This window comes from Ranitomeya imitator, chromosome 5 (genome assembly GCF_032444005.1).
Source record: "Ranitomeya imitator isolate aRanImi1 chromosome 5, aRanImi1.pri, whole genome shotgun sequence".
NCBI lineage: Eukaryota > Metazoa > Chordata > Amphibia > Anura > Dendrobatidae > Ranitomeya > Ranitomeya imitator.
Genome location: NC_091286.1, coordinates 206,118,905 through 206,190,993, shown reverse-complemented (window position 1 = coordinate 206,190,993; position 72,089 = coordinate 206,118,905).

The window sequence follows — 72,089 nt, the reverse complement described above, 5'->3', positions numbered from 1 at the left end:
TGAACTGATGATGTCATAATCATTTTGATGATGTCATAATGAACTGATGATGTCATAATCATTTTGATGATGTCAAAATGAACTGATGATGTCATAATGAACTTAAGACGTCATAATAATTTTGATGATGTCATAATGAACTGATAATGTCATAATGAACTGATGATGTCATAATCATTTTGATGTCATAATGAACTGATGATGTCATAATCATTTTGATGATGTCATAATGAACTGATGATGTCATAATCATTTTGATGATGTCATAATGGACTGATGATGTCATAATGAACTGATGATGTCATAATCATTTTGATGATGTGATAATGAACTGATGATGTCATAATGGACTGATGATGTCATAATGAACTGATGATGTCATAATCATTTTGATGATGTCATAATGAACTGATGATGTCATAATCATTTTGGTGATGTCATAATCAACTGATGATGTCATAATGAACTTAAGACGTCATAATCATTTTGATGATGTCATAATGAACTGATGATATCATAATGGACTGATGATGTCATAATGAACTGATGATGTCATAATCATTTAGATGATGTCATAATCAACTGATGATGTCATAATCATTTTGATGATGTCATAATGATCTGATGATGTCATAATGAACTGATGATGTCATAATCATTTTGATGATGTCATAATAAACTGATGATGTCATAATGAACTGATGATGTCATAATCATTTTGATGATGTCATAATCATTTTGATGATGTCATAATGAACTGATGATGTCATAATGAACTGATGATGTCATAATCAATTTGATGATGTCATAATGAACTGATGATGTCATAATGGACTGATGATGTCATAATGAACTGATGATGTCATAATCATTTTGATGATGTCATAATGAACTGATGATGTCATAATGAACTGATGATGTCATAATCATTTTGATGATGTCATAATGAACTGATGATGTCATAATAAACTGATGATGCCATTATCATTTTGATGATGTCATAATGAACTGATGATGTCATAATGGACTGATGTCATAATGAGCTCATGATGTCATAATGGACTGACGATGTCATAATCAACTGATGATGTCATAATCATTTTGATGATGTCATAATGAACTGATGATGTCATAATGAACTTAAGACGTCATAATCATTTTGATGATGTCATAATGAACTGATGATGTCATAATGAACTGATGATGTCATAATCATTTTGATGATGTCATAATGAACTGATGATGTCATAATGAACTGATGATGTCATAATCATTTTGATGATGTCATAATGAACTGATGATGTCATAATGGACTGATGATGTCATAATGAACTGATGTCATAATCATTTTGATGATGTCATAATCAACTGATGATGTCATAATGGACTGATGATGTCATAATGAACTGATGTCATAATCATTTTGATGATGTCATAATCAACTGATGATGTCATAATCATTTTGATGATGTCATAATGAACTGATGATGTCATAATGGACTGATGATGTCATAATGAACTGATGATGTCATAATCATTTTGATGATGTCATAATCAACTGATGATGTCATAATCATTTTGATGATGTCATTATGAACTGATGATGTCATAATGAACTGATGATGTCATAATCATTTTGATGATGTCATAATGAACTGATGATGTCATAATCATTTTGATGATGTCATAATGGACTGATGATGTCATAATGAACTTTAGATGTCATAATCATTTTGATGATGTCATAATGGACTGATGATGTCATAATGGACTGATGATGTCATAATGAACTGGTGATGTGATAATGAACTCATGAGGTCATAATTAACTGATGATGTCATAATCATTTTGATGATATCATATTGAACTGATGAAGTCATAATCAACTGATGATGTCAAAATCAACTGATGATGTGATAATGAAGTGATGATGTCACAATGAACTGATGATGTCATAATCATTTTAATGATGTCATAATGGACTGATGATGTCATAATGGACTGATGATGTCATAATTATTTTGATGTCATAATGGACTGATGATGTCATAATCATTTTGATGTCATAATGAACTGAAGATGTCATAATCATTTTGATGATGTCATAATGAACTGATGATGTCATAATCATTTTGATGATGTCATAATGAACTGATGATGTCATAATCATTTTGATGATGTCATAATGAACTGATGATGTCATAATCATTTTGATGATGTCATAATGAACTGATGATGTCATAATCATTTTGATGATGTCATAATGAACTGATGATGTCATAATGGACTGATGATGTCATAATGAACTGATGATGTCATAATCATTTTGATGATGTCATAATGAACTGATGATGTCATAATGGACTGATGATGTCATAATGAACTGGTGATGTGATAATGAACTCATGAGGTCATAATTAACTGATGATGTCATAATCATTTTGATGATATCATATTGAACTGATGATGTCATAATCAACTGATGATGTCAAAATCAACTGATGATGTGATAATGAAGTGATGATGTCACAATGAACTGATGATGTCATAATCATTTTAATGATGTCATAATGGACTGATGATGTCATAATGGACTGATGATGTCATAATTATTTTGATGTCATAATGGACTGATGATGTCATAATCATTTTGATGTCATAATGAACTGATGATGTCATAATCATTTTGATGATGTCATAATGAACTGATGATGTCATAATCATTTTGATGATGTCATAATGGACTGATGATGTCATAATGAACTGATGATGTCATAATCATTTTTGATGATGTCATAATGAACTGATGATGTCATAATGGACTGATGATGTCATAATGAACTGATGATGTCATAATCATTTTGATGATGTCATAATGGACTGATGATGTCATAATGGACTGATGATGTCATAATGAACTGGTGATGTGATAATGAACTCATGAGGTCATAATTAACTGATGATGTCATAATCATTTTGATGATATCATATTGAACTGATGATGTCATAATCAACTGATGATGTCAAAATCAACTGATGATGTGATAATGAAGTAATGATGTCACAATGAACTGATGATGTCATAATCATTTTGATGATGTCATAATGGACTGATGATGTCATAATGGACTGATGATGTCATAATTATTTTGATGTCATAATGGACTGATGATGTCATAATGAACTGATGATGTCATAATGAACTGGTGATGTGATAATGAACTGATGAGGTCATAATGAACTGATGATGTCATAATCATTTTGATGATGTCATAATGAACTGATGATGTCATAATGAACTGATGATGTCATAATCATTTTGATGATGTCATAATGAACTGATGATGTCATAATGAACTGATGATGTCATAATCATTTTGATGATGTCATAATGAACTGATGATGTCATAATAAACTGATGATGTCATAATCATTTTGATGATGTCATAATGAACTGATGATGTCATAATGGACTGATGATGTCATAATGAGCTGATGATGTCATAATGGACTGATGATGTCATAATCATTTTGATGATGTCATAATGAACTGATGATGTCATAATCATTTTGATGATGTCATAATGAACTGATGATGTCATAATGAACTGATGATGTCATAATCATTTTGATGATGTCATAATGAACTGATGATGTCATAATGGACTGATGATGTCATAATGAACTGATGTCATAATCATTTTGATGATGTCATAATCAACTGATGATGTCATAATCATTTTGATGATGTCATAATCCACTGATGATGTCATAATGAACTTAAGACGTCATAATCATTTTGATGATGTCATAATGAACTGATGATGTCATATTGAACTGATGATGTCATAATCATTTTGATGATGTCATAATCAACTGATGATGTCATAATCATTTTGATGATGTCATAATGAACTGATGATGTCATAATGAACTTGAGACGTCATTATCATTTTGATGATGTCATAATGAACTGATGATGTCATAATGAACTGATGATGTCATAATCATTTTGATGATGTCATAATGAACTGATGATGTCATAATCATTTTGATGATGTCATAATGAACTGATGATGTCATAATCATTTTGATGATGTCATAATGAACTGATGAATTCATAATGAACTTAAGACGTCATAATCATTTTGGTGATGTCATAATGAACTGATGATGTCATAATGAACTGATGATGTCATAATCATTTTGATGTCATAATGAACTGATGATGTCATAATCATTTTGATGATGTCATAATGAACTGATGTCATAATGGACTGATGATGTCATAATGAACTGATGATGTCATAATCATTTTGATGATGTCATAATGAACTGATGATGTCATAATCATTTTGATGTCATAATGAACTGATGATGTCATAATCATTTTGATGATGTCATAATGAACTGATGTCATAATGGACTGATGATGTCATAATGAACTGATGATGTCATAATCATTTTGATGTCATAATGAACTGATGATGTCATAATCATTTTGATGATGTCATAATGAACTGATGTCATAATGGACTGATGATGTCATAATGAACTGATGATGTCATAATCATTTTGATGTCATAATGAACTGATGATGTCATAATCATTTTGATGATGTCATAATGAACTGATGATGTCATAATGAACTGATGATGTCATAATCATTTTGATGATGTCATAATGAACTGATGATGTCATAATGGACTGATGATGTCATAATGAACTGATGTCATAATCATTTTGATGATGTCATAATCAACTGATGATGTCATAATGGACTGATGATGTCATAATGAACTGATGTCATAATCATTTTGATGATGTCATAATCAACTGATGATGTCATAATCATTTTGATGATGTCATAATGAACTGATGATGTCATAATGAACTTAAGACGTCATAATCATTTTGATGATGTCATAATGAACTGATGATGTCATAATGGACTGATGATGTCATAATGAACTGATAATGTCATAATCATTTTGATGATGTCATAATCAACTGATGATGTCATAATCATTTTGATGATGTCATAATGATCTGATGATGTCATAATGAACTTAAGACGTCATAATCATTTTGATGATGTCATAATGAACTGATGATGTCATAATGAACTGATGATGTCATAATCATTTTGATGATGTCATAATGAACTGATGATGTCATAATCATTTTGATGATGTCATAATGAACTGATGATGTCATAATCATTTTGATGATGTCATAATGAACTGATGATGTCATATTGAACTGATGATGTCATAATGAACTGATGATGTAATAATCATACTGATGATGTCATAATGAACTGATGATGTCATAATGAACTGATGATGTAGTAATCATTTTGATGATGTCATAATGAACTGATGATGTCATAATGGACTGATGATGTCATAATGAACTGATGATGTCATAATCATTTTGATGATGTCAAAATGAACTGATGATGTCATAATCATTTTGATGATGTCATAATGAACTGATGATGTCATAATGAACTGATGATGTCATAATCATTTTGATGATGTCATAATGAACTGATGATGTCATAATGGACTGATGATGTCATAATGAACTGATGATGTCATAATGAACCTAAGACGTCATAATCATTTTGATGATGTCATAATGAACTGATGATGTCATAATGAACTGATGATGTCATAATGAACTGATGATGTCATAATCATTTTGATGATGTCATAATGAACTGATGATGTCATAATCATTTTGATGATGTCAAAATGAACTGATGATGTCATAATGAACTTAAGACGTCATAATAATTTTGATGATGTCATAATGAACTGATGATGTCATAATGAACTGATGATGTCATAATCATTTTGATGTCATAATGAACTGATGATGTCATAATCATTTTGATGATGTCATAATGAACTGATGATGTCATAATCATTTTGATGATGTCATAATGGACTGATGATGTCATAATGAACTGATGATGTCATAATCATTTTGATGATGTGATAATGAACTGATGATGTCATAATGGACTGATGATGTCATAATGAACTGATGATGTCATAATCATTTTGATGATGTCATAATGAACTGATGATGTCATAATCATTTTGGTGATGTCATAATCAACTGATGATGTCATAATGAACTTAAGACGTCATAATCATTTTGATGATGTCATAATGAACTGATGATATCATAATGGACTGATGATGTCATAATGAACTGATGATGTCATAATCATTTAGATGATGTCATAATCAACTGATGATGTCATAATCATTTTGATGATGTCATAATGATCTGATGATGTCATAATGAACTGATGATGTCATAATCATTTTGATGATGTCATAATAAACTGATGATGTCATAATGAACTGATGATGTCATAATCATTTTGATGATGTCATAATCATTTTGATGATGTCATAATGAACTGATGATGTCATAATGAACTGATGATGTCATAATCAATTTGATGATGTCATAATGAACTGATGATGTCATAATGGACTGATGATGTCATAATGAACTGATGATGTCATAATCATTTTGATGATGTCATAATGAACTGATGATGTCATAATGAACTGATGATGTCATAATCATTTTGATGATGTCATAATGAACTGATGATGTCATAATAAACTGATGATGCCATTATCATTTTGATGATGTCATAATGAACTGATGATGTCATAATGGACTGATGTCATAATGAGCTCATGATGTCATAATGGACTGACGATGTCATAATCAACTGATGATGTCATAATCATTTTGATGATGTCATAATGAACTGATGATGTCATAATGAACTTAAGACGTCATAATCATTTTGATGATGTCATAATGAACTGATGATGTCATAATGAACTGATGATGTCATAATCATTTTGATGATGTCATAATGAACTGATGATGTCATAATGAACTGATGATGTCATAATCATTTTGATGATGTCATAATGAACTGATGATGTCATAATGGACTGATGATGTCATAATGAACTGATGTCATAATCATTTTGATGATGTCATAATCAACTGATGATGTCATAATGGACTGATGATGTCATAATGAACTGATGTCATAATCATTTTGATGATGTCATAATCAACTGATGATGTCATAATCATTTTGATGATGTCATAATGAACTGATGATGTCATAATGGACTGATGATGTCATAATGAACTGATGATGTCATAATCATTTTGATGATGTCATAATCAACTGATGATGTCATAATCATTTTGATGATGTCATTATGAACTGATGATGTCATAATGAACTGATGATGTCATAATCATTTTGATGATGTCATAATGAACTGATGATGTCATAATCATTTTGATGATGTCATAATGAACTGATGATGTCATAATCATTTTGATGATGTCATAATGAACTGATGATGTCATATTGAACTGATGATTTCATAATGAACTGATGATGTAATAATCATTTTGATGATGTCATAATGAACTGATGATGTCATAATGAACTGATGATGTCATAATGAACTGTTGATGTAATAATCATTTTGATGATGTCATAATGAACTGATGATGTCATAATGGACTGATGATGTCATAATGAACTGATGATGTCATAATCATTTTGATGATGTCAAAATGAACTGATGATGTCATAATGAACTGATGTCATAATCATTTTGATGATGTCATAATGAACTGATGATGTCATATTGAACTGATGATGTCATAATGAACTGATGATGTAATAATCATACTGATGATGTCATAATGAACTGATGATGTCATAATGAACTGATGATGTAGTAATCATTTTGATGATGTCATAATGAACTGATGATGTCATAATGGACTGATGATGTCATAATCATTTTGCTGATGTCATAATCATTTTGATGATGTCATAATGAACTGATGATGTCATAATGAACTGATGATGTCATAATCAATTTGATGATGTCATAATGAACTGATGATGTCATAATGGACTGATGATGTCATAATGAACTGATGATGTCATAATCATTTTGATGATGTCATAATGGACTGATGATGTCATAATGAACTGATGATGTCATAATCAGTTTGATGATGTCATAATCAACTGATGATGTCATAATCATTTTGATGATCTCATAATGAACTGATGATGTCATAATGAACTTAAGTTGTCATAATCATTTTGATGATGTCATAATGAACTGATGATGTCATAATGAACTGATGATGTCATAATGAACTGATGATGTCATAATGAACTGATGATGTCATAATGAGCTCATGATGTCATAATGGACTGATGATGTCATAATCAACTGATGATGTCATAATCATTTTGATGATGTCATAATCATTTTGATGATGTCATAATGAACTGATGATGTCATAATGAACTGATGATGTCATAATCATTTTGATGATGTCATAATGAACTGATGATGTCATAATGAACTGATGATGTCATAATGAACTGATGATGTCATAATCATTTTGATGATGTCATAATGGACTGATGATGTCATAATGAACTGATGTCATAATCATTTTGATGATGTCATAATCAACTGATGATGTCATAATGAACTTAAGACGTCATAATCATTTTGATGATGTCATAATGAACTGATGATGTCATAATGGACTGATGATGTCATAATGAACTGATGATGTCATAATGAACTTAAGACGTCATAATCATTTTGATGATGTCATAATGAACTGATGATGTCATAATGAACTGATGATGTCATAATGAACTGATGATGTCATAATCATTTTGATGATGTCATAATGAACTGATGATGTCATAATGAACTGAAGATGTCATAATCATTTTGATGATGTCATAATGAACTGATGATGTCATAATGGACTGATGATGTCATAATGAACTGATGATGTCATAATGAACTGATGATGTCATAATCATTTTGATGATGTCATAATGAACTGATGATGTCATAATGGACTGATGATGTCATAATGAACTGATGATGTCATAATCATTTTGATGATGTCATAATGAACTGATGATGTCATAATGAACTGATGATGTCATAATCAATTTGATGATGTCATAATGAACTGATGATGTCATAATGGACTGATGATGTCATAATCATTTTGATGTCATAATGAACTGATGATGTCATAATCATTTTGATGATGTCATAATGAACTGATGATGTCATAATCATTTTGATGATGTCATAATGGACTGATGATGTCATAATGAACTGATGATGTCATAATCATTTTGATGATGTGATAATGAACTGATGATGTCATAATGGACTGATGATGTCATAATGAACTGATGATGTCATAATCATTTTGATGATGTCATAATGAACTGATGATGTCATAATCATTTTGGTGATGTCATAATCAACTGATGATGTCATAATGAACTTAAGACGTCATAATCATTTTGATGATGTCATAATGAACTGATGATATCATAATGGACTGATGATGTCATAATGAACTGATGATGTCATAATCATTTAGATGATGTCATAATCAACTGATGATGTCATAATCATTTTGATGATGTCATAATGATCTGATGATGTCATAATGAACTGATGATGTCATAATCATTTTGATGATGTCATAATAAACTGATGATGTCATAATGAACTGATGATGTCATAATCATTTTGATGATGTCATAATCATTTTGATGATGTCATAATGAACTGATGATGTCATAATGAACTGATGATGTCATAATCAATTTGATGATGTCATAATGAACTGATGATGTCATAATGGACTGATGATGTCATAATGAACTGATGATGTCATAATCATTTTGATGATGTCATAATGAACTGATGATGTCATAATGAACTGATGATGTCATAATCATTTTGATGATGTCATAATGAACTGATGATGTCATAATAAACTGATGATGCCATTATCATTTTGATGATGTCATAATGAACTGATGATGTCATAATGGACTGATGTCATAATGAGCTCATGATGTCATAATGGACTGACGATGTCATAATCAACTGATGATGTCATAATCATTTTGATGATGTCATAATGAACTGATGATGTCATAATGAACTTAAGACGTCATAATCATTTTGATGATGTCATAATGAACTGATGATGTCATAATGAACTGATGATGTCATAATCATTTTGATGATGTCATAATGAACTGATGATGTCATAATGAACTGATGATGTCATAATCATTTTGATGATGTCATAATGAACTGATGATGTCATAATGGACTGATGATGTCATAATGAACTGATGTCATAATCATTTTGATGATGTAATAATCAACTGATGATGTCATAATGGACTGATGATGTCATAATGAACTGATGTCATAATCATTTTGATGATGTCATAATCAACTGATGATGTCATAATCATTTTGATGATGTCATAATGAACTGATGATGTCATAATGAACTTAAGACATCATAATCATTTTGATGATGTCATAATGAACTGATCATGTCATAATGGACTGATGATGTCATAATGAACTGATGATGTCATAATCATTTTGATGATGTCATAATCAACTGATGATGTCATAATCATTTTGATGATGTCATTATGAACTGATGATGTCATAATGAACTGATGATGTCATAATCATTTTGATGATGTCATAATGAACTGATGATGTCATAATCATTTTGATGATGTCATAATGAACTGATGATGTCATAATCATTTTGATGATGTCATAATGAACTGATGATGTCATATTGAACTGATGATTTCATAATGAACTGATGATGTAATAATCATTTTGATGATGTCATAATGAACTGATGATGTCATAATGAACTGATGATGTCATAATGAACTGTTGATGTAATAATCATTTTGATGATGTCATAATGAACTGATGATGTCATAATGGACTGATGATGTCATAATGAACTGATGATGTCATAATCATTTTGATGATGTCAAAATGAACTGATGATGTCATAATGAACTGATGTCATAATCATTTTGATGATGTCATAATGAACTGATGATGTCATAATGGACTGATGATGTCATAATGAACTGATGATGTCATAATCATTTTGATGATGTCATAATGAACTGATGATGTCATAATGAACTGATGATGTCATAATCATTTTGATGATGTCATAATGAACTGATGATGTCATAATAAACTGATGATGCCATTATCATTTTGATGATGTCATAATGAACTGATGATGTCATAATGGACTGATGTCATAATGAGCTCATGATGTCATAATGGACTGACGATGTCATAATCAACTGATGATGTCATAATCATTTTGATGATGTCATAATGAACTGATGATGTCATAATGAACTTAAGACGTCATAATCATTTTGATGATGTCATAATGAACTGATGATGTCATAATGAACTGATGATGTCATAATCATTTTGATGATGTCATAATGAACTGATGATGTCATAATGAACTGATGATGTCATAATGAACTGATGATGTCATAATCATTTTGATGATGTCATAATGAACTGATGATGTCATAATGGACTGATGATGTCATAATGAACTGATGTCATAATCATTTTGATGATGTCATAATCAACTGATGATGTCATAATGGACTGATGATGTCATAATGAACTGATGTCATAATCATTTTGATGATGTCATAATCAACTGATGATGTCATAATCATTTTGATGATGTCATAATGAACTGATGATGTCATAATGAACTTAAGACGTCATAATCATTTTGATGATGTCATAATGAACTGATGATGTCATAATGGACTGATGATGTCATAATGAACTGATGATGTCATAATCATTTTGATGATGTCATAATCAACTGATGATGTCATAATCATTTTGATGATGTCATTATGAACTGATGATGTCATAATGAACTGATGATGTCATAATCATTTTGATGATGTCATAATGAACTGATGATGTCATAATCATTTTGATGATGTCATAATGAACTGATGATGTCATAATCATTTTGATGATGTCATAATGAACTGATGATGTCATATTGAACTGATGATTTCATAATGAACTGATGATGTAATAATCATTTTGATGATGTCATAATGAACTGATGATGTCATAATGAACTGATGATGTCATAATGAACTGTTGATGTAATAATCATTTTGATGATGTCATAATGAACTGATGATGTCATAATGGACTGATGATGTCATAATGAACTGATGATGTCATAATCATTTTGATGATGTCAAAATGAACTGATGATGTCATAATGAACTGATGTCATAATCATTTTGATGATGTCATAATGAACTGATGATGTCATATTGAACTGATGATGTCATAATGAACTGATGATGTAATAATCATACTGATGATGTCATAATGAACTGATGATGTCATAATGAACTGATGATGTAGTAATCATTTTGATGATGTCATAATGAACTGATGATGTCATAATGGACTGATGATGTCATAATCATTTTGATGATGTCATAATCATTTTGATGATGTCATAATGAACTGATGATGTCATAATGAACTGATGATGTCATAATCAATTTGATGATGTCATAATGAACTGATGATGTCATAATGGACTGATGATGTCATAATGAACTGATGATGTCATAATCATTTTGATGATGTCATAATGGACTGATGATGTCATAATGAACTGATGATGTCATAATCAGTTTGATGATGTCATAATCAACTGATGATGTCATAATGAACTGATGATGTCATAATGAACTGATGATGTCATAATGGACTGATGATGTCATAATGAGCTCATGATGTCATAATCATTTTGATGATGTCAAAATGAACTGATGATGTCATAATGAACTGATGTCATAATCATTTTGATGATGTCAAAATGAACTGATGATGTCATAATGAACTGATGTCATAATCATTTTGATGATGTAATAATCAACTGATGATGTCATAATGGACTGATGATGTCATAATGAACTGATGTCATAATCATTTTGATGATGTCATAATCAACTGATGATGTCATAATCATTTTGATGATGTCATAATGAACTGATGATGTCATAATGAACTTAAGACATCATAATCATTTTGATGATGTCATAATGAACTGATCATGTCATAATGGACTGATGATGTCATAATGAACTGATGATGTCATAATCATTTTGATGATGTCATAATCAACTGATGATGTCATAATCATTTTGATGATGTCATTATGAACTGATGATGTCATAATGAACTGATGATGTCATAATCATTTTGATGATGTCATAATGAACTGATGATGTCATAATCATTTTGATGATGTCATAATGAACTGATGATGTCATAATCATTTTGATGATGTCATAATGAACTGATGATGTCATATTGAACTGATGATTTCATAATGAACTGATGATGTAATAATCATTTTGATGATGTCATAATGAACTGATGATGTCATAATGAACTGATGATGTCATAATGAACTGATGATGTCATAATGAACTGTTGATGTAATAATCATTTTGATGATGTCATAATGAACTGATGATGTCATAATGGACTGATGATGTCATAATGAACTGATGATGTCATAATCATTTTGATGATGTCAAAATGAACTGATGATGTCATAATGAACTGATGTCATAATCATTTTGATGATGTCATAATGAACTGATGATGTCATAATGGACTGATGATGTCATAATGAACTGATGATGTCATAATCATTTTGATGATGTCATAATGAACTGATGATGTCATAATGAACTGATGATGTCATAATCATTTTGATGATGTCATAATGAACTGATGATGTCATAATAAACTGATGATGCCATTATCATTTTGATGATGTCATAATGAACTGATGATGTCATAATGGACTGATGTCATAATGAGCTCATGATGTCATAATGGACTGACGATGTCATAATCAACTGATGATGTCATAATCATTTTGATGATGTCATAATGAACTGATGATGTCATAATGAACTTAAGACGTCATAATCATTTTGATGATGTCATAATGAACTGATGATGTCATAATGAACTGATGATGTCATAATCATTTTGATGATGTCATAATGAACTGATGATGTCATAATGAACTGATGATGTCATAATCATTTTGATGATGTCATAATGAACTGATGATGTCATAATGGACTGATGATGTCATAATGAACTGATGTCATAATCATTTTGATGATGTCATAATCAACTGATGATGTCATAATGGACTGATGATGTCATAATGAACTGATGTCATAATCATTTTGATGATGTCATAATCAACTGATGATGTCATAATCATTTTGATGATGTCATAATGAACTGATGATGTCATAATGAACTTAAGACGTCATAATCATTTTGATGATGTCATAATGAACTGATGATGTCATAATGGACTGATGATGTCATAATGAACTGATGATGTCATAATCATTTTGATGATGTCATAATCAACTGATGATGTCATAATCATTTTGATGATGTCATTATGAACTGATGATGTCATAATGAACTGATGATGTCATAATCATTTTGATGATGTCATAATGAACTGATGATGTCATAATCATTTTGATGATGTCATAATGAACTGATGATGTCATAATCATTTTGATGATGTCATAATGAACTGATGATGTCATATTGAACTGATGATTTCATAATGAACTGATGATGTAATAATCATTTTGATGATGTCATAATGAACTGATGATGTCATAATGAACTGATGATGTCATAATGAACTGTTGATGTAATAATCATTTTGATGATGTCATAATGAACTGATGATGTCATAATGGACTGATGATGTCATAATGAACTGATGATGTCATAATCATTTTGATGATGTCAAAATGAACTGATGATGTCATAATGAACTGATGTCATAATCATTTTGATGATGTCATAATGAACTGATGATGTCATATTGAACTGATGATGTCATAATGAACTGATGATGTAATAATCATACTGATGATGTCATAATGAACTGATGATGTCATAATGAACTGATGATGTAGTAATCATTTTGATGATGTCATAATGAACTGATGATGTCATAATGGACTGATGATGTCATAATCATTTTGATGATGTCATAATCATTTTGATGATGTCATAATGAACTGATGATGTCATAATGAACTGATGATGTCATAATCAATTTGATGATGTCATAATGAACTGATGATGTCATAATGGACTGATGATGTCATAATGAACTGATGATGTCATAATCATTTTGATGATGTCATAATGGACTGATGATGTCATAATGAACTGATGATGTCATAATCAGTTTGATGATGTCATAATCAACTGATGATGTCATAATGAACTGATGATGTCATAATGAACTGATGATGTCATAATGGACTGATGATGTCATAATGAGCTCATGATGTCATAATCATTTTGATGATGTCAAAATGAACTGATGATGTCATAATGAACTGATGTCATAATCATTTTGATGATGTCATAATGAACTGATGATGTCATATTGAACTGATGATGTCATAATGAACTGATGATGTAATAATCATACTGATGATGTCATAATGAACTGATGATGTCATAATGAACTGATGATGTAGTAATCATTTTGATGATGTCATAATGAACTGATGATGTCATAATGGACTGATGATGTCATAATCATTTTGATGATGTCATAATCATTTTGATGATGTCATAATGAACTGATGATGTCATAATGAACTGATGATGTCATAATCAATTTGATGATGTCATAATGAACTGATGATGTCATAATGGACTGATGATGTCATAATGAACTGATGATGTCATAATCATTTTGATGATGTCATAATGGACTGATGATGTCATAATGAACTGATGATGTCATAATCAGTTTGATGATGTCATAATCAACTGATGATGTCATAATGAACTGATGATGTCATAATGAACTGATGATGTCATAATCATTTTGATGATGTCATAATGAACTGATGATGTCATAATAAACTGATGATGCCATTATCATTTTGATGATGTCATAATGAACTGATGATGTCATAATGGACTGATGTCATAATGAGCTCATGATGTCATAATGGACTGACGATGTCATAATCAACTGATGATGTCATAATCATTTTGATGATGTCATAATGAACTGATGATGTCATAATGAACTTAAGACGTCATAATCATTTTGATGATGTCATAATGAACTGATGATGTCATAATGAACTGATGATGTCATAATCATTTTGATGATGTCATAATGAACTGATGATGTCATAATGAACTGATGATGTCATAATCATTTTGATGATGTCATAATGAACTGATGATGTCATAATGGACTGATGATGTCATAATGAACTGATGTCATAATCATTTTGATGATGTAATAATCAACTGATGATGTCATAATGGACTGATGATGTCATAATGAACTGATGTCATAATCATTTTGATGATGTCATAATCAACTGATGATGTCATAATCATTTTGATGATGTCATAATGAACTGATGATGTCATAATGAACTTAAGACATCATAATCATTTTGATGATGTCATAATGAACTGATCATGTCATAATGGACTGATGATGTCATAATGAACTGATGATGTCATAATCATTTTGATGATGTCATAATCAACTGATGATGTCATAATCATTTTGATGATGTCATTATGAACTGATGATGTCATAATGAACTGATGATGTCATAATCATTTTGATGATGTCATAATGAACTGATGATGTCATAATCATTTTGATGATGTCATAATGAACTGATGATGTCATAATCATTTTGATGATGTCATAATGAACTGATGATGTCATATTGAACTGATGATTTCATAATGAACTGATGATGTAATAATCATTTTGATGATGTCATAATGAACTGATGATGTCATAATGAACTGATGATGTCATAATGAACTGTTGATGTAATAATCATTTTGATGATGTCATAATGAACTGATGATGTCATAATGGACTGATGATGTCATAATGAACTGATGATGTCATAATCATTTTGATGATGTCAAAATGAACTGATGATGTCATAATGAACTGATGTCATAATCATTTTGATGATGTCATAATGAACTGATGATGTCATAATGGACTGATGATGTCATAATGAACTGATGATGTCATAATCATTTTGATAATGTCATAATGAACTGATGATGTCATAATGAACTGATGATGTCATAATCATTTTGATGATGTCATAATGAACTGATGATGTCATAATAAACTGATGATGCCATTATCATTTTGATGATGTCATAATGAACTGATGATGTCATAATGGACTGATGTCATAATGAGCTCATGATGTCATAATGGACTGACGATGTCATAATCAACTGATGATGTCATAATCATTTTGATGATGTCATAATGAACTGATGATGTCATAATGAACTTAAGACGTCATAATCATTTTGATGATGTCATAATGAACTGATGATGTCATAATGAACTGATGATGTCATAATCATTTTGATGATGTCATAATGAACTGATGATGTCATAATGAACTGATGATGTCATAATCATTTTGATGATGTCATAATGAACTGATGATGTCATAATGGACTGATGATGTCATAATGAACTGATGTCATAATCATTTTGATGATGTCATAATCAACTGATGATGTCATAATGGACTGATGATGTCATAATGAACTGATGTCATAATCATTTTGATGATGTCATAATCAACTGATGATGTCATAATCATTTTGATGATGTCATAATGAACTGATGATGTCATAATGAACTTAAGACGTCATAATCATTTTGATGATGTCATAATGAACTGATGATGTCATAATGGACTGATGATGTCATAATGAACTGATGATGTCATAATCATTTTGATGATGTCATAATCAACTGATGATGTCATAATCATTTTGATGATGTCATTATGAACTGATGATGTCATAATGAACTGATGATGTCATAATCATTTTGATGATGTCATAATGAACTGATGATGTCATAATCATTTTGATGATGTCATAATGAACTGATGATGTCATAATCATTTTGATGATGTCATAATGAACTGATGATGTCATATTGAACTGATGATTTCATAATGAACTGATGATGTAATAATCATTTTGATGATGTCATAATGAACTGATGATGTCATAATGAACTGATGATGTCATAATGAACTGTTGATGTAATAATCATTTTGATGATGTCATAATGAACTGATGATGTCATAATGGACTGATGATGTCATAATGAACTGATGATGTCATAATCATTTTGATGATGTCAAAATGAACTGATGATGTCATAATGAACTGATGTCATAATCATTTTGATGATGTCATAATGAACTGATGATGTCATATTGAACTGATGATGTCATAATGAACTGATGATGTAATAATCATACTGATGATGTCATAATGAACTGATGATGTCATAATGAACTGATGATGTAGTAATCATTTTGATGATGTCATAATGAACTGATGATGTCATAATGGACTGATGATGTCATAATCATTTTGATGATGTCATAATCATTTTGATGATGTCATAATGAACTGATGATGTCATAATGAACTGATGATGTCATAATCAATTTGATGATGTCATAATGAACTGATGATGTCATAATGGACTGATGATGTCATAATGAACTGATGATGTCATAATCATTTTGATGATGTCATAATGGACTGATGATGTCATAATGAACTGATGATGTCATAATCAGTTTGATGATGTCATAATCAACTGATGATGTCATAATGAACTGATGATGTCATAATGAACTGATGATGTCATAATGGACTGATGATGTCATAATGAGCTCATGATGTCATAATGGACTGATGATGTCATAATCAACTGATGATGTCATAATCATTTTGATGATGTCATAATCATTTTGATGATGTCATAATGAACTGATGATGTCATAATGAACTGATGATGTCATAATCATTTTGATGATGTCATAATGAACTGATGATGTCATAATGAACTGATGATGTCATAATGAACTGATGATGTCATAATCATTTTGATGATGTCATAATGGACTGATGATGTCATAATGAACTGATGTCATAATCATTTTGATGATGTCATAATCAACTGATGATGTCATAATGAACTTAAGACGTCATAATCATTTTGATGATGTCATAATGAACTGATGATGTCATAATGGACTGATGATGTCATAATGAACTGATGATGTCATAATGAACTTAAGACGTCATAATCATTTTGATGATGTCATAATGAACTGATGATGTCATAATGAACTGATGATGTCATAATGAACTGATGATGTCATAATCATTTTGATGATGTCATAATGAACTGATGATGTCATAATGAACTGAAGATGTCATAATCATTTTGATGATGTCATAATGAACTGATGATGTCATAATGGACTGATGATGTCATAATGAACTGATGATGTCATAATGAACTGATGATGTCATAATCATTTTGATGATGTCATAATGAACTGATGATGTCATAATGGACTGATGATGTCATAATGAACTGATGATGTCATAATCATTTTGATGATGTCATAATGAACTGATGATGTCATAATGAACTGATGATGTCATAATCAATTTGATGATGTCATAATGAACTGATGATGTCATAATGGACTGATGATGTCATAATCATTTTGATGTCATAATGAACTGATGATGTCATAATCATTTTGATGATGTCATAATGAACTGATGATGTCATAATCATTTTGATGATGTCATAATGGACTGATGATGTCATAATGAACTGATGATGTCATAATCATTTTGATGATGTGATAATGAACTGATGATGTCATAATGGACTGATGATGTCATAATGAACTGATGATGTCATAATCATTTTGATGATGTCATAATGAACTGATGATGTCATAATCATTTTGGTGATGTCATAATCAACTGATGATGTCATAATGAACTTAAGACGTCATAATCATTTTGATGATGTCATAATGAACTGATGATATCATAATGGACTGATGATGTCATAATGAACTGATGATGTCATAATCATTTAGATGATGTCATAATCAACTGATGATGTCATAATCATTTTGATGATGTCATAATGATCTGATGATGTCATAATGAACTGATGATGTCATAATCATTTTGATGATGTCATAATAAACTGATGATGTCATAATGAACTGATGATGTCATAATCATTTTGATGATGTCATAATCATTTTGATGATGTCATAATGAACTGATGATGTCATAATGAACTGATGATGTCATAATCAATTTGATGATGTCATAATGAACTGATGATGTCATAATGGACTGATGATGTCATAATGAACTGATGATGTCATAATCATTTTGATGATGTCATAATGAACTGATGATGTCATAATGAACTGATGATGTCATAATCATTTTGATGATGTCATAATGAACTGATGATGTCATAATAAACTGATGATGCCATTATCATTTTGATGATGTCATAATGAACTGATGATGTCATAATGGACTGATGTCATAATGAGCTCATGATGTCATAATGGACTGACGATGTCATAATCAACTGATGATGTCATAATCATTTTGATGATGTCATAATGAACTGATGATGTCATAATGAACTTAAGACGTCATAATCATTTTGATGATGTCATAATGAACTGATAATGTCATAATGAACTGATGATGTCATAATCATTTTGATGATGTCATAATGAACTGATGATGTCATAATGAACTGATGATGTCATAATCATTTTGATGATGTCATAATGAACTGATGATGTCATAATGGACTGATGATGTCATAATGAACTGATGTCATAATCATTTTGATGATGTAATAATCAACTGATGATGTCATAATGGACTGATGATGTCATAATGAACTGATGTCATAATCATTTTGATGATGTCATAATCAACTGATGATGTCATAATCATTTTGATGATGTCATAATGAACTGATGATGTCATAATGAACTTAAGACGTCATAATCATTTTGATGATGTCATAATGAACTGATCATGTCATAATGGACTGATGATGTCATAATGAACTGATGATGTCATAATCATTTTGATGATGTCATAATCAACTGATGATGTCATAATCATTTTGATGATGTCATTATGAACTGATGATGTCATAATGAACTGATGATGTCATAATCATTTTGATGATGTCATAATGAACTGATGATGTCATAATCATTTTGATGATGTCATAATGAACTGATGATGTCATAATCATTTTGATGATGTCATAATGAACTGATGATGTCATATTGAACTGATGATTTCATAATGAACTGATGATGTAATAATCATTTTGATGATGTCATAATGAACTGATGATGTCATAATGAACTGATGATGTCATAATGAACTGTTGATGTAATAATCATTTTGATGATGTCATAATGAACTGATGATGTCATAATGGACTGATGATGTCATAATGAACTGATGATGTCATAATCATTTTGATGATGTCAAAATGAACTGATGATGTCATAATGAACTGATGTCATAATCATTTTGATGATGTCATAATGAACTGATGATGTCATATTGAACTGATGATGTCATAATGAACTGATGATGTAATAATCATACTGATGATGTCATAATGAACTGATGATGTCATAATGAACTGATGATGTAGTAATCATTTTGATGATGTCATAATGAACTGATGATGTCATAATGGACTGATGATGTCATAATCATTTTGATGATGTCATAATCATTTTGATGATGTCATAATGAACTGATGATGTCATAATGAACTGATGATGTCATAATGGACTGATGATGTCATAATGAACTGATGATGTCATAATCATTTTGATGATGTCATAATGGACTGATGATGTCATAATGAACTGATGATGTCATAATCAGTTTGATGATGTCATAATCAACTGATGATGTCATAATCATTTTGATGATCTCATAATGAACTGATGATGTCATAATGAACTTAAGACGTCATAATCATTTTGATGATGTCATAATCAATTTGATGATGTCATAATGAACTGATGATGTCATAATGGACTGATGATGTCATAATGAACTGATGATGTCATAATCATTTTGATGATGTCATAATGGACTGATGATGTCATAATGAACTGATGATGTCATAATCAGTTTGATGATGTCATAATCAACTGATGATGTCATAATCATTTTGATGATCTCATAATGAACTGATGATGTCATAATGAACTTAAGACGTCATAATCATTTTGATGATGTCATAATGAACTGATGATGTCATAATGAACTGATGATGTCATAATGGACTGATGATGTCATAATGAGCTCATGATGTCATAATGGACTGATGATGTCATAATCAACTGATGATGTCATAATCATTTTGATGATGTCATAATCATTTTGATGATGTCATAATGAACTGATGATGTCATAATGAACTGATGATGTCATAATCATTTTGATGATGTCATAATGAACTGATGATGTCATAATGAACTGATGATGTCATAATGAACTGATGATGTCATAATCATTTTGATGATGTCATAATGGACTGATGATGTCATAATGAACTGATGTCATAATCATTTTGATGATGTCATAATCAACTGATGATGTCATAATGAACTTAAGACGTCATAATCATTTTGATGATGTCATAATGAACTGATGATGTCATAATGGACTGATGATGTCATAATGAACTGATGATGTCATAATGAACTTAAGACGTCATAATCATTTTGATGATGTCATAATGAACTGATGATGTCATAATGAACTGATGATGTCATAATGAACTGATGATGTCATAATCATTTTGATGATGTCATAATGAACTGATGATGTCATAATGAACTGAAGATGTCATAATCATTTTGATGATGTCATAATGAACTGATGATGTCATAATGGACTGATGATGTCATAATGAACTGATGATGTCATAATGAACTGATGATGTCATAATCATTTTGATGATGTCATAATGAACTGATGATGTCATAATGGACTGATGATGTCATAATGAACTGATGATGTCATAATCATTTTGATGATGTCATAATGAACTGATGATGTCATAATGAACTGATGATGTCATAATCAATTTGATGATGTCATAATGAACTGATGATGTCATAATGGACTGATGATGTCATAATGAACTGATGATGTCATAATCATTTTGATGATGTCATAATGGACTGATGATGTCATAATGAACTGATGATGTCATAATCAGTTTGATGATGTCATAATCAACTGATGATGTCATAATCATTTTGATGATCTCATAATGAACTGATGATGTCATAATGAACTTAAGACGTCATAATCATTTTGATGATGTCATAATGAACTGATGATGTCATAATGAACTGATGATGTCATAATGAACTGATGATGTCATAATGGACTGATGATGTCATAATGAGCTCATGATGTCATAATGGACTGATGATGTCATAATCAACTGATGATGTCATAATCATTTTGATGATGTCATAATCATTTTGATGATGTCATAATGAACTGATGATGTCATAATGAACTGATGATGTCATAATCATTTTGATGATGTCATAATGAACTGATGATGTCATAATGAACTGATGATGTCATAATGAACTGATGATGTCATAATCATTTTGATGATGTCATAATGGACTGATGATGTCATAATGAACTGATGTCATAATCATATTGATGATGTCATAATCAACTGATGATGTCATAATGAACTTAAGACGTCATAATCATTTTGATGATGTCATAATGAACTGATGATGTCATAATGGACTGATGATGTCATAATGAACTGATGATGTCATAATGAACTTAAGACGTCATAATCATTTTGATGATGTCATAATGAACTGATGATGTCATAATGAACTGATGATGTCATAATGAACTGATGATGTCATAATCATTTTGATGATGTCATAATGAACTGATGATGTCATAATGAACTGAAGATGTCATAATCATTTTGATGATGTCATAATGAACTGATGATGTCATAATGGACTGATGATGTCATAATGAACTGATGATGTCATAATGAACTGATGATGTCATAATCATTTTGATGATGTCATAATGAACTGATGATGTCATAATGGACTGATGATGTCATAATGAACTGATGATGTCATAATCATTTTGATGATGTCATAATCAACTGATGATGTCATAATGAACTTAAGACGTCATAATCATTTTGATGATGTCATAATGAACTGATGATGTCATAATGGACTGATGATGTCATAATGAACTGATGATGTCATAATCATTTTGATGATGTCATAATCAACTGATGATGTCATAATGAACTTAAGACGTCATAATAATTTTGATGATGTCATAATGAACTGATGATGTCAAAATGAACTGATGATGTCATAATCATTTTGATGTCATAATGAACTGATGATGTCATAATCATTTTGATGATGTCATAATGAACTGATGTCATAATGGACTGATGATGTCATAATGAACTGATGATGTCATAATCATTTTGATGATGTCATAATGAACTGATGATGGCATAATGAACTGATAATGTCATAATCATTTTGATGATGTCATAATGAACTGATGATGTCATAATGGACTGATGATGTCATAATGAACTGATGATGTCATAATCATTTTGATGATGTCATAATGAACTGATGATGTCATAATGAACTGATGATGTCATAATCATTTTGATGATGTCATAATGAACTGATGATGTCATAATGAACTGATGATGTCATAATCATTTTGATGATGTCATAATGAACTGATGATGTCATAATGGACTGATGATGTCATAATGAACTGATGATGTCATAATAATTTTCATGATGTCATAATCAACTGATGATGTAATAATCATTTTGATGATGTCATAAAGAACTGATGATGTCATAATGAACTGATGATGTAATAATGAACTAAAGACGTCATAATCATTTTGATGATGTCATAATGGACTGATGATGTCATAATGAACTGATGATGTCATAATCATTTTGATGATGTCATAATCAACTGATGATGTCATAATCATTTTGATGAAGTCTTAATGAACTGATGATGTCATAATGAACTTAAGACGTCATAATCATTTTGATGATGTCATAATGAACTGATGATGTCATAATGAACTGATGATGTCATAATCATTTTGATGTCATAATGAACTGATGATGTCATAATCATTTTGATGATGTAATAATGAACTGATGATGTCATAATGAACTTAAGACGTCATAATCATTTTGATGATGTCATAATGGACTGATGATGTCATAATGAACTGATAATGTCATAATCATTTTGATGATGTCATAATGAACTGATGATGACATAATGAACTGATGATGTCATAATCATTTTGATGATGTCATAATGAACTGATGATGTCATAATGAACTGATGATGTCATTATCATTTTGATGATCTCATAATGAACTGATGATGTCATAATGGACTGATGATGTCATAATGAACTGATGATGTCATAATCATTTTGATGATGTCATAATGAACTGATGATGTCATAATCATTTTGATGATGTCATAATGAACTGATGATGTCATAATGAACTTAAGATGTCATAATCATTTTGATGATGTCATAATGAACTGATGATGTCATAATGGACTGATGATGTCATAATGAACTGATGATGTCATAATGAACTGATGATGTCATAATCATTTTGATGATGTCATAATGAACTGATGATGTCATAATGGACTGATGATGTCATAATGAACTGATGATGTCATAATCATTTAGATGATGTCATAATCATTTAGATGATGTCATAATCGACTGATGATGTCATAATCATTTTGATGATGTCATAATGAACTGATGATGTCATAATGAACTTAAGACGTCATAATCATTTTGATGATGTCATAATGAACTGATGATGTCATACTGAACTGATGATGTCATAATCATTTTGATGATGTCATAATCATTTTGATGATGTCATAATGAACTGATGATGTCATAATGAACTGATGATGTCATAATCAATTTGATGATGTCATAATGAACTGATGATGTCATAATGGACTGATGATGTCATAATCATTTTGATGATGTCATAATGAACTGATGATGTCATAATGAACTGATGATGTCATTATCATTTTGATGATCTCATAATGAACTGATGATGTCATAATGGACTGATGATGTCATAATGAACTGATGATGTCATAATCATTTTGATGATGTCATAATGAACTGATGATGTCATAATCATTTTGATGATGTCATAATGAACTGATGATGTCATAATGAACTTAAGATGTCATAATCATTTTGATGATGTCATAATGAACTGATGATGTCATAATGGACTGATGATGTCATAATGAACTGATGATGTCATAATGAACTGATGATGTCATAATCATTTAGATGATGTCATAATCATTTAGATGATGTCATAATCGACTGATGATGTCATAATCATTTTGATGATGTCATAATGAACTGATGATGTCATAATGAACTTAAGACGTCATAATCATTTTGATGATGTCATAATGAACTGATGATGTCATACTGAACTGATGATGTCATAATCATTTTGATGATGTCATAATCATTTTGATGATGTCATAATGAACTGATGATGTCATAATGAACTGATGATGTCATAATCAATTTGATGATGTCATAATGAACTGATGATGTCATAATGGACTGATGATGTCATAATGAACTGATGATGTCATAATCATTTTGATGATGTCATAATGAACTGATGATGTCATAATGAACTGATGATGTCATAATCATTTTGATGATGTCATAATGAACTGATGATGTCATAATCATTTTGATGATGTCATAATGAACTGATGATGTCATAATGGACTGATGATGTCATAATGAGCTCATGATGTCATAATGGACTGATGATGTCATAATCAACTGATGATGTCATAATCATTTTGATGATGTCATAATCATTTTGATGATGTCATAATGAACTGATGATGTCATAATGAACTGATGATGTCATAATCATTTTGATGATGTCATAATGAACTGATGATGTCATAATGAACTGATGATGTCATAATGAACTGATGATGTCATAATCATTTTGATGATGTCATAATGGACTGATGATGTCATAATGAACTGATGTCATAATCATTTTGATGATGTCATAATCAACTGATGATGTCATAATGAACTTAAGACGTCATAATCATTTTGATGATGTCATAATGAACTGATGATGTCATAATGGACTGATGATGTCATAATGAACTGATGATGTGATAATGAACTTAAGACGTCATAATCATTTTGATGATGTCATAATGAACTGATGATGTCATAATGAACTGATGATGTCATAATGAACTGATGATGTCATAATCATTTTGATGATGTCATAATGAACTGATGATGTCATAATGAACTGAAGATGTCATAATCATTTTGATGATGTCATAATGAACTGATGATGTCATAATGGACTGATGATGTCATAATGAACTGATGATGTCATAATGAACTGATGATGTCATAATCATTTTGATGATGTCATAATGAACTGATGATGTCATAATGGACTGATGATGTCATAATGAACTGATGATGTCATAATCATTTTGATGATGTCATAATCAACTGATGATGCCATAATCATTTTGATGATGTCATAATCAACTGATTATGTCATAATGAACTGATGATGTCATAATCAATTTGATGATGTCATAATGAACTGATGATGTCATAATGGACTGATGATGTCATAATGAACTGATGATGTCATAATCATTTTGATGATGTCATAATGAACTGATGATGTCATAATGAACTGATGATGTCATAATCATTTTGATGATGTCATAATGAACTGATGATGTCATAATCATTTTGATGATGTCATAATGAACTGATGATGTCATAATGGACTGATGATGTCATAATGAACTCATGATGTCATAATGGACTGATGATGTCATAATCAACTGATGATGTCATAATCATTTTGATGATGTCATAATCATTTTGATGATGTCATAATGAACTGATGATGTCATAATGAACTGATGATGTCATAATCATTTTGATGATGTCATAATGAACTGATGATGTCATAATGAACTGATGATGTCATAATGAACTGATGATGTCATAATCATTTTGATGATGTCATAATGGACTGATGATGTCATAATGAACTGATGTCATAATCATTTTGATGATGTCATAATCAACTGATGATGTCATAATGAACTTAAGACGTCATAATCATTTTGATGATGTCATAATGAACTGATGATGTCATAATGGACTGATGATGTCATAATGAACTGATGATGTCATAATGAACTTAAGACGTCATAATCATTTTGATGATGTCATAATGAACTGATGATGTCATAATGAACTGATGATGTCATAATGAACTGATGATGTCATAATCATTTTGATGATGTCATAATGAACTGATGATGTCATAATGAACTGAAGATGTCATAATCATTTTGATGATGTCATAATGAACTGATGATGTCATAATGGACTGATGATGTCATAATGAACTGATGATGTCATAATGAACTGATGATGTCATAATCATTTTGATGATGTCATAATGAACTGATGATGTCATAATGGACTGATGATGTCATAATGAACTGATGATGTCATAATCATTTTGATGATGTCATAATCAACTGATGATGCCATAATCATTTTGATGATGTCATAATGAACTGATTATGTCATAATGAACTGATGATGTCATAATGAACTTAAGACGTCATAATCATTTTGATGATGTCATAATGGACTGATGATGTCATAATGAACTGATGATGTCATAATCATTTTGATGATGTCATAATGAACTGATGATGACATAATGAACTGATGATGTCATAATCATTTTGATGATGTCATAATGAACTGATGATGTCATAATGAACTGATGATGTCATAATGAACTGATGATGTCATAATGAACTTAAGACGTCATAATCATTTTGATGATGTCATAATCAACTGATGATGCCATAATCATTTTGATGATGTCATAATGAACTGATTATGTCATAATGAACTGATGATGTCATAATGAACTTAAGACGTCATAATCATTTTGATGATGTCATAATGGACTGATGATGTCATAATGAACTGATGATGTCATAATCATTTTGATGATGTCATAATGAACTGATGATGACATAATGAACTGATGATGTCATAATCATTTTGATGATGTCATAATGAACTGATGATGTCATAATGAACTGATGATGTCATAATGAACTGATGATGTCATAATGAACTGATGATGTCATAATGAACTGATGATTTCATAATCATTTTGATGATGTCATAATGAACTGATGATGTCATAATCATTTTGATGATGTCAAAATGAACTGATGATGTCATAATGAACTTAAGACGTCATAATAATTTTGATGATGTCATAATGAACTGATGATGTCTTAATGAACTGATGATGTCATAATCATTTTGATGTCATAATGAACTGATGATGTCATAATCATTTTGATGATGTCATAATGAACTGATGATGTCATAATCATTTTGATGATGTCATAATTGACTGATGATGTCATAATGAACTGATGGTGTCATAATCATTTTGATGATGTCATAATGAACTGATGATGTCATAATGGACTGATGATGTCATAATGAACTGATGATGTCATAATCAGTTTGATGATGTCATAATCAACTGATGATGTCATAATCATTTTGATGATGTCATAATGAACTGATGATGTTATAATGAACTTAAGACGTCATAATCATTTTGATGATGTCATAATGAACTGATGATGTCATAATGAACTGATGATGTCATAATGAACTGATAATGTCATAATCATTTTGATGATGTCATAATGAACTGATGATGTCATAATGAACTTAAGACGTCATAATCATTTTGATGATGTCATAATGAACTGATGATGTCATAATGGACTGATGATGTCATAATGAACTGATGATGTCATAATCATTTTGATGATGTCATAATGAACTGATGATGTCATAATGGACTGATGATGTCATAATGAACTGATGATGTCATAATCATTTTGATGATGTCATAATGAACTGATGATGTCATAATCATTTTGATGATGTCATAATGAACTGATGATGTCATAATGAACTGATGATGTCATAATGAACTGATGATGTCATAATCATTTTGATGATGTCATAATCAACTGATGATGTCATAATGAACTGATGATGTCATAATCATTTTGATGATGTCATAATCAACTGATGATGTCATAATCATTTTGATGATGTCATAATCAACTGATGATGTCATAATGAACTTAAGACGTCATAATCATTTTGATGATGTCATAATGAACTGATGATGTCAAAATGAACTGATGATGTCATAATCATTTTGATGTCATAATGAACTGATGATGTCATAATCATTTTGATGATGTCATAATGAACTGATGTCATAATGGACTGATGATGTCATAATGAACTGATGATGTCATAATCATTTTGATGATGTCATAATGAACTGATGATGGCATAATGAACTGATAATGTCATAATCATTTTGATGATGTCATAATGAACTGATGATGTCATAATGGACTGATGATGTCATAATGAACTGATGATGTCATAATCATTTTGATGATGTCATAATGAACTGATGATGTCATAATGAACTGATGATGTCATAATCATTTTGATGATGTCATAATGAACTGATGATGTCATAATGAACTGATGATGACATAATCATTTTGATGATGTCATAATGAACTGATGATGTCATAATGGACTGATGATGTCATAATGAACTGATGATGTCATAATAATTTTCATGATGTCATAATCAACTGATGATGTAATAATCATTTTGATGATGTCATAATGAACTGATGAAGCCATAATGAACTGATGATATAATAATGAACTAAAGACGTCATAATCATTTTGATGATGTCATAATGGACTGATGATGTCATAATGAACTGATGATGTCATAATCATTTTGATGATGTCATAATCAACTGATGATGTCATAATCATTTTGATGAAGTCTTAATGAACTGATGATGTCATAATGAACTTAAGACGTCATAATCATTTTGATGATGTCATAATGAACTGATGATGTCATAATGAACTGATGATGTCATAATCATTTTGATGTCATAATGAACTGATGATGTCATAATCATTTTGATGATGTCATAATGAACTGATGATGTCATAATCATTTTGATGATGTCATAATGAACTGATGTCATAATGGACTGATGATGTCATAATCATTTTGATGATGTCATAATGAACTGATGATGGCATAATTAACTGATAATGTCATAATCATTTTGATGATGTCATAATGAACTGATGATGGCATAATCATTTTGATGATGTCATAATGAACTGATGATGTCATAATCATTTTGATGATGTCATAATCATTTTGATGATGTCATAATGAACTGATGATGTCATAATGAACTGATGATGTCATAATCATTTTGATGATGTCATAATGAACTGATGATGTCATAATGAACTGATGATGTCATAATCATTTTGATGATGTCATAATGAACTGATTATGTCATAATGAACTGATGATGTCATAATGAACTGATGATGTCATAATGAACTGATGATGTCATAATCATTTTGATGATGTCATAATGAACTGATGATGTCATAATGGACTGATGATGTCATAATGAACTGATGATGTCATAATCATTTTGATGATGTCATAATCAACTGATGATGCCATAATCATTTTGATGATGTCATAATGAACTGATTATGTCATAATGAACTGATGATGTCATAATGAACTTAAGACTTCATAATCATTTTGATGATGTCATAATGGACTGATGATGTCATAATGAACTGATGATGTCATAATCATTTTGATGATGTCATAATGAACTGATGATGACATAATGAACTGATGATGTCATAATCATTTTGATGATGTCATAATGAACTGATGATGTCATAATGAACTGATGATGTCATAATCATTTTGATGATCTCATAATGAACTGATGATGTCATAATGGACTGATGATGTCATAATGAACTGATGATGTCATAATCATTTTGATGATGTCATAATGAACTGATGATGTCATAATCATTTTGATGATGTCATAATGAACTGATGATGTCATAATGAACTTAAGATATCATAATCATTTTGATGATGTCATAATGAACTGATGATGTCATAATGGACTGATGATGTCATAATGAACTGATGATGTCATAATGAACTGATGATGTCATAATCATTTTGATGATGTCATAATGAACTGATGATGTCATAATCATTTTGATGATGTCATAATGAACTGATGATGTCATAATCATTTTGATGATGTCATAATGAACTGATGATGTCATAATCATTTTGATGATGTCATAATGAACTGATGATGTCATAATGGACTGATGATGTCATAATGAACTGATGATGTCATAATCATTTAGATGATGTCATAATCATTTAGATGATGTCATAATCAACTGATGATGTCATAATCATTTTGATGATGTCATAATGAACTGATGATGTCATAATGAACTTAAGACGTCATAATCATTTTGATGATGTCATAATGAACTGATGATGTCATAATGGACTGATGATGTCATAATGAACTGATGATGTCATAATCATTTTGATGATGTCATAATGAACTGATGATGTCATAATGGACTGATGATGTCATAATGAACTGATGATGTCATAATCATTTTGATGATGTCATAATGAACTGATGATGTCATAATGGACTGATGATGTCATAATGAACTGATGATGTCATAATCATTTTGATGATGTCATAATGAACTGATGATGTCATAATCATTTTGATGATGTCATAATGAACTGATGATGTCATAATGGACTGATGATGTCATAATGAACTGATGATGTCATAATCATTTTGATGATGTCATAATGAACTGATGATGTCATAATGAACTGATGATGTCATAATCATTTTGATGATGTCATAATGAACTGATGATGTCGTAATGAACTGATGATGTCATAATCATTTTGATGATGTCATAATGAACTGATGATGTCATAATGGACTGATGATGTCATAATGAACTGATGATGTCATAATCAGTTTGATGATGTCATAATCAACTGATGATGTCATAATCATTTTGATGATGTCATAATGAACTGATGATGTCATAATGAACTTAAGACGTCATAATCATTTTGATGATGTCATAATGAACTGATGATGTCATAATGAACTGATGATGTCATAATGAACTGATAATGTCATAATCATTTTGATGATGTCATAATGAACTGATGATGTCATAATGAATTAAGACGTCATAATCATTTTGATGATGTCATAATGAACTGATGATGTCATAATGGACTGATGATGTCATAATGAACTGATGATGTCATAATCATTTTGATGATGTCATAATGAACTGATGATGTCATAATGGACTGATGATGTCATAATGAACTGATGATGTCATAATCATTTTGATGATGTCATAATGAACTGATGATGTCATAATCATTTTGATGATGTCATAATGAACTGATGATGTCATAATGAACTGATGATGTCATAATGAACTGATGATGTCATAATCATTTTGATGATGTCATAATCAACTGATGATGTCATAATGAACTGATGATGTCATAATCATTTTGATGATGTCATAATCAACTGATGATGTCATAATCATTTTGATGATGTCATAATCAACTGATGATGTCATAATGAACTTAAGACGTCATAATCATTTTGATGATGTCATAATGAACTGATGATGTCAAAATGAACTGATGATGTCATAATCATTTTGATGTCATAATGAACTGATGATGTCATAATCATTTTGATGATGTCATAATGAACTGATGTCATAATGGACTGATGATGTCATAATGAACTGATGATGTCATAATCATTTTGATGATGTCATAATGAACTGATGATGGCATAATGAACTGATAATGTCATAATCATTTTGATGATGTCATAATGAACTGATGATGTCATAATGGACTGATGATGTCATAATGAACTGATGATGTCATAATCATTTTGATGATGTCATAATGAACTGATGATGTCATAATGAACTGATGATGTCATAATCATTTTGATGATGTCATAATGAACTGATGATGTCATAATGGACTGATGATGTCATAATGAACTGATGATGTCATAATAATTTTCATGATGTCATAATCAACTGATGATGTAATAATCATTTTGATGATGTCATAATGAACTGATGAAGCCATAATGAACTGATGATATAATAATGAACTAAAGACGTCATAATCATTTTGATGATGTCATAATGGACTGATGATGTCATAATGAACTGATGATGTCATAATCATTTTGATGATGTCATAATCAACTGATGATGTCATAATCATTTTGATGAAGTCTTAATGAACTGATGATGTCATAATGAACTTAAGACGTCATAATCATTTTGATGATGTCATAATGAACTGATGATGTCATAATGAACTGATGATGTCATAATCATTTTGATGTCATAATGAACTGATGATGTCATAATCATTTTGATGATGTCATAATGAACTGATGATGTCATAATCATTTTGATGATGTCATAATGAACTGATGTCATAATGGACTGATGATGTCATAATCATTTTGATGATGTCATAATGAACTGATGGTGGCATAATTAACTGATAATGTCATAATCATTTTGATGATGTCATAATGAACTGATGATGGCATAATCATTTTGATGATGTCATAATCATTTTGATGATGTCATAATCATTTTGATGATGTCATAATGAACTGATGATGTCATAATGAACTGATGATGTCATAATCATTTTGATGATGTCATAATGAACTGATGATGTCATAATGAACTGATGATGTCATAATCATTTTGATGATGTCATAATGAACTGATTATGTCATAATGAACTGATGATGTCATAATGAACTGATGATGTCATAATGAACTGATGATGTCATAATCATTTTGATGATGTCATAATGAACTGATGATGTCATAATGGACTGATGATGTCATAATGAACTGATGATGTCATAATCATTTTGATGATGTCATAATCAACTGATGATGCCATAATCATTTTGATGATGTCATAATGAACTGATTATGTCATAATGAACTGATGATGTCATAATGAACTTAAGACTTCATAATCATTTTGATGATGTCATAATGGACTGATGATGTCATAATGAACTGATGATGTCATAATCATTTTGATGATGTCATAATGAACTGATGATGACATAATGAACTGATGATGTCATAATCATTTTGATGATGTCATAATGAACTGATGATGTCATAATGAACTGATGATGTCATAATCATTTTGATGATCTCATAATGAACTGATGATGTCATAATGGACTGATGATGTCATAATGAACTGATGATGTCATAATCATTTTGATGATGTCATAATGAACTGATGATGTCATAATCATTTTGATGATGTCATAATGAACTGATGATGTCATAATGAACTTAAGATATCATAATCATTTTGATGATGTCATAATGAACTGATGATGTCATAATGGACTGATGATGTCATAATGAACTGATGATGTCATAATGAACTGATGATGTCATAATCATTTTGATGATGTCATAATGAACTGATGATGTCATAATCATTTTGATGATGTCATAATGAACTGATGATGTCATAATCATTTTGATGATGTCATAATGAACTGATGATGTCATAATCATTTTGATGATGTCATAATGAACTGATGATGTCATAATGGACTGATGATGTCATAATGAACTGATGATGTCATAATCATTTAGATGATGTCATAATCAACTGATGATGTCATAATCATTTTGATGATGTCATAATGAACTGATGATGTCATAATGAACTTAAGACGTCATAATCATTTTGATGATGTCATAATGAACTGATGATGTCATAATGGACTGATGATGTCATAATGAACTGATGATGTCATAATCATTTTGATGATGTCATAATGAACTGATGATGTCATAATGGACTGATGATGTCATAATGAACTGATGATGTCATAATCATTTTGATGATGTCATAATGAACTGATGATGTCATAATGGACTGATGATGTCATAATGAACTGATGATGTCATAATCATTTTGATGATGTCATAATGAACTGATGATGTCATAATCATTTTGATGATGTCATAATGAACTGATGATGTCATAATGGACTGATGATGTCATAATGAACTGATGATGTCATAATCATTTTGATGATGTCATAATGAACTGATGATGTCATAATGAACTGATGATGTCATAATCATTTTGATGATGTCATAATGAACTGATGATGTCGTAATGAACTGATGATGTCATAATCATTTTGATGATGTCATAATGAACTGATGATGTCATAATGGACTGATGATGTCATAATGAACTGATGATGTCATAATAATTTTCATGATGTCATAATCAACTGATGATGTAATAATCATTTTGATGATGTCATAATGAACTGATGAAGTCATAATGAACTGATGATGTAATAATGAACTAAAGACGTCATAATCATTTTGATGATGTCATAATGGACTGATGATGTCATAATGAACTGATGATGTCATAATCATTTTGATGATGTCATAATCAACTGATGATGTCATAATCATTTTGATGAAGTCTTAATGAACTGATGATGTCATAATGAACTTAAGACGTCATAATCATTTTGATGATGTCATAATGAACTGATGATGTCATAATGAACTGATGATGTCATAATCATTTTGATGTCATAATGAACTGATGATGTCATAATCATTTTGATGATGTCATAATGAACTGATGATGTCATAATCATTTTGATGATGTCATAATGAACTGATGTCATAATGGACTGATGATGTCATAATCATTTTGATGATGTCATAATGAACTGATGATGGCATAATTAACTGATAATGTCATAATCATTTTGATGATGTCATAATGAACTGATGATGGCATAATCATTTTGATGATGTCATAATGAACTGATGATGTCATAATCATTTTGATGATGTCATAATCATTTTGATGATGTCATAATGAACTGATGATGTCATAATGAACTGATGATGTCATAATCATTTTGATGATGTCATAATGAACTGATGATGTCATAATGAACTGATGATGTCATAATCATTTTGATGATGTCATAATGAACTGATTATGTCATAATGGACTGATGATGTCATAATGAACTGATGATGTCATAATGAACTGATGATGTCATAATCATTTTGATGATGTCATAATGAACTGATGATGTCATAATGGACTGATGATGTCATAATGAACTGATGATGTCATAATCATTTTGATGATGTCATAATGAACTGATTATGTCATAATGAACTGATGATGTCATAATGAACTTAAGACGTCATAATCATTTTGATGATGTCATAATGGACTGATGATGTCATAATGAACTGATGATGTCATAATGGACTGATGATGTCATAATGAACTGATGATGTCATAATCATTTTGATGATGTCATAATGAACTGATGATGACATAATGAACTGATGATGTCATAATCATTTTGATGATGTCATAATCATTTTGATGATGTCATAATGAACTGATGATGTCATAATGAACTGATGATGTCATAATCATTTTGATGATCTCATAATGAACTGATGATGTCATAATGGACTGATGATGTCATAATGAACTGATGATGTCATAATCATTTTGATGATGTCATAATGAACTGATGATGTCATAATCATTTTGATGATGTCATAATGAACTGATGATGTCATAATGAACTTAAGATATCATAATCATTTTGATGATGTCATAATGAACTGATGATGTCATAATGGACTGATGATGTCATAATGAACTGATGATGTCATAATGAACTGATGATGTCATAATCATTTTGATGATGTCATAATGAACTGATGATGTCATAATCATTTTGATGATGTCATAATGAACTGATGATGTCATAATCATTTTGATGATGTCATAATGAACTGATGATGTCATAATCATTTTGATGATGTCATAATGAACTGATGATGTCATAATGGACTGATGATGTCATAATGAACTGATGATGTCATAATCATTTAGATGATGTCATAATCATTTAGATGATGTCATAATCAACTGATGATGTCATAATCATTTTGATGATGTCATAATGAACTGATGATGTCATAATGAACTTAAGACGTCATAATCATTTTGATGATGTCATAATGAACTGATGATGTCATAATGGACTGATGATGTCATAATGAACTGATGATGTCATAATCATTTTGATGATGTCATAATGAACTGATGATGTCATAATGGACTGATGATGTCATAATGAACTGATGATGTCATAATCATTTTGATGATGTCATAATGAACTGATGATGTCATAATCATTTTGATGATGTCATAATGAACTGATGATGTCATAATGAACTGATGATGTCATAATGAACTGATGATGTCATAATCATTTTGATGATGTCATAATCAACTGATGATGTCATAATCAACTGATGATGTCATAATCATTTTGATGATGTCATAATCAACTGATGATGTCATAATCATTTTGATGATGTCATAATCAACTGATGATGTCATAATGAACTTAAGACGTCATAATCATTTTGATGATGTCATAATGAACTGATGATGTCAAAATGAACTGATGATGTCATAATCATTTTGATGTCATAATGAACTGATGATGTCATAATCATTTTGATGATGTCATAATGAACTGATGTCATAATGGACTGATGATGTCATAATGAACTGATGATGTCATAATCATTTTGATGATGTCATAATGAACTGATGATGGCATAATGAACTGATAATGTCATAATCATTTTGATGATGTCATAATAAACTGATGATGTCATAATGGACTGATGATGTCATAATGAACTGATGATGTCATAATCATTTTGATGATGTCATAATGAACTGATGATGTCATAATGAACTGATGATGTCATAATCATTTTGATGATGTCATAATGAACTGATGATGTCATAATGAACTGATGATGTCATAATCATTTTGATGATGTCATAATGAACTGATGATGTCATAATGGACTGATGATGTCATAATGAACTGATGATGTCATAATAATTTTCATGATGTCATAATCAACTGATGATGTAATAATCATTTTGATGATGTCATAATGAACTGATGAAGTCATAATGAACTGATGATGTAATAATGAACTAAAGACGTCATAATCATTTTGATGATGTCATAATGGACTGATGATGTCATAATGAACTGATGATGTCATAATCATTTTGATGATGTCATAATCAACTGATGATGTCATAATCATTTTGATGAAGTCTTAATGAACTGATGATGTCATAATGAACTTAAGACGTCATAATCATTTTGATGATGTCATAATGAACTGATGATGTCATAATGAACTGATGATGTCATAATCATTTTGATGTCATAATGAACTGATGATGTCATAATCATTTTGATGATGTCATAATGAACTGATGATGTCATAATCATTTTGATGATGTCATAATGAACTGATGTCATAATGGACTGATGATGTCATAATCATTTTGATGATGTCATAATGAACTGATAATGGCATAATTAACTGATAATGTCATAATCATTTTGATGATGTCATAATGAACTGATGATGGCATAATCATTTTGATGATGTCATAATGAACTGATGATGTCATAATCATTTTGATGATGTCATAATGAACTGATGATGTCATAATGAACTGATGATGTCATAATCATTTTGATGATGTCATAATGAACTGATGATGTCATAATGAACTGATGATGTCATAATCATTTTGATGATGTCATAATGAACTGATTATGTCATAATGGACTGATGATGTCATAATGAACTGATGATGTCATAATGAACTGATGATGTCATAATCATTTTGATGATGTCATAATCAACTGATGATGTCATAATCATTTTGATGATGTCATAATCAACTGATGATGTCATAATGAACTGATGATGTCATAATCATTTTGATGATGTCATAATGAACTGATGATGTCATAATCATTTTGATGATGTCATAATGAACTGATGATGTCATAATGGACTGATGATGTCATAATGAACTGATGATGTCATAATCATTTAGATGATGTCATAATCATTTAGATGATGTCATAATCAACTGATGATGTCATAATCATTTTGATGATGTCATAATGAACTGATGATGTCATAATGAACTTAAGACGTCATAATCATTTTGATGATGTCATAATGAACTGATGATGTCATAATGGACTGATGATGTCATAATGAACTGATGATGTCATAATCATTTTGATGATGTCATAATGAACTGATGATGTCATAATGGACTGATGATGTCATAATGAACTGATGATGTCATAATCATTTTGATGATGTCATAATGAACTGATGATGTCATAATCATTTTGATGATGTCATAATGAACTGATGATGTCATAATGAACTGATGATGTCATAATGAACTGATGATGTCATAATGAACTGATGATGTCATAATGAACTGATGATGTCATAATCATTTTGATGATGTCATAATCAACTGATGATGTCATAATGAACTGATGATGTCATAATCATTTTGATGATGTCATAATCAACTGATGATGTCATAATCATTTTGATGATGTCATAATCAACTGATGATGTCATAATGAACTTAAGACGTCATAATCATTTTGATGATGTCATAATGAACTGATGATGTCAAAATGAACTGATGATGTCATAATCATTTTGATGTCATAATGAACTGATGATGTCATAATCATTTTGATGATGTCATAATGAACTGATGTCATAATGGACTGATGATGTCATAATGAACTGATGATGTCATAATCATTTTGATGATGTCATAATGAACTGATGATGGCATAATGAACTGATAATGTCATAATCATTTTGATGATGTCATAATGAACTGATGATGTCATAATGGACTGATGATGTCATAATGAACTGATGATGTCATAATCATTTTGATGATGTCATAATGAACTGATGATGTCATAATGAACTGATGATGTCATAATCATTTTGATGATGTCATAATGAACTGATGATGTCATAATGAACTGATGATGTCATAATCATTTTGATGATGTCATAATGAACTGATGATGTCATAATGAACTGATGATGTCATAATAATTTTCATGATGTCATAATCAACTGATGATGTAATAATCATTTTGATGATGTCATAATGAACTGATGAAGTCATAATGAACTGATGATGTAATAATGAACTAAAGACGTCATAATCATTTTGATGATGTCATAATGGACTGATGATGTCATAATGAACTGATGATGTCATAATCATTTTGATGATGTCATAATCAACTGATGATGTCATAATCATTTTGATGAAGTCTTAATGAACTGATGATGTCATAATGAACTTAAGACGTCATAATCATTTTGATGATGTCATAATGAACTGATGATGTCATAATGAACTGATGATGTCATAATCATTTTGATGTCATAATGAACTGATGATGTCATAATCATTTTGATGATGTCATAATGAACTGATGATGTCATAATCATTTTGATGATGTCATAATGAACTGATGTCATAATGGACTGATGATGTCATAATCATTTTGATGATGTCATAATGAACTGATGATGGCATAATTAACTGATAATGTCATAATCATTTTGATGATGTCATAATGAACTGATGATGGCATAATCATTTTGATGATGTCATAATGAACTGATGATGTCATAATCATTTTGATGATGTCATAATCATTTTGATGATGTCATAATGAACTGATGATGTCATAATGAACTGATGATGTCATAATCATTTTGATGATGTCATAATGAACTGATGATGTCATAATGAACTGATGATGTCATAATCATTTTGATGATGTCATAATGAACTGATTATGTCATAATGGACTGATGATGTCATAATGAACTGATGATGTCATAATGAACTGATGATGTCATAATCATTTTGATGATGTCATAATCAACTGATGATGTCATAATCATTTTGATGATGTCATAATCAACTGATGATGTCATAATCAACTGATGATGTCATAATCATTTTGATGATGTCATAATGAACTGATGATGTCATAATCATTTTGATGATGTCATAATGAACTGATGTCATAATGGACTGATGATGTCATAATCATTTTGATGATGTCATAATGAACTGATGATGGCATAATTAACTGATAATGTCATAATCATTTTGATGATGTCATAATGAACTGATGATGGCATAATCATTTTGATGATGTCATAATGAACTGATGATGTCATAATCATTTTGATGATGTCATAATCATTTTGATGATGTCATAATGAACTGATGATGTCATAATGAACTGATGATGTCATAATCATTTTGATGATGTCATAATGAACTGATGATGTCATAATGAACTGATGATGTCATAATGAACTGATGATGTCATAATGAACTTAAGACGTCATAATCATTTTGATGATGTCATAATGAACTGATGATGTCATAATGAACTGATGATGTCATAATGAACTGATGATGTCATAATCATTTTGATGATGTCATAATGAACTGATGATGTCATAATCATTTTGATGATGTCATAATGAACTGATGATGTCATAATCATTTTGATGATGTCATAATGAACTGATGATGTCATATTGAACTGATGATTTCATAATGAACTGATGATGTAATAATCATTTTGATAATGTCATAATGAACTGATGATGTCATAATGAACTGATGATGTCATAATGAACTGTTGATGTAATAATCATTTTGATGATGTCATAATGAACTGATGATGTCATAATGGACTGATGATGTCATAATGAACTGATGATGTCATAATGAACTGATGATGTCATAATCATTTTGATGATGTCATAATGAACTGATGATGTCATAATCATTTTGATGATGTCATAATGAACTGATGATGTCATAATCATTTTGATGATGTCATAATGAACTGATGATGTCATATTGAACTGATGATTTCATAATGAACTGATGATGTAATAATCATTTTGATAATGTCATAATGAACTGATGATGTCATAATGAACTGATGATGTCATAATGAACTGTTGATGTAATAATCATTTTGATGATGTCATAATGAACTGATGATGTCATAATGGACTGATGATGTCATAATGAACTGATGATGTCATAATCATTTTGATGATGTCAAAATGAACTGATGATGTCATAATGAACTGATGATGTCATAATCATTTTGATGATGTCATAATGAACTGATGATGTCATAATGAACTGATGATGTCATAATCATTTTGATGATGTCATAATGAACTGATGATGTCATAATGGACTGATGATGTCATAATGAACTGATGATGTCATAATGAACTTAAGACGTCATAATCATTTTGATGATGTCATAATGAACTGATGATGTCATAATGAACTGATGAAGTCATAATGAACTGATGATGTAATAATGAACTAAAGACGTCATAATCATTTTGATGATGTCATAATGGACTGATGATGTCATAATGAACTGATGATGTCATAATCATTTTGATGATGTCATAATCAACTGATGATGTCATAATCATTTTGATGAAGTCTTAATGAACTGATGATGTCATAATGAACTTAAGACGTCATAATCATTTTGATGAAGTCTTAATGAACTGATGATGTCATAATGAACTGATGATGTCATAATCATTTTGATGTCATAATGAACTGATGATGTCATAATCATTTTGATGATGTCATAATGAACTGATGATGTCATAATCATTTTGATGATGTCATAATGAACTGATGTCATAATGGACTGATGATGTCATAATCATTTTGATGATGTCATAATGAACTGATGATGGCATAATTAACTGATAATGTCATAATCATTTTGATGATGTCATAATGAACTGATGATGGCATAATCATTTTGATGATGTCATAATGAACTGATGATGTCATAATCATTTTGATGATGTCATAATCATTTTGATGATGTCATAATGAACTGATGATGTCATAATGAACTGATGATGTCATAATCATTTTGATGATGTCATAATGAACTGATGATGTCATAATGAACTGATGATGTCATAATCATTTTGATGATGTCATAATGAACTGATTATGTCATAATGGACTGATGATGTCATAATGAACTGATGATGTCATAATGAACTGATGATGTCATAATCATTTTGATGATGTCATAATCAACTGATGATGTCATAATCTTTTTGATGATGTCATAATCAACTGATGATGTCATAATGAACTGATGATGTCATAATCATTTTGATGATGTCATAATGAACTGATGATGTCATAATCATTTTGATGATGTCATAATGAACTGATGTCATAATGGACTGATGATGTCATAATCATTTTGATGATGTCATAATGAACTGATGATGGCATAATTAACTGATAATGTCATAATCATTTTGATGATGTCATAATGAACTGATGATGGCATAATCATTTTGATGATGTCATAATGAACTGATGATGTCATAATCATTTTGATGATGTCATAATCATTTTGATGATGTCATAATGAACTGATGATGTCATAATGAACTGATGATGTCATAATCATTTTGATGATGTCATAATGAACTGATGATGTCATAATGAACTGATGATGTCATAATGAACTGATGATGTCATAATGAACTTAAGACGTCATAATCATTTTGATGATGTCATAATGAACTGATGATGTCATAATGAACTGATGATGTCATAATGAACTGATGATGTCATAATCATTTTGATGATGTCATAATGAACTGATGATGTCATAATCATTTTGATGATGTCATAATGAACTGATGATGTCATAATCATTTTGATGATGTCATAATGAACTGATGATGTCATATTGAACTGATGATTTCATAATGAACTGATGATGTAATAATCATTTTGATAATGTCATAATGAACTGATGATGTCATAATGAACTGATGATGTCATAATGAACTGTTGATGTAATAATCATTTTGATGATGTCATAATGAACTGATGATGTCATAATGGACTGATGATGTCATAATGAACTGATGATGTCATAATCATTTTGATGATGTCATAATGAACTGATGATGTCATAATCATTTTGATGATGTCATAATGAACTGATGATGTCATAATCATTTTGATGATGTCATAATGAACTGATGATGTCATATTGAACTGATGATTTCATAATGAACTGATGATGTAATAATCATTTTTATAATGTCATAATGAACTGATGATGTCATAATGAACTGATGATGTCATAATGAACTGTTGATGTAATAATCATTTTGATGATGTCATAATGAACTGATGATGTCATAATGGACTGATGATGTCATAATGAACTGATGATGTCATAATCATTTTGATGATGTCATAATGAACTGATGATGTCATAATGAACTGATGATGTCATAATCATTTTGATGATGTCATAATGAACTGATGATGTCATAATCATTTTGATGATGTCAAAATGAACTGATGATGTCATAATGAACTGATGATGTCATAATCATTTTGATGATGTCATAATGAACTGATGATGTCATAATGAACTGATGATGTCATAATCATTTTGATGATGTCATAATGAACTGATGATGTCATAATGGACTGATGATGTCATAATGAACTGATGATGTCATAATGAACTTAAGACGTCATAATCATTTTGATGATGTCATAATGAACTGATGATGTCATAATGAACTGATGATGTCATAATGAACTGATGATGTCATAATCATTTTGATGATGTCATAATGAACTGATGATGTCATAATCATTTTGATGATGTCAAAATGAACTGATGATGTCATAATGAACTTAAGACGTCATAATAATTTTGATGATGTCATAATGAACTGATGATGTCATAATGAACTGATGATGTCATAATCATTTTGATGTCATAATGAACTGATGATGTCATAATCATTTTGATGATGTCATAATGAACTGATGATGTCATAATCATTTTGATGATGTCATAATGGACTGATGATGTCATAATTAGTGTTGAGCATTCCGATACCGCAAGTATCGGGTATCGGCCGATATTTGCGGTATCGGAATTCCGATACCGAATTCCGATACTTCCCGCGTATCGGATACCGGAATCGGAAGTTCCCAGAATTCAAATTGAACGCAGCAGCCAATGAGGAATGAATGAAAGTGTGGGCACATCCTGTTTAGCATGGTGGGCATGTAAGTACTGGCAAGGCTGGGATTGGCTGCTGAAATGATGTCACTCTGCACTATGAAAAAGCGCTGCCGCCATTTTGCGCTCACTCTGCTGTGATTTCAGTTAGGGACAGGATGCTGTGTTCTAACTGAGGGCCAGTTGAGCTTGCTAATTGCTTTATTTTCCTTTCCAAAGGCTAATTTAGCAAAACGCTGTGTGTTCTTCACTGTTCACCTTGCTCTTGCCTTGCAGCGCTGTTTTAACAGCGTTCTGCAAGGTCTCTGTGTGTGTGTGTGTGTGCAGCTCACTCTGTAGTCTGTGTGCAGCCATATACCCGGTTGTATTCAGCTCAGGGGGGGTTCACACTGCCTCACACAGTTGTTCTTCTTTGCTCTTAGTGCAGCCTGCTGCACATTTTTTCTCAAATTTCCTATTAGTGTTTTTCCACCAGTCTCCAGCTCTATTGTGGAAAAACACTACATAGGATAACCTAGAGGGGGGTTTTAGGGCCTTGCAGCGCCGTTTACGGCTGTCTGCACGGTCTCCGTGTGAGCCCAGCTCGCCCTGCAGTCTGTGTGCAGCCATAGCCGGTTGGATTCAGCTCAGGGTTCGTTACTGGCTCATACCTTGAGAAAAATTTTCCTTTTTTTCAAATAGTGCAGCCTGTTTAAAATTTGAAAAAAAAAATTCCTATTAGTGTCTTTCCACTCGTATCCAGCTAAATAGTGGAAAAACACTATATAGGATAACCTAGAGGAGGGTTTTTTGGCCTTGCAGTGCCGTTTACGGCTGTCTGCACGGTCTCCGTGTGAGCCCAGCTCGCCCTGTAGTCTGTGTGCAGCCATAGCCGGTTGGATTCAGCTCAGGGTTCGTTACTGGCTCATACCTTGAGAAAAATTTTCCTTTTTTTTCAAATAGTGCAGCCTGTTTAAAATTTGAAAAAAAAAAAATCCTATAAGTGTCTTTCCACTCGTATCCAGCTAAATAGTGGAAAAACACTATATAGGATAACCTAGAGGAGGGTTTTTTGGCCTTGCAGCGCCGTTTACGGCTGTCTGCACGGTCTCCGTGTGAGCCCAGCTCGCCCTGTAGTCTGTGTGCAGCCATAGCCGGTTGGATTCAGCTCAGGGTTCGTTACTGGCTCATACCTTGAGAAAAATTTTCCTTTTTTTGAAATAGTGCAGCCTGTTTAAAATTTGAAAAAAAAAAAATTCCTATTAGTGTCTTTCCACCAGTCTCCAGCTCAATTGTGGAAAAACACTACATAGGATAACCTAGAGGGTTTTCTTTGGGCCTTGCAGCGCCGTTTACGGCTGTCTGCACGGTCTCTGTGTGAGCGCAGCTCGCCCTGTAGTCTGTGTGCAGCCATAGCCGGTTGGATTCAGCTCAGGGTGCGTTACTGCCTCATACCTTGAAAAACAATTTCCTTTTTTTCAAATAGTGCAGCCAGTTTAAAATTTGAAAAAAAAAATTCCTATTAGTGTCTTTCCACTTGTATCCAGCTAAATAGTGGAAAAACACTATATACAGTGGGGCAAAAAAGTATTTAGTCAGTCAGCAATAGTGCAAGTTCCACCACTTAAAAAGATGAGAGGCGTCTGTAATTTACATCATAGGTAGACCTCAACTATGGGAGACAAACTGAGAAAAAAAAATCCAGAAAATCACATTGTCTGTTTTTTTAACATTTTATTTGCATATTATGGTGGAAAATAAGTATTTGGTCAGAAACAAACAATCAAGATTTCTGGCTCTCACAGACCTGTAACTTCTTCTGTAAGAGTCTCCTCTTTCCTCCACTCATTACCTGTAGTAATGGCACCTGTTTAAACTTGTTATCAGTATAAAAAGACACCTGTGCACACCCTCAAACAGTCTGACTCCAAACTCCACTATGGTGAAGACCAAAGAGCTGTCAAAGGGCACCAGAAACAAAATTGTAGCCCTGCACCAGGCTGGGAAGACTGAATCTGCAATAGCCAACCAGCTTGGAGTGAAGAAATCAACAGTGGGAGCAATAATTAGAAAATGGAAGACATACAAGACCACTGATAATCTCCCTCGATCTGGGGCTCCACGCAAAATCCCACCCTGTGGGGTCAGAATGATCACAAGAACGGTGAGCAAAAATCCCAGAACCACGCGGGGGGACCTAGTGAATGAACTGCAGAGAGCTGGGACCAATGTAACAAGGCCTACCATAAGTAACACATTACGCCACCATGGACTCAGATCCTGCAGTGCCAGACGTGTCCCACTGCTTAAGCCAGTACATGTCCAGGCCCGTCTGAAGTTTGCTAGACAGCATTTGGATGATCCAGAGGAGTTTTGGGAGAATGTCCTATGGTCTGATGAAACCAAACTGGAACTGTTTGGTAGAAACACAACTTGTCGTGTTTGGAGGAAAAATAATACTGAGTTGCATCCATCAAACACCATACCTACTGTAAAGCATGGTGGTGGAAACATCATGCTTTGGGGCTGTTTCTCTGCAAAGGGGCCAGGACGACTGATCCGGGTACATGAAAGAATGAATGGGGCCATGTATCGTGAGATTTTGAGTGCAAACCTCCTTCCATCAGCAAGGGCATTGAAGATGAAACGTGGCTGGGTCTTTCAACATGACAATGATCCAAAGCACACCGCCAGGGCAACGAAGGAGTGGCTTCGTAAGAAGCATTTCAAGGTCCTGGAGTGGCCTAGCCAGTCTCCAGATCTCAACCCTATAGAAAACCTTTGGAGGGAGTTGAAAGTCCGTGTTGCCAAGCGAAAAGCCAAAAACATCACTGCTCTAGAGGAGATCTGCATGGAGGAATGGGCCAACATACCAACCACAGTGTGTGGCAACCTTGTGAAGACTTACAGAAAACGTTTGACCTCTGTCATTGCCAACAAAGGATATATTACAGAGTATTGAGATGAAATTTTGTTTCTGACCAAATACTTATTTTCCACCATAATATGCAAATAAAATGTTAAAAAAACAGACAATGTGATTTTCTGGATTTTTTTTTCTCAGTTTGTCTCCCATAGTTGAGGTCTACCTATGATGTAAATTACAGACGCCTCTCATCTTTTTAAGTGGTGGAACTTGCACTATTGCTGACTGACTAAATACTTTTTTGCCCCACTGTAGGATGACCTAGAGGAGGGTTTTTTGGCCTTGCAGCGCCGTTTACGGCTGTCTGCACGGTCTCCGTGTGATTTAAACTAGCTCTGTAGCCCGATCTGCACCAAAAAAAAAGTTAAGTTCACCAAACACAACTTAACACTTGTGTAGGCCACATTTGAAAAATAATAAAGTTTAGTCCACAATTTACAACATTAGTGTTTCTTACACCTGTTAGGAGGAGCATTACAGGAATAAGCACACTAAGGCCTTAGTACTTTTCTGCTTATCTTTATCTGTCAACCAAGATGAAGAGGGCAGGGAGTAAGGCACGTGGGCGTGGGCGCGGAGCAGGGAGAGGAGCAGGGAGAGGACGTGGTGATTCTGTGCCTGCTGCGGGCGCCGGTGACTCGTCGTCACTCAGTTTCAGCAGGGAACAGTCCTTCATGCGCAGCTTTGTCGGAGAGCGCCGTGCACCGCTGCTACGTGAAGACCAAATTGAAGCCGTTGTCGGGTGGATGGCAGCTAACGCCTCGGCATCGACTTCAGTTAGTGCCACATCCTCTCAGGCACAGAGCACTGGAGAGCAGCCATCTGTCTCTTCACCACCTGCCAAATTGGCCAGGCAGTCAGAGAGCCCAGGACAGGAGCCGTCTCTACTTCTGTTCTCTGAATCTCTTGGCTTGGAAACAGGGGGCCAGCCAAGCAGCATTGGAGAAATGGAAGAAGAGGCAGTGTGCAGTGATGCCCAACACCTTTTTCTCTCTGACTCTGAAGAGGCAGGTGGGCCAGTGCCTCCGGTGACCACAGCGCAGTACGCATCTGATGATGAAACTCAGGTGCCGCTTTCTCGTGCGTACTGTGCTGCTGAGACTACCCAGGAGGAGCAGTTGGTGGCAGAGGGTAGTGGAGATGATGAGGTCCTTGACCCATCGTGGCGTGAGGAACAGGAAGGTGGTGGGAGCAGCTCAGAGGAAGAGCTTCCTCTTACGGGCCAAAGAGGGAGAGGGAGGGGGAAGACTGCGGAGCCTGTAGCCTCCACGTTGGCACCCGTTAGGAGCCTGTCTCTTTCCAAAGCCAAAAAGGGCGCTCCCAAGACTTGCAGTGCCTGGTCCTTTTTTGACACAGTTGCAGATGACATTTGTTTTGTCAAATGCAAGCTGTGTCATCATAAAGTAAAAAGAGGGAAAAATGTCAGCAACCTCAATACCACAAATATGTGGAAACATGTGCGGACCAGGCACGCGGTGGAGTTACAGAAACACACTGAAGATGTAGGCCAACCAACAGCGGCAGCTACCACCTCTTCAGCTCGTGTTGCCTCTTCCTCCAGCTCACGCACAGCTGGTTTGGCTTCCTCCCAGAGACCTTGTGTAATTCCACCCACAGCACCACCTTCCCAGTCATCCTCACACTCCCAGTCTACTCTACAGCCATCGGTAGTACAGGCATGGGAGAAAAGGCGGGCATTCTCGGCCAACCACCCCCGAGCACAGGCTCTGAATGCAGGCATTGCCAAACTGTTGTCCCTGGAAATGCTCTCGTTCAGGCTGGTGGAGACTGACAGCTTCCGTGACTTGATGGCATTGGCAGTCCCACAGTACAAGGTGCCCAGCCGCTTTTACTTCAGCAGGCTGGCTGTCCCTGCCCTGCACAGGCATGTTGAGGCAAACATAAAACATGCGCTACTGAACGCCGTCAGTAGCAAGGTCCACCTCACCACCGATGCGTGGACCAGTCAGCATGGACAGGGGCGATATGTTTCCCTCACTGCCCATTGGGTTAATGTTGTTGAGCCAGGTACAGATCGTGCGAGTGGCGCAGGACGTGTCCTGCCCACTCCAAGGATTGCAGGAATCCAGTCTGTACGCATCGACTCCTCCTCTTACACCAGTTCCTCTGATTCCTCTCTGCAGGATCCGTCACAGTCCACCCCCACATGGACCCGTGAACGTTTACCTATGACCGACATGAGCACAGCCGTGGCCAAACGTCAGCAGGCCGTCTTGAAACTAGTTTCATTGGGGCATCGAAGCCACACAGCGCAGGAGCTCTGGAATGCCATCAAGCAGGAGAGCGATGTGTGGTTACTGCCAGCGAATCTCCAGCCAGGCATGGTAGTGTGTGACAATGGCCGAAATCTGGTGGCAGCTTTGGCCCTTGGCAACCTCACTCACATCCCATGTCTGGCACATGTGCTCAATTTGGTTGTGCAGAGTTTTCTGAGGGACTATCCGGATCTTGATGCCCTGCTGCACAAGGTCCGCCTAGAGTGTGCTCACTTGCGGCATTCCAGCTTGGCCAGATCCCGCATTGCTGCTCTGCAGCGCAGATTCCGCCTTCCGGAACACCGCATCATATGTGACCTACCTACCCGGTGGAATTCCACGTTACATATGTTGGAGCGGTTGTGTGAGCAGCAGCAAGCAGTTATGGAGTACCAGCTGCATCAGGCGCAAAGAAGTCGCAGTCAGCGCCGATCAGACTTCACAACCACAGAGTGGGCCACTCTGAAGGACGTCTGCCAGGTTTTGCGTCCTTTTGATTATTCCACGCGGATGGCAAGTGCAGATGATGCACTAGTCAGCATGACTGTCCTCCTTATCTGCCTGCTTCAGCAAACTTTTCAAGGGTTAAGGGATGATGTGGTGGAAGAGGTGGAGGATGAGGAGTCACCTTTTCCATCAGCTTCTGGAGAGTCAGCGCCACGTGGTTCCTCACAAAGGGGTACGCAGGGGCCAATTTGTGAGGAGGATGAGGAGGAGTCAATGGACGAGGAAGAGCTCCGTCCAGAGGAGGGAGCGACACAATTGTCCAGTGGTCAGTGTGTACAGCGAGGGTGGGGTGATGACGAGCGGGCAGAGATCATGTCTCAAGCAGGGGACAGCGTTTCTGGGCCGGTTGGCACTCTGCAGCACATGGTGGATTTTATGCTGCAGTGCCTGAGAAATGACCGCCGCATCGACCACATTCTCAACATGCCTGATTATTGGGTGTTCACCCTCCTCGATCCTCGCTACCGGGACAACGTCCAAAACCTCATCCCTGCGTTGACCCGGGAGCGTAAATTGCGGGAGTACCACGACACACTGGTGAATTCCATCATCTTCTCCTGTCCAACTGAGAGGAGTGCTGCTAGTGCTTTACAAAGCAGCTCAGTGCGTCGAGGCAGTGGGGGAGGCTCTGCCCAAAGAGGGAGCAGAAGCAGTGCCTCTGCCCAAGGCAAGCCGAGTATGGCACAACTCTGGCACACTTTTGTGTGCCCGCCCCAAATGTCTACACCATCACCGGCGGCTCCAGTCAGCAGGAGGCAACGGTTCCGTCAGATGGTGACAGACTACATGGCTTGCCCTCTTACTGTACTCCCCGACGGCTCTTCCCCGTTCAAGTTTTGGGTCTCTAAGCTGGATACATGGCCAGAGCTAAGTCAGTATGCATTGGTGGTGCTGGCTTGCCCTGCGGCTAGTGTCTTATCGGAACGTGTCTTTAGTGCCGCAGGTGGTGTACTAACAGACCGTCGCATGCGACTATCCTCCGATAACGTTGACCGGCTTACTTTCCTGAAAATGAACCAGGCATGGATCTCGCAGGAATTTGCCACTCCTCTGCCTGATTAATTAATTGGGTGTCATCCAGGTCTTCTGCTGTGTTCATCTTTCTACCACCTGAAATGCTATTCCTGGGCTCCAACACCGCCAGTTGCGGCTCAGAAGTGCAGGCTGCACAGTCAAAACATACGACCCAGTGTTATTGGGTTTCAGTAACGTCAGCTGATCCCCAGCTGTGTAGCCATCAATGTGTCCTGCGACCGCTACGCTGGCACAACAACCTGAATGTAAGGGAACCTGCCCCCCCCCCCCCGTCGTTTGTTACTGAAAGAGCCATCTTGTGCAGCAGTAATGCTGCACAAGGAAAAGGTAGCTATTTTTTTGGGCTCCTTGCACACGCAGAACTTAACACTTATAAAATGTGTTCACTGATACCGTTATACCATCCCAGAGCTGGGACTTTCCTTCATAATGTGACGCAGCACAGCCGTCATTCCTACCCCCTTGGTGCCATGCGCTGCCTCCTCAGCGTTGTTTTAAGCTGTCACGGAGCCTGCGCTGTTCTGTTATCCCTTGGCCATGCCCTATTTGCGCTGCCTGTCTTCTGACATAATTTGGTGTCAGGCTGGCTGCGCCTGTGCGGCCGCGCTGCCATAGATCCCGCCTCGCAGTGTCTTCTGATTGAGTCACACTGCGGGCCTGGGATCCATGGGCATGCGCAGTGCATATCTTCCCCTCGGGCTCTCGCTCATTTCCCTCCGCCTTCTTTAGACTGTGCGCCGTCAGCTGATCCCTAATAGCATGCCACGGCCGTGACAACGCACAGTCTGAAGAAGAGGGAAGGAGGGGAGTGAGAGTCGAGGATATGCACTGTGCATGCCCATGGATCCAAGGCCCGCAGTGGGATTACGTTAGACGAGACTGCGAGGTGGGATCTGGAGCAGCGTGGACGCACAGGCACTGACAGCCTGACACCAAATTATGTCAGAAGACAGGCAGCGCTAATTGGGCATGGCCAAGGGATAACAGAACAGCGCAGGCTCCGTGACAGTTTAAAACAACGCTGAGGAGGCAGCACATGGCACCAAGGGGATAGGAATGACAGCTGTGCTGTGTCCCATTACGAAGGAAATTCGCACCTCCGTGACGGTTTAACGGTATAAGGGGACACATTTTTAGTGTTTACTTCTGTGTTTGCAAGGAGCATAATTAAAAGAGCAACCTTTTCCTTTTGCATCCTTAGCGCTGCACAAGATGGCTCTTTCAGCTACAAACGTCTTGGGGGGGGGTTAAAGGTTCCCTTTCAACTTGCTCCAATCAGGCTTCGGCCTACACTCTGTTCCTCTGCTCCTCCTGCTGTCCCTGGGCTCTAACACCGCCAGTTGGTGCCTGGAAGTGCTGTGTGCACAGTCAACAGTCGCTCCTCTGTTATTGGGGTTCAGTAACGTCAGCTGATCCCCAGCTGTGTGTGCGGTAATACCTCCAATCTGCTCCTCCTGCTGTCCCTGGGCTCTAACACCGCCAGTTGGTGCCTGGAAGTGCTGTGTGCACAGTCAACAGTCGCTCCTCTGTTATTGGGGTTCAGTAACGTCAGCTGATCCCCAGCTGTGTGTGCGGTAATACCTCCAATCTGCTCCTCCTGCTGTCCCTGGGCTCTAACACCGCCAGTTGTTGCCTGGAAGTGCTGTGTGCACAGTCAACAGTCGCTCCTCTGTTATTGGGGTTCAGTAACGTCAGCTGATCCCCAGCTGTGTATCCGGCAACGTGTCATGCGACCGCCACGCTGGCACAACTAAAATGTAAGGGGACCTGTCCCCCTCCCCCCCCTAGGCGTTTGTTACTGAAAGAGCCACCATGTGCAGCACTAATACTGCACAAGGGAAAGGTCGCTCTTGAAATTATGCTCCTTGGAAACGCTGAACTACACACTCATGTAATGTGTCCCCTCACACCGTCCAACCGTCCCAGAGGTGGGACTTTCCTTTGTAATGTGACGCAGCACAGCCGTCATTGCTACCCCCTTGGCACCGTGCGCTGCCTCCTTAGCGTTGTTTGATTCCGTCATGGACCCTGCACTGTTATGTTATCCCTTGGCCATGCACAGTTTGCGCTGCCCGTCCTCTGACATCATTTGTTGTCGTCCTGGCTGCGCCTGTGCGTCCACGCTGCCCGAAATCCCACCTCGCAGTGTCGTCTAATGTGATCCCACAGTGGGCCTGGTATCCATGGCCATGCGCAGTGCATATACTAGCCTCTCATTCCCCTTCTTCATGCTTCTTCAGACTAGGCGGCGTCAGCTGATCCCTAATAGCATGCCACGGCCGTGACGCCGCACAGTCTGAAGAAGCATGAAGGAGGTGAGTGAGAGGCGATGATATGCACTGCGCATGCCCATGGATCCCTGGCCCGCAGTGGGATTACATTTGATGACACTGCAAGGTTGGATCTCGGGCAGCTTTGACGCACAGGCACTGCCAGCCTGACACCTAAATGATGTCAGAAGACGGGCACCGCTAACTGTGCATGGCCAAGGGATAACATTACAGCGCGGGCTCCGTGACAGAACCAAACAACGTTGAGGAGGTGGCGCACGGCACCAAGGGGGTTGGAATGACGGCTGTGCTGTGTCACATTACAAAGGAAAGTCCCACTTCCGGGATGGTTTGACGGTGTGAGGGGACACATTATATGAGTGTGTACTTCAGCGTTTGCAAGGAGCATAATTTTCGGAGCCACCATTTTCCATGTGCAGTATTACTGCTGTACAAGATGGCTCTTTCAGCAACAAATGCCTGGGGGGGGGGGGGGTTAAAGGTTCCCTTTCAACTTGCTCCACTGCAGGCTTCGGCCTACACTCTGCTCCTCTTTGATTCCCTGGGTTTCAACACTGTCAGTTGACACCTGGAAGTGTTGTCTACACAGAAAAAACACTAGGTGATGTGTCAGTGGGGTTCAGCACCGCCAGCTGTTCCCCTGCTGTGTAGTCGGCATCGTGTCCAGCACAAGCCACGCTGGCACAACCGACCAAAAGCTTCCACCAGTGCAGGCTTCGGCCTACACTTTGCTCCTCTCCTCCTCCTGCTGACCCTCGGCTCAAACACCGCTAGTTTTTGCCCGGAACTGCTAGCTGCACAGAGAAAAACACCAGCCAATGTGTTAGTGGGGTTCAGCAACGCCAGCTGTTCCCCTGCTGTGTAGCTGGCAACGTGTCCTGCAAACGTCACGCAGGCACATGAACTGAAATTGAAGGGAGCCTGGCCCCCTCTCCCCCAGGTGTTTCTATGTATAACAGCCACCTTGTACAGTAGTACTGCTGCATTTGTACAAGGTGGCTGACTTTTTATCCTTGCCCACGTGGAACTCAACACGTACAAAATGTGTCTCTTTGAGACCATTCCACTGTCCCTGAGGTGTGACTTTCCTTTCTAATGATACGCAGCACCCCCCTTGGTAGCGCTTCCCATCTTCTGACATCATCGGTTGGCTAGTTGTGCCTGTGCGTCCGCCCTGCCTGAATAAAATGCTCCTCGTTGTCTTAATTATTTTGACTGCGAGGGTGTGATTGATGGGCACGGGCAGTGCATATCTTCGCCTGTCTTAACTCATCTCCTTCCGCCTTCTTCAGACTGTGCAGCCTCATGGCCGCGGCATGCGAGAAGGGATCAGATGAGGCCGCCCAGTCTGAAGCAGGTGTAAGGAAATGTGTGAGCGGCAAACATATTTAGTGCACCAGGGCACAAATCCCAGCACCGCAGTGTGATTTTTTAAAAACACACTGTGGGTCTGGGATTCATGTCCACCGCTAACCGCAACGGCCAACATGAAATGAGGTCATAAGACAGGAAGCGCTCACAGCGCATGGCCAAAGGATCACAAGAGCGCAGACTCCTGTACAGCAACTAACAACGCTCAGGAAGCTGCGCCCATGCAAAAAGGTGTTGTTTTCGACACCTGTGCTGCTTTTCTTTAAAAAGACAAGTCACGCCTCCACTACTGTTTAACAGTATAATGGGCTAAATAGTGTACGTGTTGCATTCAGCGTGTGCAAGTAGACAAATTAATAGAGCAACCTTTTACTTGTGCAGCATTAATGCTGCAGAAGGAGTGGCTCTTGTACTTTGTAACACCTGAGGGGGGGTTAAAGGTAACCTTTGAAATTGGTTCAACTAGGCTTCGGCCTACACTCTGCTCCTCTCCTCCTCCTGCTGACCCTGGGTTCTAACAACGCTAGTTTTTGCCCGGAAATGCTAGCTGCACAGAGAAAAACGCCAGCCAATGTGTTAGTGGGGTTCAGCAACGCCAGCTGTTTCCCTGCTGTGTAGCTTGCATCGTGTCCAGCAGCACAAGCCACGCTGGCACAACCGACCAAAAGCTGCCACCAGTGCAGGCTTCGGCCTACACTTTGCTCCTCTCCTCCTCCTCCTGCTGACCCTGGGCTCTAACACCGCTAGTTTTTGCCCGGAACTGCTAGCTGCACAGAGAAAAACACCAGCCAATGTGTTAGTGGGGTTCAGCAACGCCAGCTGTTTCCCTGCTGTGTAGCTTGCATCGTGTCCAGCACAAGCCACGCTGGCACAACCGACCAAAAGCTGCCACCAGTGCAGGCTTCGGCCTACACTTTGCTCCTCTCCTCCTCCTCCTGCTGACCCTGGGCTCTAACACCGCTAGTTTTTGCCCGGACATGCAATCTGCACAGAGAAAAACACCAGTCAATGTGTCAGTGGGGTTCAGCAACACCAGCTGTTCCCCTGCTGTGTAGCTTGCAACGTGACCTGCAAACGCCACGCAGGCACATGAACTGAAATTGAAGGGAGCCTGCCCCCCACCCCCAGGTGTTTCTATGTATAACAGCCACCTTGTACAGCAGTACTGCTGCATTTGTACAAGGTGGCTGATGTTTTCTCCTTGCCCACGTGGAACTCAACACGTACAAAATGTGTCTCATTAGAGACCAATGCTAATGTCCCTGAGGTGTGACTTTCCTTTTTAATGACACGCAGCACCCCCATTGTTAGCGCTGCCCGTCTTCTGACATCATTGGTTGGCTGCCTGTGCCTGTGCGTCCGCCCTGCCCGACACAACGCTCCTCGTTGTCTCATATTTTGGATGCGAGGGTGTTATTGATGGGCATGTGCAGCGCATATGTTCGCCTGTTTTAAGTCACCTCCTTCCGCCTTCTTCAGACTGGGTGTCCTCATGGCCGCGGCATGCGATAAGGGATCAGATGAGGCCGCCCAGTCTGAAGCAGGTGTAAGGACATGTGTGAGCGGCAAACATATTTAGTGCACCAGGGCACGAATCCCAGCACCGCAGTGTGATTTTTTAAAAACACACTGTGGGTCTGGGATTCATGTCCACCGCTAACCGCAACGGCCAACATGAAATGAGGTCATAAGACAGGAAGCGCTCACAGCGCATGGCCAAAGGATCACAAGAGCGCAGACTCCTGTACAGCAACTAACAACGCTCAGGAAGCTGCGCCCATGCAAAAAGGGTTGTTTTCGACACCTGTGCTGCTTTTCTTTAAAAAGACAAGTCACGCCTCCACTACTGTTTAACAGTATTATGGGCTAAATAGTGTACGTGTTGCATTCAGCGTGTGCAAGTAGACAAATTAATAGAGCAACCTTTTACTTGTGCAGCATTAATGCTGCAGAAGGAGTGGCTCTTGTACTTTGTAACACCTGAGGGGGGGTTAAAGGTAACCTTTGAAATTGGTTCAACTAGGCTTCGGCCTACACTCTGCTCCTCTCCTCCTCCTGCTGACCCTGGGCTCTAACAACGCTAGTTTTTGCCCGGAAATGCTAGCTGCACAGAGAAAAACTCCAGCCAATGTGTTAGTGGGGTTCAGCACCGCCAGCTGTTCCCCCGCTGTGTAGCTGGCATCGTGTCCAGCAAAAGCCACGCTGGCACAACCGACCAAAAGCTGCCACCAGTGCAGGCTTCGGCCTACACTTTGCTCCTCTCCTCCTCCTGCTGACCCTGGGCTCAAACACCGCTAGTTTTTGCCCGGAAATGCTAGCTGCACAGAGAAAAACACCAGCCAATGTGTTAGTGGGGTTCAGCACCGCCAGCTGTTCCCCCGCTGTGTAGCCGGCATCGTGTCCAGCACAAGCCACGCTGGCACAACCGACCAAAAGCTGCCACCAGTGCAGGCTTCGGCCTACACTTTGCTCCTCTCCTCCTCCTCCTGCTGACCCTGGGCTCTAACACCGCTAGTTTTTGCCCGGACATGCAATCTGCACAGAGAAAAACACCAGTCAATGTGTCAGTGGGGTTCAGCAACGCCAGCTGTTCCCCTGCTGTGTAGCTTGCAACGTGACCTGCAAACGCCACACAGGCACATGAACTGAAATTGAAGGGAGCCTGCCCCCCACCCCCAGGTGTTTCTATGTATAACAGCCACCTTGTACAGCAGTACTGCTGCATTTGTACAAGGTGGCTGACTTTTTCTCCTTGCCCACGTGGAACTCAACACGTACAAAATGTGTCTCATTAGAGACCATTACAATGTCCCTGAGGTGTGACTTTCCTTTGTAATGACACGCAGCACCACCCTTGTTAGCGCTGCCCGTCTTTTGACATCATTGGTTAGCTGGCTGCGCCTGTGCATCTCCCCTGCTCGAAACAACGCCCCTCGGTGTCTTATTTTTTTGGACAGCGAGGGTGTGATTGATGGGCATGTGCAGTGCATATGTTTGCCTGTGTTCACTCATCTCCTTCCGCCTTCTTCAGACTGGGTGTCCTCATGGCCGCGGCAGGCGATAAGGGATCAGATGAGGCCGCCCAGTCTGAAGCAGGTGTAAGGACATGTGTGAGCGTCAAACATATTTACTGCACAAGGCCACGAATCCCAGCCACGCAGTGTGATTTTTTGAAAACACACTGTGGGTCTGGGATTCATGTCCACCGCTAACCGCAACGGCCAACATGAAATGAGGTCATAAGACAGGAAGCGCTCACAGCGCATGGCCAAAGGATCACAAGAGCGCAGACTCCTGTACAGCAACTAACAACGCTCAGGAAGCTGCGCCCATGCAAAAAGGTGTTGTTTTCGACACCTGTGCTGCTTTTCTTTAAAAAGACAAGTCACGCCTCCACTACTGTTTAACAGTATAATGGGCTAAATAGTGTACGTGTTGCATTCAGCTTGTGCAAGTAGACAAATTAATAGAGCAACCTTTTACTTGTGCAGCATTAATGCTGCAGAAGGAGTGGCTCTTGTACTTTGTAACACCTGAGGGGGGGTTAAAGGTAACCTTTGAAATTGGTTCAACTAGGCTTCGGCCTACACTCTGCTCCTCTCCTCCTCCTGCTGACCCTGGGCTCTAACAACGCTAGTTTTTGCCCGGAAATGCTAGCTGCACAGAGAAAAACTCCAGCCAATGTGTTAGTGGGGTTCAGCACCGCCAGCTGTTCCCCCGCTGTGTAGCCGGCATCGTGTCCAGCAAAAGCCACGCTGGCACAACCGACCAAAAGCTGCCACCAGTGCAGGCTTCGGCCTACACTTTGCTCCTCTCCTCCTCCTGCTGACCCTGGGCTCAAACACCGCTAGTTTTTGCCCGGAAATGCTAGCTGCACAGAGAAAAACACCAGCCAATGTGTTAGTGGGGTTCAGCACCGCCAGCTGTTCCCCCGCTGTGTAGCCGGCATCGTGTCCAGCACAAGCCACGCTGGCACAACCGACCAAAAGCTGCCACCAGTGCAGGCTTCGGCCTACACTTTGCTCCTCTCCTCCTCCTGCTGACCCTGGGCTCTAACACCGCCAGTTTTTGCCCGGACATGCGATCTGCACAGAGAAAAACACCAGCCAATGTGTTAGTGGGGTTCAGCAACGCCAGCTGTTCCCCTGCTGTGTAGCTTGCAACGTGACCTGCAAACGCCACGCAGGCACATGAACTGAAATTGATGGGAGCCTGGCCCCCACCGCCAGGTGTTTCTATGTATAACAGCCACCTTGTACAGCAGTACTGCTGCATTTGTACAAGGTGGCTGACTTTTTCTCCTTGCCCACGTGGAACTCAACACGTACAAAATGTGTCTCATTAGAGACCATTACAATGTCCCTGAGGTGTGACTTTCCTTTGTAATGACACGCAGCACCACCCTTGTTAGCGCTGCCCGTCTTTTGACATCATTGGTTAGCTGGCTGCGCCTGTGCATCTCCCCTGCTCGAAACAACGCCCCTCGGTGTCTTATTTTTTTGGACAGCGAGGGTGTGATTGATGGGCATGTGCAGTGCATATGTTTGCCTGTGTTCACTCATCTCCTTCCGCCTTCTTCAGACTGGGTGTCCTCATGGCCGCGGCAGGCGATAAGGGATCAGATGAGGCCGCCCAGTCTGAAGCAGGTGTAAGGACATGTGTGAGCGTCAAACATATTTACTGCACAAGGCCACGAATCCCAGCCACGCAGTGTGATTTTTTGAAAACACACTGTGGGTCTGGGATTCATGTCCACCGCTAACCGCAACGGCCAACATGAAATGAGGTCATAAGACAGGAAGCGCTCACAGCGCATGGCCAAAGGATCACAAGAGCGCAGACTCCTGTACAGCAACTAACAACGCTCAGGAAGCTGCGCCCATGCAAAAAGGTGTTGTTTTCGACACCTGTGCTGCTTTTCTTTAAAAAGACAAGTCACGCCTCCACTACTGTTTAACAGTATAATGGGCTAAATAGTGTACGTGTTGCATTCAGCTTGTGCAAGTAGACAAATTAATAGAGCAACCTTTTACTTGTGCAGCATTAATGCTGCAGAAGGAGTGGCTCTTGTACTTTGTAACACCTGAGGGGGGGTTAAAGGTAACCTTTGAAATTGGTTCAACTAGGCTTCGGCCTACACTCTGCTCCTCTCCTCCTCCTGCTGACCCTGGGCTCTAACAACGCTAGTTTTTGCCCGGAAATGCTAGCTGCACAGAGAAAAACTCCAGCCAATGTGTTAGTGGGGTTCAGCACCGCCAGCTGTTCCCCCGCTGTGTAGCCGGCATCGTGTCCAGCAAAAGCCACGCTGGCACAACGGACCAAAAGCTGCCACCAGTGCAGGCTTCGGCCTACACTTTGCTCCTCTCCTCCTCCTGCTGACCCTGGGCTCAAACACCGCTAGTTTTTGCCCGGAAATGCTAGCTGCACAGAGAAAAACACCAGCCAATGTGTTAGTGGGGTTCAGCACCGCCAGCTGTTCCCCCGCTGTGTAGCCGGCATCGTGTCCAGCACAAGCCACGTTGGCACAACCGACCAAAAGCTGCCACCAGTGCAGGCTTCGGCCTACACTTTGCTCCTCTCCTCCTCCTGCTGACCCTGGGCTCTAACACCGCCAGTTTTTGCCCGGACATGCGATCTGCACAGAGAAAAACACCAGCCAATGTGTTAGTGGGGTTCAGCAACGCCAGCTGTTCCCCTGCTGTGTAGCTTGCAACGTGACCTGCAAACGCCACGCAGGCACATGAACTGAAATTGAAGGGAGCCTGGCCCCCACCCCCAGGTGTTTCTATGTATGACAGCCACCTTGTACAGCAGTACTGCTGCATTTGTACAAGGTGGCTGATGTTTTCTCCTTGCCCACGTGGAACTCAACACGTACAAAATGTGTCTCTTTGAGACCATTCCACTGTCCCTGAGGTGTGACTTTCCTTTCTAATGATACGCAGCACCCCCCTTGGTAGCGCTTCCCGTCTTCTGACATCATTGGTTGGCTACTTGCGCCTGTTCGTCCGCCCTGCCTGAATAAAATGCTCCTCGTTGTCTTAATTATTTTGACTGCGAGGGTGTGATTGATGGGCACGAGCAGTGCATATCTTCGCCTGTCTTAACTCATCTCCTTCCGCCTTCTTCAGACTGTGCAGCCTCATGGCCGCGGCATGCGAGAAGGGATCAGCAGAGGCCGCCCAGTCTGAAGCAGGTGTAAGGACGTGTGTGAGCGGCCAAAATATTTACTGCTCAAGGCCACGAATCCCAGCACCGCAGTGTGGCTTTATGAAAAGACACTGTGGGTCTGGGATTTATGGCCATCGTTAACCGCACCGGCCAACATGAAATGATGTCATAAGATGGGCAGCGCTAACAGGGCATTGCCAAGGGATAACACAAGAGCGCAGACTCCTGTACAGCAAATAACAACGCTCAGGAAGCTGCGCCAAGCACCAAGGCGTTATTTTGGACACCTGTGCTGCGTCTCATCAAAAAACCAAATCACGCATCCACTACAGTTTGACTGTAGAATGGGGTAAATTGTGTATGTCTTTCATTCAGCGTGTGCAAGTAGACAAATTAATAGAGCAACCTTTCACTTGTGCAGCATTAATACTGCACAAGGTGTGTCTCTTGTACTTTGTAACACCTGAGGGGGGGGTTAAAGGTTTCCTTTGAAATTGGTTCAACTAGGCTTCGGCCTACACTCTGCTCCTCTCCTCCTCCTCCTGCTTCAACACGGGCTCTAACATCGCTAGTTTTTGCCCGCAAGTGCTAGCTGCACAGAGAAAAACACACGCCATTGTGTTAGTGGGGTTCAGCAACGCCAGCTGTTCCCCCAGTGTGTAGCCGGCAAAGTGTCCTGCAAACGCAACGCAGACACAAAGCTGCCTCCAGTGCAGGCTTCGGCCTACACTCATCTCCCCCTGCTTACCCTTTGCTCCAACACCGCTAGTTGGGGCTCTAGGAAGACAATCTTTAATAGGCAAGGCAACGCATCTGGGTTCCAGCACCGCCAGCTGGTTCTCGGCAGTGTTCTTGTCACAGGTACTCCCTCGTGCCAAGCCTGGTTTCAGCACCGTCAGCTGTTTCCGGGTTGTGTCAACTTCACTGAGACGCCTATGCTTGCCCCGTCGTGGTGCTGTTGAGTTAGCCAACTCCAGGGTGCCTCCAGTTTAGGAGCTTCCTATGTGGGCTGCGTGAACTGGTAGTCAAGGCTGGTTCTGTAGTGCCAGTAGGCCCAGCTCCCCCTGTAGGACTGTTGGGGTTCGGTAACTGCGGCTGCCTCGCGGCCTAGCTGTTCTCTCCTCTCCTGTGGACCTTCGGGTCCACCACCTGGTTCCAGCACCGTCAGCTGGTTCCGGGCCGAGCCTTTGGCTTAGGTGCCTCCTCCTGGGTATCCGAGTTCCGCCAACGCCAGGCGGTCCTTGGTAGTGCTTTTAAGCGCGGGCACCTACAGCTTAGTAACCGGGTTCCAGCACCGTCAGCTGGTCCTCGGTCGTGCCATTGGCTCTTGCACACTGGGGCAACGCATCCGGGTTCCAGCACCGCCAGCTGGTTCTCGGCAGTGTTCTTGTCACAGGTACTCCCTCGTGCCAAGCCTGGTTTCAGCACCGTCAGCTGTTTCCGGGTTGTGTCAACTTCACTGAGACGCCTATGCTTGCCCCGTCGTGGTGCGGTCGAGTTAGCCAACTCCAGGGTGCCTCCAGTTTAGGAGCTTCCTATGTGGGCTGCGTGAACTGGTAGTCAAGGCTGGTTCTGTAGTGCCAGTAGGCCCAGCTCCCCCTGTAGGACTGTTGGGGTTCGGTAACTGCGGCTGCCTCGCGGCCTAGCTGTTCTCTCCTCTCCTGTGGACCTTCGGGTCCACCACCTGGTTCCAGCACCGTCAGCTGGTTCCGGGCCGAGCCTTTGGCTTAGGTGCCTCCTCCTGGGTATCCGAGTTCCGCCAACGCCAGGCGGTCCTTGGTAGTGCTTTTAAGCACGGGCACCTACAGCTTAGTAACCGGGTTCCAGCACCGTCAGCTGGTCCTCGGTCGTGCCATTGGCTCTTGCACACTGGGGCAACGCATCTGGGTTCCAGCACCGCCAGCTGGTTCTCGGCAGTGTTCTTGTCACAGGTACTCCCTCGTGCCAAGCCTGGTTTCAGCACCGTCAGCTGTTTCCGGGTTGTGTCAACTTCACTGAGACGCCTATGCTTGCCCCGTCGTGGTGCGGTCGAGTTAGCCAACTCCAGGGTGCCTCCAGTTTAGGAGCTTCCTATGTGGGCTGCGTGAACTGGTAGTCAAGGCTGGTTCTGTAGTGCCAGTAGGCCCAGCTCCCCCTGTAGGACTGTTGGGGTTCGGTAACTGCGGCTGCCTCGCGGCCTAGCTGTTCTCTCCTCTCCTGTGGGCCTTTGGGTCCACCACCTGGTTCCAGCACCGTCAGCTGGTTCCGGGCCGAGCCTTTGGCTTAGGTGCCTCCTCCTGGGTATCCGAGTTCCGCCAACGCCAGGCGGTCCTTGGTAGTGCTTTTAAGCACGGGCACCTACAGCTTAGTAACCGGGTTCCAGCACCGTCAGCTGGTCCTTGGTCGTGCCATTGGCTCTTGCACACTGGGGCAACGCATCCGGGTTCCAGCACCGCCAGCTGGTTCTCGGCAGTGTTCTTGTCACAGGTACTCCCTCGTGCCAAGCCTGGTTTCAGCACCGTCAGCTGTTTCCGGGTTGTGTCAACTTCACTGAGACGCCTATGCTTGCCCTGTCGTGGTGCGGTCGAGTTAGCCAACTCCAGGGTGCCTCCAGTTTAGGAGCTTCCTATGTGGGCTGCGTGAACTGGTAGTCAAGGCTGGTTCTGTAGTGCCAGTAGGCCCAGCTCCCCCTGTAGGACTGTTGGGGTTCGGTAACTGCGGCTGCCTCGCGGCCTAGCTGTTCTCTCCTCTCCTGTGGGCCTTCGGGTCCACCACCTGGTTCCAGCACCGTCAGCTGGTTCCGGGCCGAGCCTTTGGCTTAGATGCCTCCTCCTGGGTATCCGAGTTCCGCCAACGCCAGGCGGTCCTTGGTAGTGCTTTTAAGCACGGGCACCTACAGCTTAGTAACCGGGTTCCAGCACCGTCAGCTGGTCCTCGGTCGTGCCATTGGCTCTTGCACACTGGGGCAACGCATCCGGGTTCCAGCACCGCCAGCTGGTTCTCGGCAGTGTTCTTGTCACAGGTACTCCCTCGTGCCAAGCCTGGTTTCAGCACCGTCAGCTGTTTCCGGGTTGTGTCAACTTCACTGAGACGCCTATGCTTGCCCCGTCGTGGTGCGGTCGAGTTAGCCAACTCCAGGGTGCCTCCAGTTTAGGAGCTTCCTATGTGGGCTGCGTGAACTGGTAGTCAAGGCTGGTTCTGTAGTGCCAGTAGGCCCAGCTCCCCCTGTAGGACTGTTGGGGTTCGGTAACTGCGGCTGCCTCGCGGCCTAGCTGTTCTCTCCTCTCCTGTGGGCCTTCGGGTCCACCACCTGGTTCCAGCACCGTCAGCTGGTTCCGGGCCGAGCCTTTGGCTTAGGTGCCTCCTCCTGGGTATCCGAGTTCCGCCAACGCCAGGCGGTCCTTGGTAGTGCTTTTAAGCACGGGCACCTACAGCTTAGTAACCGGGTTCCAGCACCGTCAGCTGGTCCTCGGTCGTGCCATTGGCTCTTGCACACTGGGGCAACGCATCTGGGTTCCAGCACCGCCAGCTGGTTCTCGGCAGTGTTCTTGTCACAGGTACTCCCTCGTGCCAAGCCTGGTTTCAGCACCGTCAGCTGTTTCCGGGTTGTGTCAACTTCACTGAGACGCCTACGCTTGCCCCGTCGTGGTGCGGTCGGGTTAGCCAACTCCAGGGTGCCTCCAGTTTAGGAGCTTCCTATGTGGGCTGCGTGAACTGGTAGTCAAGGCTGGTTCTGTAGTGCAAGTAGGCCCAGCTCCCTCTGTAGGACTGTTGGGGTTCGGTAACTGCGGCTGCCTCGCGGCCTAGCTGTTCTCTCCTCTCCTGTGGACCTTCGGGTCCACCACCTTGTTCCAGCACCGTCAGCTGGATCCGGGCCGAGCCTTTGGCTTAGGTGCCTCCTCCTGGGTATCCGAGTTCCGCCAACGCCAGGCGGTCCTTGGTAGTGCTTTTAAGCACGGGCACCTACAGCTTAGTAACCGGGTTCCAGCACCGTCAGCTGGTCCTCGGTCGTGCCATTGGCTCTTGCACACTGGGGCAACGCATCCGGGTTCCAGCACCGCCAGCTGGTTCTCGGCAGTGTTCTTGTCACAGGTACTCCCTCGTGCCAAGCCTGGTTTCAGCACCGTCAGCTGTTTCCGGGTTGTGTCAACTTCACTGAGATGCCTATGCTTGCCCCGTCGTGGTGCGGTCGAGTTAGCCAACTCCAGGGTGCCTCCAGTTTAGGAGCTTCCTATGTGGGCTGCGTGAACTGGTAGTCAAGGCTGGTTCTGTAGTGCCAGTAGGCCCAGCTCCCCCTGTAGGACTGTTGGGGTTCGGTAACTGCGGCTGCCTCGCGGCCTAGCTGTTCTCTCCTCTCCTGTGGGCCTTCGGGTCCACCACCTGGTTCCAGCACCGTCAGCTGGTTCCGGGCCGAGCCTTTGGCTTAGGTGCCTCCTCCTGGGTATCCGAGTTCCGCCAACGCCAGGCGGTCCTTGGTAGTGCTTTTAAGCACGGGCACCTACAGCTTAGTAACCGGGTTCCAGCACCGTCAGCTGGTCCTCGGTCGTGCCATTGGCTCTTGCACACTGGGGCAACGCATCTGGGTTCCAGCACCGCCAGCTGGTTCTCGGCAGTGTTCTTGTCACAGGTACTCCCTCGTGCCAAGCCTGGTTTCAGCACCGTCAGCTGTTTCCGGGTTGTGTCAACTTCACTGAGACGCCTATGCTTGCCCCGTCGTGGTGCGGTCGAGTTAGCCAACTCCAGGGTGCCTCCAGTTTAGGAGCTTCCTATGTGGGCTGCGTGAACTGGTAGTCAAGGCTGGTTCTGTAGTGCCAGTAGGCCCAGCTCCCCCTGTAGGACTGTTGGGGTTCGGTAACTGCGGCTGCCTCGCGGCCTAGCTGTTCTCTCCTCTCCTGTGGGCCTTCGGGTCCACCACCTGGTTCCAGCACCGTCAGCTGGTTCCGGGCCGAGCCTTTGGCTTAGGTGCCTCCTCCTGGGTATCCGAGTTCCGCCAACGCCAGGCGGTCCTTGGTAGTGCTTTTAAGCACGGGCACCTACAGCTTAGTAACCGGGTTCCAGCACCGTCAGCTGGTCCTCGGTCGTGCCATTGGCTCTTGCACACTGGGGCAACGCATCTGGGTTCCAGCACCGCCAGCTGGTTCTCGGCAGTGTTCTTGTCACAGGTACTCCCTCGTGCCAAGCCTGGTTTCAGCACCGTCAGCTGTTTCCGGGTTGTGTCAACTTCACTGAGACGCCTATGCTTGCCCCGTCGTGGTGCGGTCGAGTTAGCCAACTCCAGGGTGCCTCCAGTTTAGGAGCTTCCTATGTGGGCTGCGTGAACTGGTAGTCAAGGCTGGTTCTGTAGTGCCAGTAGGCCCAGCTCCCCCTGTAGGACTGTTGGGGTTCGGTAACTGCGGCTGCCTCGCGGCCTAGCTGTTCTCTCCTCTCCTGTGGGCCTTCGGGTCCACCACCTGGTTCCAGCACCGTCAGCTGGTTCCGGGCCGAGCCTTTGGCTTAGGTGCCTCCTCCTGGGTATCCGAGTTCCGCCAACGCCAGGCGGTCCTTGGTAGTGCTTTTAAGCACAGGCACCTACAGCTTAGTAACCGGGTTCCAGCACCGTCAGCTGGTCCTCGGTCGTGCCATTGGCTCTTGCACACTGGGGCAACGCATCTGGGTTCCAGCACCGCCAGCTGGTTCTCGGCAGTGTTCTTGTCACAGGTACTCCCTCGTGCCAAGCCTGGTTTCAGCACCGTCAGCTGTTTCCGGGTTGTGTCAACTTCACTGAGACGCCTATGCTTGCCCCGTCGTGGTGCGGTCGAGTTAGCCAACTCCAGGGTGTCTCCAGTTTAGGAGCTTCCTATGTGGGCTGCGTGAACTGGTAGTCAAGGCTGGTTCTGTAGTGCCAGTAGGCCCAGCTCCCCCTGTAGGACTGTTGGGGTTCGGTAACTGCGGCTGCCTCGCGGCCTAGCTGTTCTCTCCTCTCCTGTGGGCCTTCGGGTCCACCACCTGGTTCCAGCACCGTCAGCTGGTTCCGGGCCGAGCCTTTGGCTTAGGTGCCTCCTCCTGGGTATCCGAGTTCCGCCAACGCCAGGCGGTCCTTGGTAGTGCTTTTAAGCACGGGCACCTACAGCTTAGTAACCGGGTTCCAGCACCGTCAGCTGGTCCTCGGTCGTGCCATTGGCTCTTGCACACTGGGGCAACGCATCTGGGTTCCAGCACCGCCAGCTGGTTCTCGGCAGTGTTCTTGTCACAGGTACTCCCTCGTGCCAAGCCTGGTTTCAGCACCGTCAGCTGTTTCCGGGTTGTGTCAACTTCACTGAGACGCCTATGCTTGCCCCGTCGTGGTGCGGTCGAGTTAGCCAACTCCAGGGTGCCTCCAGTTTAGGAGCTTCCTATGTGGGCTGCGTGAACTGGTAGTCAAGGCTGGTTCTGTAGTGCCAGTAGGCCCAGCTCCCCCTGTAGGACTGTTGGGGTTCGGTAACTGCGGCTGCCTCGCGGCCTAGCTGTTCTCTCCTCTCCTGTGGACCTTCGGGTCCACCACCTGGTTCCAGCACCGTCAGCTGGTTCCGGGCCGAGCCTTTGGCTTAGGTGCCTCCTCCTGGGTATCCGAGTTCCGCCAACGCCAGGCGGTCCTTGGTAGTGCTTTTAAGCGCGGGCACCTACAGCTTAGTAACTGGGTTCCAGCACCGTCAGCTGGTCCTCGGTCGTGCCATTGGCTCTTGCACACTGGGGCAACGCATCCGGGTTCCAGCACCGCCAGCTGGTTCTCGGCAGTGTTCTTGTCACAGGTACTCCCTCGTGCCAAGCCTGGTTTCAGCACCGTCAGCTGTTTCCGGGTTGTGTCAACTTCACTGAGACGCCTATGCTTGCCCCGTCGTGGTGCTGTTGAGTTAGCCAACTCCAGGGTGCCTCCAGTTTAGGAGCTTCCTATGTGGGCTGCGTGAACTGGTAGTCAAGGCTGGTTCTGTAGTGCCAGTAGGCCCAGCTCCCCCTGTAGGACTGTTGGGGTTCGGTAACTGCGGCTGCCTCGCGGCCTAGCTGTTCTCTCCTCTCCTGTGGACCTTCGGGTCCACCACCTGGTTCCAGCACCGTCAGCTGGTTCCGGGCCGAGCCTTTGGCTTAGGTGCCTCCTCCTGGGTATCCGAGTTCCGCCAACGCCAGGCGGTCCTTGGTAGTGCTTTTAAGCGCGGGCACCTACAGCTTAGTAACCGGGTTCCAGCACCGTCAGCTGGTCCTCGGTCGTGCCATTGGCTCTTGCACACTGGGGCAACGCATCCGGGTTCCAGCACCGCCAGCTGGTTCTCGGCAGTGTTCTTGTCACAGGTACTCCCTCGTGCCAAGCCTGGTTTCAGCACCGTCAGCTGTTTCCGGGTTGTGTCAACTTCACTGAGACGCCTATGCTTGCCCCGTCGTGGTGCGGTCGAGTTAGCCAACTCCAGGGTGCCTCCAGTTTAGGAGCTTCCTATGTGGGCTGCGTGAACTGGTAGTCAAGGCTGGTTCTGTAGTGCCAGTAGGCCCAGCTCCCCCTGTAGGACTGTTGGGGTTCGGTAACTGCGGCTGCCTCGCGGCCTAGCTGTTCTCTCCTCTCCTGTGGACCTTCGGGTCCACCACCTGGTTCCAGCACCGTCAGCTGGTTCCGGGCCGAGCCTTTGGCTTAGGTGCCTCCTCCTGGGTATCCGAGTTCCGCCAACGCCAGGCGGTCCTTGGTAGTGCTTTTAAGCACGGGCACCTACAGCTTAGTAACCGGGTTCCAGCACCGTCAGCTGGTCCTCGGTCGTGCCATTGGCTCTTGCACACTGGGGCAACGCATCTGGGTTCCAGCACCGCCAGCTGGTTCTCGGCAGTGTTCTTGTCACAGGTACTCCCTCGTGCCAAGCCTGGTTTCAGCACCGTCAGCTGTTTCCGGGTTGTGTCAACTTCACTGAGACGCCTATGCTTGCCCCGTCGTGGTGCGGTCGAGTTAGCCAACTCCAGGGTGCCTCCAGTTTAGGAGCTTCCTATGTGGGCTGCGTGAACTGGTAGTCAAGGCTGGTTCTGTAGTGCCAGTAGGCCCAGCTCCCCCTGTAGGACTGTTGGGGTTCGGTAACTGCGGCTGCCTCGCGGCCTAGCTGTTCTCTCCTCTCCTGTGGGCCTTTGGGTCCACCACCTGGTTCCAGCACCGTCAGCTGGTTCCGGGCCGAGCCTTTGGCTTAGGTGCCTCCTCCTGGGTATCCGAGTTCCGCCAACGCCAGGCGGTCCTTGGTAGTGCTTTTAAGCACGGGCACCTACAGCTTAGTAACCGGGTTCCAGCACCGTCAGCTGGTCCTTGGTCGTGCCATTGGCTCTTGCACACTGGGGCAACGCATCCGGGTTCCAGCACCGCCAGCTGGTTCTCGGCAGTGTTCTTGTCACAGGTACTCCCTCGTGCCAAGCCTGGTTTCAGCACCGTCAGCTGTTTCCGGGTTGTGTCAACTTCACTGAGACGCCTATGCTTGCCCTGTCGTGGTGCGGTCGAGTTAGCCAACTCCAGGGTGCCTCCAGTTTAGGAGCTTCCTATGTGGGCTGCGTGAACTGGTAGTCAAGGCTGGTTCTGTAGTGCCAGTAGGCCCAGCTCCCCCTGTAGGACTGTTGGGGTTCGGTAACTGCGGCTGCCTCGCGGCCTAGCTGTTCTCTCCTCTCCTGTGGGCCTTCGGGTCCACCACCTGGTTCCAGCACCGTCAGCTGGTTTCGGGCCGAGCCTTTGGCTTAGATGCCTCCTCCTGGGTATCCGAGTTCCGCCAACGCCAGGCGGTCCTTGGTAGTGCTTTTAAGCACGGGCACCTACAGCTTAGTAACCGGGTTCCAGCACCGTCAGCTGGTCCTCGGTCGTGCCATTGGCTCTTGCACACTGGGGCAACGCATCCGGGTTCCAGCACCGCCAGCTGGTTCTCGGCAGTGTTCTTGTCACAGGTACTCCCTCGTGCCAAGCCTGGTTTCAGCACCGTCAGCTGTTTCCGGGTTGTGTCAACTTCACTGAGACGCCTATGCTTGCCCCGTCGTGGTGCGGTCGAGTTAGCCAACTCCAGGGTGCCTCCAGTTTAGGAGCTTCCTATGTGGGCTGCGTGAACTG